A 72,089-nucleotide genomic window follows, 5' to 3' on the forward strand; every position below is an offset into this window, starting at 1 on the left:
TAGATACATCTTGGATTTACCAAAATAGGATAGATAATGGAATTATTTTCTCTGATTTGTCAAATACCTGTTTAGGTATTTATTACTTGTATATATTGTATATAGTTATTGTACTTTTGTATATAGTTTTTCTTTTGTTAGTTATAACCTTTTGCTTTTTTTCTTTTTATTAAAATAGAAAAGGGGAAATGTGGTGGTATTCTAATTGTACTGAAATGTGATTTTGATTGTATGTTAATAAATAAAGTTGCCCGGGGGTCAGAGCTATTAGAGCCATAGACAGAGTGTGGCGGTGGTGGCACATGCCTTTAATCCCATAGATCTCTGTGTGTTCAGGGATACAGCCAGCATTGGAGACATATGCCTTTAAGACCTAGGGGGCTGTACATTCAGACAGTGATGAGGCAGTCACGTGTTTGGGTTTACAACCAATGAGAAGGCAGAATGACTGGAAAATCGATTTACACACAGGAAATAGCTCTCTTTCGAGAAGCTGGGACACAGCAGGAGGAAGGGTGAGATTTTAGCTCTGAGCTCTGACCTCTCGGCTTTCTCTTTTACATTGTTTCTGTGTTTCTTATTTAATAAGAAGGTTGGTTACATCTACAGAGGTGAGAATGGGGGGTGTGCTGGGAGGAAAGGGAGGGGCGGGAGGGGGGGAGAACAAGGGAATCTGTGGCTGATATGCAAACTGAATTGTATTGTAAAATAAATAAAAGGAAAAACATAGTTAATTTTTATACTGTGTGAATGTGTGTGTGTGTGTGTGTGTGTTCATACTTTGAACATATGTAAAGTTCAGAGGAGAATATTGTAGAGTTAGTTTTCTACATCCACTTTTATATGTGTTCCAGGGATCACACTCAAATTGTCAAGGTTCAACACCAATAACTTTATATGCTGAGCCATTTTATTAGTCTTTATTTTTTATTCTTTTACAGTTTCATGAATGTACATAATGTATTTTAGTCACTTACATCACCATTACTCACTTTAATCTTTATAACTTTTACTCTCAAAACCCTAATTTCCAACAAGTTTCCCTTTTAATTTCATGAAATATATATAAATTCATGAAGTTGTGAAAGTTTAACATATTGTTATTTTAAATTTGACATTTAAAATTTTAAATTGAATTTTTTAAAGTATAATGTAATGTGTGTATATAATACAATGTAATATAATATATTGAGAATAATATATTCTTGTGTTTATGGCTAATGACCAGGGCCTCAACCCTGGTGCAAACTCATTTACCCTGTCTTAGCAGTCATTGATTTCCCATAGTTACATATGAAATAGTCCTTGTGAAATTACCCCATCCATCTTGACATGTCTAATGGTAGAGTCAGAGTGCAGAGCTTATTTAGGAAATTGTATTTTTGAGATTTAATAGGTACATATTCCCTGTTATGTTTAGAAATCATGAAATCTTGTAGCAGAGCCTTGAGCTTTGTGTATAGCCATCATATTCTCAATGCATTGATTAGGGTTGGGCCACCTTTTCATTTTGAACAACCATGGAAATCTGTGATAGCCTCTGTTTGGTGTATAAAGAAGATTTTGAGGGCTGAGAGGTACAATTATCAATGGTCACATTTCCTAGATGTGGTTGTTTGAATGTAATTGGCCTGAATAATCTACTAGGGTGTTGCACTGTTAGTAGGTGTAGCTTTGTTGGAGGTGCTATAGCCTTGTTAGAGGAAGCGTGTGTCACTGTGGTGGTGGACTAAGGGACCTCTGGCAGTAAGATCAGAATCTATTTCGGATGCATGACCTGGCTATTTGGAGCTCGTTACCTCTGTTTGGAAACCTTGTACAGCCTTGATGCAGGGGGAAGGGTTTGAACCTACCTCAACTGAATGTACCACACTTTGCTGACCCCCCATGGGGGACCTTTCCTTTTTGGAGGAGAGAATGGGGGTGGGTTGGGGGAAGAGGGGGACAGAGCAAGAGGAGGGAAAAGAGGGAGATTTATGGTTGTCATGTAAAATGAATTAAAAAAATGTCTTAATATAGGAAAAAAGAATAAAAAGAAATGGAATACAGGTAGTGATGACCTCTGGGCAAGGTCCTGCCCAGTTAACTTTCCTAGTTGTGAAATGGAACTAAAGAAAAGCTTAGAGCCAGGTCAATAAGTTCACACCTTTTATCCTAGCACCAGGAAGGCAGAGGCTGGTGGATTGCTGAGTTTGAGGCCTGTCTGGTCTGCAGAGCAAGTTTCATGACAGCCAAGTTTAGGCAGTAAGAAAACTATGGAAAACAGAAAGCTAGTGAAGATGTAATTGGATGAGAAGGCCATGTTCCATCCTCAACAAGCAGCATAGCTTGGCATCTTTGGGCATGTGTTTCTGGCTTCAGAGTTAAGCATAGATGAAAGTGGATATGGAGTTTGCCTGCACACATAAGAAAAATACTGAGGTCAGGCATGTATCAGGGGTTGTCCCTGAATGGAGGCCAAGAAAGAGCATTAGGTGAAGCTGTGAAGTTGAAGCCTGTATTGCCTTGGAAAACCAAAGATGTTAGAGATGCCAGAGTCAAATAGTACCCAGTGAGGAACACTGATAACTGGGAATGGAACCAGCCCAAGAGAATGAAATGTGTTGTAGTCAACAAAGATGAATGAATTTGGAGATCTGAAGAGTGTTTTCAGATCAGACATGGAGAAGCAGTTTGGAGTTTGTGCAGATGATTTTCAGTAAGCCACTGCAATTAAATGCTTTCCTCATAAGTGTTACCATGGTCATGGTGTCTTTTCATAGCAATAGAAACCCTAACTAAGACACCAGAAGATTTAAACAAAATCCAAACACTCATTTACTGTTTCACCAAGAAGAAATTTAAAATCAGGTAAGTGGAATGAAAAAAAATTATTCCTTGAGTAAACTGACTCCAGAAGCTGGGAGAATCTTTTATCTTTACTCTCCATTTAGATTCATTTGCTGTGAGCATTTTGTATTATCAATAGGACAACCAATTACACACTGTGGAAGAAATGAAGGAAGACAAAGTATTTCTACCTCATCTATTTTCTTATCTAAAATCTTATTCAGATTAATTTATTTTGTTTTATGAGTGTAGTCTTCCCTATCTGTGTTTGGTTAATCTGTTTATATTCATTACCAAGAATGTGGTCTCTAAAATCCCTGCTTTCTTGTTAGTAGTGGAGCACTACCCTTTACCTTTATATATATATATATATATATATATATATATATATATATATATATATATATATATATATATAAAAAATACTATTCAGCACACAGTAATATCTGTGGTCAGATATGAAAATACTGAGAATTATTCAACCAAATAAACTCAGAATTTTAATAAAGTAAGAAAGTATAGCACTAATAGAACAAAACACCATGGTACACTATAATACAAACATGCTTATGAGAAGAAAGCAGTAGAAATTTTATGTGAGAAATGCACTGGCTGTTCAATGTTAACAATCATAGACACAGAGAGAGTTTCTATTACTGTCTTTCTCCCTATCTCTCTTTTCAGTCATCATTAGCTCATTTTTCTCCTATGAAATAGGATAGCTTACATGGATAAACATTTAAAAATTTATAGACAAATGATAGATCAGATAATCAGGGTAGTAGGTTTTAATTATTGGTTTCTTAACTCCTGCTTTTTTATCTTGCCTTCTCCAATACTGTAACATTTCCTTCCTAAATCAGAGATTTTAGGTAAAATAAAAGCTCTTAAAAATATTACAACAGTAGTTACTTTACGGATACATATTCTACCATTTGTTTTCTATGTGTAAGTTTCAGCAAGATTGAGTGTTAACTTCTGTCTTCAATGCCTATATCAGTAAATGAATCATTCAGCTTTTCTGTGACTGCTCCACTTAGCTGTTATCTCACATTGTTTTCCTGATCTAGCTCACAAACACTGATGTCCTACATGATTTAAACTACTTAACAGGTGACACTTTGTAACTATAAACATGTTGAACTTCCAATGATAATGTTTACTTCATACATTTCTAAGACAAGAAAAATTCAAACCATTTATTGCAATTGAATTGGAAAATGAAAGAACTAATTAGGGGCCAAGATTCAGAAAAAATTCAAAAGGGATAGACTGTACTACATCAGGATATGCAACTGTGTTCCTTCAGTAATTTTTTCCAAAAAGGGAGAAAGTTCTTTGAAAATAGGATAATTTTTAAATGTTGCTTTATAATGAGTATTTGAGACCATGGGTATGTTTGACATTGAATGAAAAAATCTCATATTGAACTAGTTTGTTGGAAAATTACAAATGAAAATATACAGTTGATAAATACAAGAAGAATAACAAAGCACGATACTGGGTGGGTTGGGGCAGGGGAAGGCTAGGAGGCTGAAGAAGTAAAGAGAGGGGACCTTGGTTGGTATGTAAAAGAAATAAAAATTTCTTAAGAAAAAAAAACACAATACAGCATCTAAAAAAAAACATCAATATTACCCAAGATGTTTAAGGTTTTTGATTAATACAATATATATAGTTGAAAATCTTCAATATTGAAGAAGTAGGATAGAAAATTACCTTATTATGTTATAATTCTACAGAAATTAGTAGTGTTTTATCCACCAAATACTACATATTTTTTCAGGGGAAAATATGTTACCAATATGAAATTCAGAAAATATTAAGCAACAAAAGATTGAAACTGCCAGGAAGAAAAAGTTGTAGATATTTTCACAGTGGGTTGCATGTTAAAAGACTTGGTAGTAATATTTAGACCTGTGGGAATTTTCCAGAAGCTTGTTTAAATAGACTCAAGATGAGCCAAAGGAAATCAGATGGAGAGGGTCACCACTATTCTTCTCATCATGCCTCACAGCAGAAAACCAAAGTCTGAACCTTCCGTCCAGCTTTTCCTCCTCCCCACCACTTCCCAGAACCTTCAGTTTTCTAGCTGGATAGTATAAACCTTGAAAATGGTGCTTCCTGCCTCTGTAGTTATCCAGTGCAGATTTCAACAGGTTATCAGGGGTCAGGAGTCTTCACTGAATATTCAGGTCACTCTATGACATCCATCACACTTGAAAATCCATGAAAGCTTTAACTTAAGAGATTTCTCTTAGTCTTGTGAAGCATAGAGCAACTGAATAGATAAATGATATGTATAGAAACATAGCATATCCTTGATCAGACTTATTCATTTGAGTTTTCCCATTCACGGTATGTGTAGGAATGGCAGGAAAAGATGACATTGTCAAGTATTCCTTCTTTCTTTATAAGGAAGCCTGAATAGGATCCCTCTACTCTAGCAATTACCTATTACATTTCATACTGAAGTAAACATTGAAATCTTCTTCTCTACTGAACACAATAATTTTTTCCTTAGGCACCATATTTCTTTTCATAACTTTTAAATGACCTTTCCCTAAGCTCCTTCATTTTGTTGGATGGTAGGTGGAACTGTGAGCACAGGAGTCACTGAAATCTTGTGTTTAAGTGTCCATGGAATTCTGAAATGTGGGAGAAGCCTGTAGTTCTACCAGAATTACCTATCTAGTTCATTTTCAATCATTGTAGCTTTATTTTATGCAGCATCAAAAGATTTAAGATAAGCTAGTATTTTCTCTACAATTTAAGTGTTAGCCTGGAAGGGTAAGTATTTTATAAAATTATACATGCTAAACAAGCAATTACAGATTCTGGTATGAGAAGTGAAGATTGGTGTAAGAATCAGTTGTTTTGCTCACTCCAAGTGTCAAGACCAAGCTTATTTCATTGTGTCATTGTTACTTTTCATGTGATGAGGAATATATTCCCATGACACTAAATCCCATGTCACAGAAGATTCATGACATAGTGTCTCTCCTCAGTGTGAAAGGCCATCTCATGTCATAGAGGATGGTAGATGTAGTCACTGCATAAAGCTTCCTTGTTATGACAGGAAGAAAGGAAATCCCTTAAGATATGTGGCAACAATGTTAGGAAAGATTGACAAATTAAGAAAGAAATTTATATGGGAATATGTGAATCTACAAAACACAAAACAATCTTGAGAAAAGGAAGATATTCATATTACTCTATTTCAAAATTTATCTCAGCATGAGAGCATCAGAAAGCTGTTCTACTTGTGTAAAGACTGATATGAAACAATTGAACATGTTGTTTCAAATAAATATTAATCTCACTTATCAACTGAAGTTATGAAAAATATGACTGCTGAGATCTACATGAACAACCTGGACATGAGTGGGAATAATGAAGGGCGAGGGTCGAGGGAAAGAGAGCCTGTGGATACAGGAGATCCCAGCTGTATCAAGAACAGAGAGGGAGAAGAAGGAATAGTAGACCATGGAAAATGAAGACCACATGAGAAAAGGAAGAAACAAAGTGCTAAAGAGGCCCACAGAAATCCACAAAGATACCCCCACATTAGACGGCTGGCAGTGGTCGAGAGACAGCTGGAACTGACCTACTCTGGAGGTGGGATGGCCAAACACCTAATACTCATGACAGAAACCCCATCCAAAGACTGAGGAATCTAGATGCAGAGATCCATGGCTAGGCCCTGGGTGGAGCTCTGGGAAACCAATCAGTGAGAAAGAGAAGGGTTTATATGAGGGAGAATTTTTGAAACCAAGGTTGGATAAAGCACAGGGACAAATAGCAAAACGAATGGAAACACATGAACTATGAACCAAAGGCTGAGGGGTCCCCAACTGGATCAGGTCCACTGAATAGATCTCTGAAGTACTCGAAGGCCACCTGGCCAAACATCCTAATTTTCATGCTAAAAACCCCATCCAATGACTGAGGGAATCAGATGCAGAGATCCATGGTCAGGCCCCACGTGGAGCTCCAGGAGTCCAATTAGTGAGAAAGAGGAGGTTTTGTATGAGCAAGAATTGTTGAGACCAAGGTTGGAAAATGCACAGGGACAAATATACAAATGAAAGGAAACGCATGAACTATGAACCAATAGCTGAGGAGTCTCCAACTGCATCAAGCCCACCGGATAAATAGTACAGTTGTTTGGCTTGATCTGCTTGAGAGGCATCGGGACAGCGGGACCGGGTCCTGTCCTCAGTGCATGAACTGGCAGTTTGGAATCTGGGGCTTATACAGGCACACTTGGCTCAGCCTGGGAGGAGGGGACTGGACCTGCCTGGACTGAATCTACCAGGTTGAACTCAATCCTCGGGGGAGTCTGTGCCCTGGAGGAGATGGGATTGGGGGATGGCTAGGGGGAAGGCAGGGGTGGGGGGGAAGGGGGAGAACAAGGGAATCCGTGGCTGATATGTAACATTAAATTTAATAAATAAATGTAAAAACTGAAAAAAAAGAAAAATATGACTGCTGTTTATTGGAATAGGATGATATAGGTGATAGGGGAATATTTTGTTAAAACTTCCTTGAATTATTGAAATGACATTGTCGAACACCTGTAGAGCACTTGTCAATAATATACAGAGCTCTAGAGACCAGTATCTGGAAGTATAAGGGAAAACAATCACAACAAAAATGGCAAGAACAACAAAACACACTTACGCCTCCTAAAAAATGACATTCCTTCTTTTACAATTAAATTTCATACAGGATTGTAGAAACTTATTTTAGGATATCTGTGCATGTTCACATAAAATTCTATCTTAACCAGAGACATTTTTATGATGCAAGAATGCACCACCCTGCACATTGGAATATGCTTCTCATCCCTCCCCATTTTCAAAATGATGTCTTATCACTCTGATCTTTCTTGAGCCAGAGTCTTCCTCAGTACTTAATAGTTTTCCATCTGTTGGTCCTTCACCTGTTTCTTGGCTCTAATTAATTTCCAGAACCTCAAATATACTCTGATATAGCCTCCATCTCCCTAACAAGAAGACAATTTTGAAGTTTATTTTCCTATCATAATGAAGATTTACAGGCAGATTAAAAATAGTATTGTTTTTAAAAACTAACACACAGTTGCTCAAAATAACTGAGACTACACACACACACACACACACTCACGCACGCATGCACGCACGCACGCACATGAACACGCACACACATACACACAGGGGCTTGATACTTGAAGATAAATTATGTGGCACTGAAGAATATATGTCCTATGAAACTTTGTCTCTTATTTTTTTTATTTTGATATATATTGGTAGAACTATTATGGAACAGTAGAATTAAAATCAATTCATGCTGTGAATATTGCTCTGTATAAATAAAATGCTGATTTGCCAGTAGCCAGGCAGGAAGTATAGGAGGGACAAGCAGAGAGGAGAACTCTGGGAAGTGGAAGGCTGAGCCAGAGAGATGCTGCCAGTCGCCACCATGACAAGCAAGATGTAAGGTACCGGTAAGTCACAAGATACTTGGCAACTTATAGACTAATAGAAATGGGTTAATTTAAGATAACAGAACAGCTATCAAGGAGCCTGAGCCATTAGGCCAAACAGTTTAAATAATAAAAGCATCTGTGTGTTTATTTTATAAGTGGGCTGTTGGACTCCTTGGGCTTGATGGGACCTGGAGAGAAAACTCCAGCTACAAATTCATGTGTTAGATATCCACATTGCATTTAAGGAATCACATGTAAGTTAATGGAAAAGAAAGAAAAGCAAGGAAGGAAAGAAGGAAGAGAGGAAGGAAGGAAGGAAGGAAGAAAGGAAGGAAGGAAGGAACGAAGGAAGGAAGGAACGAAGGAAGGAGGGAAGAAAGAAAGGAAGGAGGGAGGGACAGATGGAAAAGAAGAAGCCCAAAAAAGTTGTTGAAAATTCCATGCAACAATTTTATATTAAAACTAGACGGCCGACTGACCCATATGATGACCTCCCTAACCCCAGAATTAACACTGAAAGCTTCATTTCATTACTTACAAAACCAAAACTTTCTTTAGGACATATTCGTGTATCTATAGCTAAAGAAAACATGCTTATGAGAACAAGGAGGTACTTGTAAAATCCATATAACTGCAAATTTATGATTAAGACAATGAATTCCTAAACTTGAAATAGAAGAAGCAATGCGCTTGAGAGGTGACAGGGTTACAGCTATCTTAGAGGTCAGACTAGGGGCAGCAGGCCTTGGAAAAACCACCAAAGGATGTACCTCTCCTCCACCCTAAATTCTGGTAAATCCACCAGAGGATGTACTGCATCTCCACCCCAAGCCCTGGGAAACTCACCAAAGGATTAGCCTGGGGGAAGCAGGCCCTTGGAACCCACCAGAGGATGTGCTCTACCTAGTCCTAGACAATTAAGAGTCACATGAAAAATGAATTCCAATTATTTCCTGCCATAAACTAAAGAATATGATAGATTATATACAATAGCTGTCAGAGGTAGCAAGTTTCCTGCAAATAAGAAATGGGATGTCTTATTATCAGAGAAAATGGATCTCCTGATGATATAGATTTCTAGAGGATATAGTAATTTCCTTGCAGCTGCAACTCTCTAATCAGTTCAAACCAAGCATCTCTAATCTAAATCAAACTAGTAAATATATAGAATTGGAATTCCCCCAGATACCCTACCCATACTGCTATAAAATCCCTGCTTGACTGCTAAACAGGGTCTCTCTTGCTCAGTTGGTACGTCAGACAGATGGAGAGATCCAGGTTTAAACTGGTAAATAAAAAGACTCTTTGCTTTTGCATTCGGGTTGTCTCTTTGTGGTCTTTGGGGGACTCTGGGTACAACATGCTCGAGGATACTCTCCAGCAAACAGAGAAATTTAACTCAAGCCAGTGTTGCTTCCATGTTTGGCATTAGAGGAAGTTGCAAACCAGAAAGAACTTTGGTCCTTGTAGTTTTGCTACTTCCCTTTCACCAGATTCTGGTCAGCATCCAAGGTCCCTGTTGTACTTCCTGTCACCCATCATCCCATGGTGGCCTGACACTGCCTTAGGCATTTAGAGGTGGTAGAGAGTACTGAAAGGAAAATGGTGGGATCAGCTTTAATGTGTGTTTTCCACTGTCAATATTGCCTAGGAAGTATCTTTTGTGATTTGGTAGATTTCTAAATCTAGTCATCAGAAATTTAAAAATAATTGTTGAACATACCAGCTACCATAAAGAACCCTTTCAAGAAGTAGTTCATCCAGAAACAATTAAATCACAGGTGGAGTGGCTTGGACCTGCCTCAACTGAATGTAGCAGGCTTTGCTGACTCTCCATGAAAGGCATTATCTTTTTGGAGGATGGAATGAGAGGTGTGTTGTGGGGTGAAGATGGGGGAGGGCAGGAAAAGGGAAGAGAGGGGGATCTGTGATTGGTATATAAAATGAATACAAAATTTCTTAGTTAAAAAAATCACCTGTGGATTATAAAATTGATACAAAATATAACACCGGAATTTATGTATGTATGTATGTATGTATGTATGTATGTATGTATGTATGTTGTATGTATGTATGTATGCATTTATTTAAATGAATTAGTTAATTAAATTATTTATTATGAGACCATAAACGCTTTTTTAATATTTAAATTCATTTAACATATCAACCACACATCTCCCTCTCATCCCTCCTCCCACTCACCACTGAACCTCCCTTCCCTTCCTAGTTTCCTCCTCCAACAGGGTGAGTTCTTCCATGGTGGGACAGCTAAGCCTGGTACATTCAGGTGAGGCAAGACCAAACCCCTCCCCCCTGAATCAAGGGTGAGCAATGTTTCCAACCATAGGTAATGGAATCCAGAAAGTGAAGTCATACACCACGGATAGATTCTGATCATGCTGCCAGGGGGGCTTTAAACAGACACAGCTACACAACTGTCCCCCATATGCAGAGGGTCTAGTCCAGTCACATGTAGGTTCCACAGGTCTTGGTCTAAAGTTTGTGATCTGTGAGCTTGGATCAGTTGTCTCTATAGATTTCCCCATTGTGATCTTGACCCCAATTGCTCATATAATACCTCTTACCTCCCTTTGTCTGGACTCCCTGTTACTTGGCCTTGAATTCTGATTCTTGCTTCTGTTTCCATCAATTACTGGATGAAGGCTCTATAATGACAGTTAAGATATTCACCAATGTGATTACCAGGGTAGGCCAGTTCAGGCACCCTCATCACTATTGCTAGTAGTCTAATCTGGGGTCGTCCTTGTGGGTTCCTGGGAATTTCCCTAGGACCAGATTTCTTTCTTACCTCATAATGTCTCCCTCTATCTAATACATTGTTCTTCCCAGTTCAGCTCTCCCAGTGTGGTCAAATAGACAAGAGCCCCCATGTTAACTTCCTTCAGCTTTTCCTTTTTTGAAAAATTCAGCCTTAAAATAAAAAGAAAAGAAATCATGAAAGACAAAAAAATCACAGGTAAATTAAAGTAAGTACAAAAAAAATCATACCGAATTCAGTAACTCAGATGCCAAAAGACAGATACGACATGTATTTTCTTATATGTATATATGTGCAGTTAAGTCAATGATAACTCTTGTAGATAGGGTTTCTGTGCCATGAAGAGACACCATCACCATGACAACTGTTATTATGAAAATATTTAATAGGGGTGGATTGCTTCCTGTTCAGAGTTTCAGTCCATTATCATCCTGGTAGGACATGGAGGTATGAAAGCAGACATGGTACTGGAGGATTAGCTGAGAGTCCTATATCTTACAGGCAACAGGAAATGGTTTTAGACACTCGGCAATATCTTGAGCATATATGAGACCTCAAAGCCCTCCTCCACAGTGACATTCTTACTCCAATAAGATCATAACTACTCGAACAATGGCACACCTCCTAATAGTGCCACGCACTTTGGAGGACATTTTCTTTCAAACTACCACATTCTAATTCCTAGCCCACAATCTTACCAATGTTTAAAGCCCAAAGTTAAAAATCTCTTCTGATATTCATGCAATCTCTTAACTGTAATTCCCTGTAAGCAAACAGATAATATACATCCAGCATATAGTGGCAGAGGATATACATTACCATTCCAAAATGTAGGAAAGAGAGCATAATGAGGAAATACTGGACAAAAGCAAAATGTAAAAGCAGTTGAAATACTCTAAACTCCGTATTTCCATGTCTGATGTTAATGTCTTCAGATCTCCAACTCCTTTCAGCTTTGTTGACTAAAACACACTTCTTTTCTTAGGATGGTTCCACTCCCTGTTAACAGATCCCACAAATCTGCCATCTCTAACATCTTGTGGTCTGCAAGGCAATCCAGGGTTCACCTTCACAGCTTCACAAAATGGTTGCTCTAGGCCTCCATTTAAAGACACCCCTGACACATGTCTGGCAATTTTGCCAGAACCATAACACTGCAAGATCAACAAAATGAAAAGAATCAATCAACACCCACATTCAATAATAACTGGAAATATTGATGATCTTACTTGCCAATAGTAAGACCCACAGTAATCGAAATGTTCAACTAGTGGAGTGGATCAATCATTTTTTTTCTCCAAGAAATGAAGCTAATCATATACACACAAAAACCAGACACTACTTTAAAATGCTGGAATGGAAAAGGGTACTCAATGGAAATGGACCAATGAAACAAACAATTCCTTCTGTTCAAAACAGTTATCAGACCAAAGTTAATGAGAACAGACAAAGAATTTAATTGTATACTCATTAAAGGAACAATACCTAAAGAAGATACCTAAAAAAGATACCTAAAGAAGATATTATTTTTCTATATATATCACAAAAAAAAGAGAGGAGAATAGAGGGTTCAAGAGAGCTAGTATAGGCACCAGGTGCAGAATAGAATTTTTGAGTGACAGTATACATGGTATCCAGGAGAAAATTGCAGTGTCTTTCTCCAGGAATTTTTTTTTTTTTTTTTTGGTCAGGGAAGATGTTTCAGCTAACCAGGTCCTGAGTCAATTCTTCCTGTGTCTCTGAAGGGGAACATAAATTAGATACTCCTGTAGAAGTCAGGAGATAGGTTTTGGCTTTGAGATGACTGTTTAAAACCTTTTGAAATGAGCAATCATTACATGTTCTTGGGTCCCTCTACAATCTTTTTAGAACTTTTTTTGTGGTTTCTATCAACCTTCCCATTTTGTCAAAAGTTAGCTGGTACTGTGAGCACAGAGGTAAAAATTCTTTTAAGCATAGCTTGGCATGTAGTTTTAAGGGCAAGAATGAAATACGTGTTTATGATGACTTGTCACATTCCAATATTATTTTTAAGGACTATGAGGACTAAATGGAGTTACTGATCATTTACCTTTGCTGTATACAATTTGCCTTTCCTGTCTCCATTTTTTTACTTTCCCAGTCTAAAATCTGATCCTAAACTCCATGGATTCCCATCCCCCACTTATCAATTATAGAGGTTCTTTAAAGTCCTTAATAAAGGTGAATTCTTAAGATGTTTGACTTTATTTGATGGTGAAACCACCAAATTGTATTATATTTATATACTGACAGGAAGTAAATTTTTTAGTATCCCTTTGTGACGTATGTCAGAAATATTTTGGCTGCCTTATTTGTTATGGTTTCTTTCTGAATACTAATCCCTCCATTGTGTTCCCTACCTGTAATTTCCATTGCTTCCACCTGTTTATGTTTGTTTTTCAGTTATAAATTGCTTCATCTAATGACTCATTAGTTGCCATTCAAATGCTGGTTTTATTTAAAGAAAAGTTCACATCCCCAGTCATTAGGTATATGCATATAAAAAACACTTTGAGATTTCATTTTCCACAATCAATATGGCCAAGAGCAATAAGAAAATTGACAACACATGCTGGTGAGGATATGGAGTAAATGAAATACTTTTTCACTGCTGGTAGAATGCAAACATATACCATATAGTGTAGAAATCATTTTGGGTGGTCTCTAGGTAGCTGGGGGAAAGATCTACTTCAATATCTAGTTGTACCACTCTTGCACAAATACCAAAAAACCCTCTACATTCTATTACACAGACACCTGTTTCATATTAGTCAGAAATACAAAATAGCCTATATTTCCATGAAATGGGTAATGAACATGTACTATATTTACACAATAACTCAGATTTTAAAAAAAATATGAAATCATGGAACTCATATTTAAATTGTTGGAACTAGAAAAGCATGATCCTTAGTGGGGAAACCAGTACCCCAAAGACAAATGTTGTATGTAATCACTTAAATTTATCCAAATTTAACATTTAAGTGTTATAAAGGCATGTAAGAATGCTGTGGAATGAACCTTGTGTACACTCTGTGAATATGTGTGTCTATTATTGGCTTAATAAACAAGCTGACTGGCCAACAGCTGAACAGAATAAAGTTCGGTGGGAAAGCCAGCCTGAAAATGATAGGATGAGGAATGGTGGAGTGAAAGAGGTTGCTAGCCAGATCGAGAGGGATCAGGAGATGAATGTGCCATGCTAATAAAAGTAATTACATGTGACAGAGCATAAGTAAGGAATATAGGTTAATTTAAATGTAAGAGCTAGTTAATAATAAGCCTGAGATATTGACTGAATATTTGTAATTAATATAAGTTTCTGTATGATTATTTGGGACTGAGTGGTCAGGACAAGAAATGTCTATTTATGTAAGAGTCTTAAAATCCACAGAGATAAGGTGTGGAGAAAGAGACTAGGAGTTAGGGAATGTTTCCTTGAGGAAATGGAAATAGTATAAGTAATTCTGGAGACAAATAGTGAAGTGATACTGGAATGGAATATTAAATATAGATGGGGAGAGAAGAGTGTGGAAGGTGTAACATTTTAAGAGAGCTTGCTAAAACTATGGACCATATGCAAGGCGGTAGAGAAATCTATACCAGTAGACTTCTTAATGTATAATATTTCAATAAAAGAAATGTTGATTAGCTTGAACTGTTAGTGAGGCACCCAGGCAGTAGAGCTGGGAGCTGTCCTTGGTGCTCAGGCTGGCTTTGTGGAGCTTGGGTCCTATGCTAGGACACTTTGTATGGTGATATTTTATTTTGTACTAAAATGTTATTTTTATGTTAATAAATAACGTTGCCTGGGTGTCAGAGCTATTAGCAGGCCATAGGAAAGCTGGGCAGTAGTGGCACATGCCTTTAATCCCAGCACTTGGTAGGCAGAGCTAGGTAGATCTCTGTGTGTTCAGGGAAACAGCCAGCATTGTAGACACATGCCTTTAATCTCAATACCAACCATAAAAAACCTGGAGGTCTGTACGGATAGGCAGTGACGAGGTGGTCATATGTTTGGGTTTACAACCAATGAGAAGGCAGAACCAAAAGTGTTTATAAAAACTTTAACACAGGAAGTAGCTCTCTTTCGGGTAGGTATGATCACTGCAGGAGGAAGTGTAAGGTTTTAGCTCTTAGCTCTTACCTCTTGGATTTCTTCTTTGCATTGGCTCTTTGTTTCTTATTTAATAAGATGATTAGTTACATCTACATTTTGTGCCCAACATGACAAGAATCCATTAAAAATCACTTCGCTTGGTAGCAGGTCTGGTTTCTGGCCTGGACGGCCCAGCTTCCTAGCTCAGGTCCAGGTTTGACTGACCCACAGCTGGAGCTATTTGTATAAAGCTGGTGCTACAAACAACTCAGGCCTGCCCTGCCGAACAGGGCCCCTGCCTGTAAAGACAAGGCACGTGGTCGGGGTTTAAGGAAGCTGGAGTCCAGGCTTGACTCGGCTCAAGTGGGTAAAACATGGCTGGATTTAAGCTTTTAGTCAGAACTTGTAGCTATGCTTTCTTTCTTTCTTTCTTTCTTTCTTTCTTTCTTTCTTTCTTTCTTTCTTTCTTTCTTTCTTTCTTTCTTTCTTTCTTCCTCTCTCTCTCTCTCTCTCTCTCTCTCTCTCTCTCTCTCTCTCTCTCTCTCAATTCACACGTCAGACACCAGGTGGCTATTTTGATATTCCCTCAGATTTCTACTGTTCTATGCAGACTTGGTAAGTCAATTAAGATACCTATTTATAAGAGATTTTTTTTCTGCATTAAAAATGGGCTTTATGTGTACATTGGAAGAAAATTGGGCTTTGTTTGAATTTTTAGGCACTCTAACAATGGAACAACTATATGAGAAGATTAATATTGATCTAATTCTTCAGTTTAATACTTTTCTTATCCTCATTTTACTATTTAAAAAGATAGTCAATTTAAGTGCCAGGATAACAGTCTTAGAAAAACCTGTTTAAACCTGTAAATTGCATTATAGAGAAATTCAAATTCAGATGGAAGAAATTAACAGTGAAGTTGCTTCAAAATTTGATCAGAAGATTACAGAAAGAAAACCTGTTTTCACACAATCACCCTTAATTTATCTGGTAGCCATACAGCAGCTACCTGGAGAAGAGAATGGACAAAATACTGGGATTCCAATTGAAATGTTAGTCTTACGAGGCAATAGCATCTTATGGCATGTATTCCCCATATGTAAAGGAAATGTTACACCTGGTCAACTTGTAATAGGATTCTACCACAGGACTGGTGGGAGCTGGCACAGGCTGTTCTTGAACCTGGAAAAGGTGGAAAATGTGGTTCAAGGAGGAGACTAAAAGTATAGAAAAACAATGGAGGGATAAAAGAATACAAGTCTGCCAGGATCAGCTTATTGGAGAAGGCCAATATGCTTCAGTATAAACACAATGTTTATATGATGTCCAAACCCTAATTCTATGTCAAATGGCAGCCTTGGATGTATGGGACAGAATTGAGGAACCAGGAAAAAAAACTGAGTCATTTACAAAGGTTATACAGGGCCCAAAAGAATCTTTCACAGATTTCTTACAAAGATTGACTTCAGTAGTACAGAGAATGGTCCCGAATTCAGAGGCTAGTCAGATAATAATTGAATCTTTGGCCTTTGAGAATGCAAATGCAGCATGCAAAAGGATAATCAGGTCATTAAAGCAGGATCTGCACCCTTGGAAGATTGGATTAGAGACACAGTTAATGTTGAGGCTCATGAGCATGATGATATATGGGCAGGAGAAGCAATTTCAAAAGGTTTCAGAAATGTTAGATGTTTTGAATGTGGAAAGCAAGGATATTGAAAAGGGACTGTAAACAGGTCATTCCTAGAAACAATGTTTCTTCAAGGAACATTGACAACAGAATGCCCCTTTCTTCTGGAATATGCAGAAGGTGTGGTAAGGGAAATCACTAGATTATATTATAATCACCAATGATTATAGATCAACAAGGGACAGACAGGGTAATCCTTTGCATTGGGCTTCGGGAAACTCCCAGAGGGGCCTCAGGCAGGCCCCCACAGTAAATCCCGTTCAAACCTTTCCTGCAGTTGTAGAGGAAACCCCTACTCAAAGCAACTAAATAACCAAATGCCTCTTGGAATAAATCACCCTGGTCGGGATGATGAAACAGAGAGAATAGAAAATTCAGGAAAAAAAACATAAAGAAAAATTTCTGGCAAACTTCTATTAATGAACAAAGACCAAAATTAACAATAAAAATAAATGGTGTTTTGTTGTGTGGTCTGGTAGACACAGGTGAGGACATTACCATACTTGCACCAGAATTTTGGCATCCAACTTGGCCTCTTCAGGAGGTAAACATTCAACTGTTAGGAACTGGGACATTATCTTGAGTGAAACAGAGTGCAAGGTGGCTCGATTGTATAGCTCCAGAAGAACAGAGAGGAAAATCAAAACCATATGTGGCTAGCATAGCTATGAAACTGTGGGGTCAAGACTTGTTGCAACAATGGAATACTCAGATTAACATCCCTCCAATCTCAGAAACAAATCATAAACTAGTACATGTTTCTGAGAGAAATATTAGAAGACATTATTCTAATGAGTGGTCACCAGCCATCTATGTTATACAAAAACAGGGCACAACAACATATAATCTTCCAAAAAAACAACAGCTCTACCTTTAAAATGGTCAAGAGACAAGTCTGTAGGGGATCAGCAATGGCCTTCAACAACAGAGAAACTCCAGGCTTTAGAAGAGCTGGTAGAAGAACAGTTAAATGCTCAGCATATTGAAGAATAAACTAGCCCTTGGAATTCTCCTGTATTTGTTATTAAAAAGAAATCTGGTAATGGAGAATTGTAACAGACATTAGAGCAAGTAACAAAGCAAATCAGGCAATGGGCTCTCTACAATCTGGAATTCCTTTGCCTACTCTGTTACCAAAAGGATGGCTTCTCATAGTTATTGATTTGAAAGACTGCTTCTTTTCAATACCCTTACAAGGAAAAGACAGAGAAATAATTGTTTTCACAGTGCCTACTTATAATAGTTCTCAACTGGTTAAAAAATTTCAATGGAGGGTCCTCCCATAGGGAATGTTGAATAGCCCAACTCTGTGTCAATATTTTGTACAACAGCCATTGGAAGTGGTACATAAAAATTTTCCTAAATCTATAATTTATCATTATATGGTTGAAATTTTACTAGCTGACTCAAATGCAGATACTTTAGAAAGAATGTTTAAAGAAGTAAAGAAAATTTTGCCTTGCTGGGGATTACAAATTGCTCCTGAAAAGATACAAAGAGGAGATTCTATTAATTATTTAGGATATAAAATAGAACTACAAAAAATTAGAATCCAATAGGTGAAAATTAAGAGATATAGAATACAGACTCTTAATGACTTTCAAAGATTATTTGGAGATATTTCTCATCTATGAACTATTGTTGGGGTAAAAATTGATGAACTAAATAATTTGTTCAAAACCTTAGGAGGTAACAAGGACTTATATAGTCCAAGAGAATTATTACCTGAAACTGAGAAAGAATTGCCCTTGGTAGAAAAGAAAGTACCTCTAGGACACATGGATCGTATTGATCCAAAGCTGGATTGCATTTTGGTTATTTTACCTTCTAGGCATTCTACAACAGGAATATTAATGCAGAGGGAAGATATTATATTGGAATGGATATTTTGACAAATAAACCAAATAAAAAATTAAAAACTTATGTGGAAAAAAATCTCTGACTTGATTTGGAAAGGAAAATTGATACTTGTCAATTAGCAGGAATAGACCCTGCAGAAATTGTAGTACCTTTAACTAAGGAGGACATTGAAAAATTATGGATAGAAAGTGAACCTTGGCAAAACGCTTTCAGTAATTTTTTGGGAGAAATTAACAGCAAATATCCCAAAAGTGATATAATTATTCTTATAAAGAGAGCTGATTGGATCTTGCCTCTAATTGTACAGGAAAAACCCATATCTGGAGTTTGTACATTTTATACAGATGCCAACAAACAAGTAAAGGCAGGTTACAAATCCGAAAATTTAAGTAAAGTAGTCAAAGTCCTTATAATTCGGTTCAAAAATCAAAATTGTATGCTATTTTGTTGGTATTAATGGTTTTTTCAGAACATCTCAGCATAATAACTGACACTCAGTATGCTGAAAGAGTGGTGTTACATATTGAGACTGCAGAATTTATCCCTGATGCTTCAGAATTAACTTCACTATTCATTCAATTACAAGACACAATCAGGAAAAGTAGTCATCCTTTATATATAACTCATATCCGATCCCATACTGGACTGCCAGGCCCTCTAGCACAAGGCAATGATGAGACTGATGAATTATTGATAGGAAATGTGCTGGAGGCATCAAAATTTCTTAAAAAATCATGTCAATAGTAAAGGTTTAAGAAAGGACAGACATACAGACTGGCACGTACACCTCAATACACTCTGTGCACCAATCTAATTTACAGTAACTTTGGAAACCCCTTTCCTTTATTATAACTATCCTGGCATCAGAAATCATACTTATTTGATCCTTCTAACCATTCAGAAACTTGTAGGTGCAAACCACCATGGTCTGTGGTGTTGCCACTATTCTGTTAATGTGTATGCTAACTCTCAAGTATTTCATCCCTTCACATCCTTCCTTGCATGGCAGATACCAAATTTAATTCCTTTTCAGAATGCTGAATTTGTGCAATATCCCTGTACCAGAACAAATATCCATTTCTGTTTTGTCAATAACCCGTACTCCCAAAGAGCAACAATCAACACCACTGCCTGGGCTTTGAAGTGTTAATGTTCACCCTGGAAGAGTACAGAGATAAAGTGGGAGGACAGATTGAGGGAACAAGAGGAGGGGAACTGTGTGGCCAGGACAATACAGAGCAGAATAAAGGATGGATGGTCTTGATCTGATAGCTTTCTGATTTGATTCCTCAGAGCCAAAGACTATAGATCTATATAACAATGTTCTAATCCATACAGATTTGCAATAATTAATGGGCAAAGATTATGTCTGTGTATGAAACACACAACAGGGCCCAGAGGGAGCTGACCTTGGTTGCTGCATTGTCCTGCTGACCATTCCTCAGCTGTATGTGACAGGCATCTTTGGCTCCCTCTCCTCTGAGCAGGACATGCTGCTTCACTGACTAACTCATCATATTCCCAGCTTCCAGCCTGTACTAGTGAGCCAGCAACTCCCTGCAATCACTCATGCATGCATGTTTGCCAGGCTGGAAGGTCTCAATAATCTTTTCAGAACCTAATAACATAAGGTGGGCATCCATGAGCTTTAAGCTTTCCTTTTGCTAGTATGGAAAAGGAGGATCTTCATAAACACCTGTATAAATTGATCAGGATCAAATTCAAGATGTTTTTGTGGGCAATATGGACTACATAGTCTTAATTTATATCCCACTTTAGATCTGCTTATGAACGGCTGCTTAGGAAAAATATTACCCAAACTAGAGAAGGTACAAAATGCTAGACACTTGAAGCAATGGCAGGACAAATCATTAACAAATAAAAGATGCTACATTTAAAACATTCTGCATTAGTCCGATTCAACTTTTTTATTTTTTTATATTTAAGGTTTTAAGTTGTTCAAATAAAGTTAAATCCTTACCATGGACATAATAATTGTTGTTTTCATGAAAGTGGATGTAGATGTAACCAATCGTATTATTAAAATAAGAAACACAGAGCCAAGGTAAAAGAGAAAAGCCGAGAGGTCAGAGCTCAGAGATAAAATCTTACCTCCTGCAGTGCTCCTAGCTTCCCCGAGAGAGGGAGGTACTTCCTGTGTCCCTGTTTAAATAATCTTTCTGTTCTGCCTTCTCATTGGTTGTAAACCCAACCACATGACTGCCTCATCACTGCCTGTAAGTACCGCCCTCCAGGTCTTAAAGGCGTATGTCTCCAATACTGGCTGTATCCCTGAACACACAGAAATCTACCTAGCTCTTCTAACCACCACGCTCTCACTATGGCTCTAATAGCTCTGACCCCAGGGCAACTTTATTTATTAACATAAAATTAAAATAACATTTCAGTACAAATAAAATATCACCACATTTCCCCTTTTCTATTTTAATAAAAAGAAAAAAGGCAAAAGGTTATAACTAACAAAAGAAAAACTATATACAAAAGTACAATAACTATATACAATATATACAAGTAACAAATACCTAAACGATGTCTAGTCCATTTGTATTTGACAAATCAGAGAAAATAATTCCCTTATCTATCCTATTTTAGTAAGTCCAAAATGTATCTAATTCACTTTCTATCCTAATTAATCTTCAACTATAACTAACTAATCTTCAACTCCCTCAGAGACCCAAGAAGGAAATAATATTAGCTAACAAAAATAAAAACAGGAAGTGCACAAAAGCAACTTCCAAAAATTTTGTGAGTTGACAGAAACAGCCAGTTGCCTGGACAGTCAACTGAGGTTTCTCCACAGTGTTGGGGCATCATCTTCAGCCTATAGGCTTATGGTATCTGACAGACTCATTTGTGAAGTAGGTTGTACACAAGGTCAACAGTTCAACCTCACACTGGGTGAGAGCAGTCCATGTACCAGAAACACCTGAATTCCACTAGTGTCATGTCATGATTCAGGATTTTAAATTCTGGAAATTGTTGATGGTTTTTGAATTCAGCTGTCCATTCTTCTTGGCTGTGTATATATGGCTTCATCTAAGCATGCCCTTCTCCACATCCCTCTATTAAATGCCAGTCTACTATTGAGAGGCGTGAGCTTTCAGTTGCTGTTCCATTGCACAACAGAAGCCATCGGCCCACTGCCTGTTCAGCTGCCTTCAAAGAAAAGGGCACTGTACCTTTTCCAGATTGTGAAGGCCACTTCAGGGATGGTGCCATATTGTCCTGGCCTCAGAAGATGCCTTCTGATAAAGCCATAACCACACTTGTTTTGGCAGGAATCGGTAGTCCTTTGTTTCGTGTTCTGTCTGTCCATTTTTTCTGTTGATTTGAGGATACTTTGTTGTCCAGTGGCTAACTTTTGCCACAATGAAAATTAACTCCATATGCAGTTTCTTCAATGCCCATATTTTCTCTGAAGTAGATTGGTACTGCCAGGAGCTGACATGTCTCAAAAAAGAAAAATTTCTAAGTTATTAAAATATTTTAAATGCCATACTCATTAGATCTCTGAAGGGTTTGAAGATGACCTGTCTAAAATATATCTGCTCAATTTTTAAAACATATCTAATATGACTACAATTTCTATTGTAATGTCTAACTACTAACTTTCATTTCTTTATATCCTAATAGTTGGTAATAATGTAAAGTATTTAAAACTAGTAATTGTCTTTTTCTTTTCTTTCTTTCTTTTTTTTTTTTTTTTTTTTAAACAAAAAGTGAAAAATGGTATTTATTTAGCTTTTAGGAAATTAAATAACAAAACCCAGAATAAAGCAAAACAAAAACCATAACATGTCATATGACTGATCATGTCCAAGCACAATAGCTCTTATTAATGAATATAAAAAATAAAATTTACCATTCATATTTGCTCTTTTCCCAACTTTTACTATATGGATATTTTTGGAAGCTTGAGCTAAGGGGGGGAAAATCCCAGAGCTACCCCAGTCCCTACCATGTGACTGAGATTACGGTCCCATAGGGAAACACGTTGCTATTCCTGGAGACCCCACAGCTAGATCCCTCGGAACTCTATAGACTGGCACTTTCACGAGGAACACAAGCACTGTCTGTCAGAGCACGAGCCGACCTGGTCTGGCCCTTGGGTTTTCTAAGCTCTCCACAGGACAGACACCAGTTCTAAGCCATCAGCATTCCTGGCAGCCCAGTCTACAGCCACTGCCAGGGTCCTCAGGAGCAGCCTCCCAACTGCACCAGACTGGGGTTAACAGAACTGTAGGTCAAACTCTGACCTGCACTCCTGGGAGCTGGAGGGCAGTTGGCATGGGAGACCAGGAGCAGGGTGCTACCTCTCCTCAGTGAACACCTTCAAGCAGTAACCAAGTGCTGACCGTACTTACCCACCAAAATACAACAAACTACAGCAAATAGCAGGCCACATCAGACCAAGCCCCTCAAAACAGAGGCAGATTTACTGAATGAAGGTCACTGCCGTGCTAATAACCTCAGTTCATCTAGGCCCTTTCCTGATGAACCTTAGTATCTCCTGCTAAAGAGGCACGCTGGCCAGGGCAGGGCACAGAAGGAAGCAGACTTCCAGCCAGGAAGGACAACGCCGCATGGAGCTGAAGGTGTGCAGAAGACCACAGCAGGGGTGACAGCATCGTAGCATCTATTGGTTTTCTAATAGTCCCAGTTCAATTAAAATTTAAAGCTGACTTTGGAGTTGGAGAATGGCTCTCTCCTTCTTTAAACTCAAGCATGTTGTTAAAATGAAAATACAAACTCCCTGTATCATGACAGAATAAAAGAGCCATTTTCTGCTATGGGACAGGACAAAAGCCAATAGTGTTAAATCTTTAGAGAAAAGCAGAAACAAACATTTAAGAAGACATAAAATTTTTTAGATAATATATACCCATATGCCATATACTCCAATATACTCTGTTTCCTGGGATAGATGATTTGTCCCTTTTCTTCAGTTGTCTCATTTGTCTTGTGTCCTTCAGATTCCTTAACCTTCATTCTCCTAAAAGACAAAAACAAAAACCTTCCCCCAAGACTAATTTTGGGGATGTTCCTTTTTGGCAAGTTATTATCTGATTAAATGAAAAGACATGTGTTACAGGTACAAGTTAGTTTAAATTGGATGTTCATGCTGGTTGATGAACTATCACCTCCTCTAATTAAGAGGTTTCTCTTGTTCAAATCGAACCTTTATCAATTTTGATGGTACCCACAGCTTATCTTCTCCTATAGAAACAAAAGCAAAACCTCGTCCCCAACGTAATACATACCCTGGCTTCCATTCTGAGGTCAGCACATCCTTAAAGTATATAGGCTGATTTAATTCTGTAGTTTTTTCTATTACCCAATGTCTCTCTGCAGCTGTTGTTCCTTTCTCATTGGCATTCAGAAAATTCAAAGTTAATAGAGCATTATGCAGTCTATTTCTGGGGGTTTTTGTTACTCCTTTCTGTTTATTTAGCATATCCTTTAGAGTTCTGTTTGACCTTTCTATAACTGCTTGACCTGTAGGATTATGTGGTATACCTGTAATATGCTTTATATTGTAATAAACAAAAAACTGTTTCATTTTAACAGAGACATATGATGGAGCATTGTCAGTTTTGATTTGTGCAGGTATACACATAATGGCCATAACTTCTAGCAAATGAGTGATTACAGAATCAGCTTTTTCAGAACTCAAAGCAGTTGCCCATTGAAATCCTGAATAAGTATCGATAGTGTGGTGTACATATTTCAGTTTTCCAAATTCTGCAAAGTGAAACACGTCCATCTGCCAGATTTCATTCCTCTGAGTACCCTTTGGGTTACATCCTGCTGGTAATGGTGTTTGATTATAGAAGGAACAAGTAGGACATTTCTTTACTATTTCTTTGGCTTGTTGCCAGGTTATGGGAAAATCCTTTTTTAAACCTTTACTATTGACATGATGTTTTTTATGAAATTCTGAGGCCTCCAGCACATTTCCTATCAATAATTTATCAATCTCATCATTGCCTTGTGCTAGAGGGCCTGGCAGACCAGTATGAGATCGGATGTGAGTTATATATAAAGGATGACTCCTTTTCCTGATTGTATCTTGTAATTGAATAAATAGTGAAGTTAATTCTGAAGCATCAGGGATAAATTCTGCAGTCTCAATATGTAATACCACTCTTTCAGCATACTGAGAGTCAGTTACTATGTTGAGAGGTTCTGAAAAATCCATTAATACCAACAGAATAGCATACAATTCTGATTTTTGCACTGAATTATAAGGACTTTGTACCACTTTACTTAAATTTTCTGATTTGTAACCTGCCTTTCCTTGTTTGTTGGCATCTGTATAAAATGTACGAACTCCAGATATGGGTTTTTGCCGTACAATTCGAGGCAAGATCCAATCAGCTCTCTTTATAAAATCAATTCTGTTGCTTTTGGGATATTTGCTGTTAATTTCTCCCAAAAAATTACTGCAAGCTCTTTGCCAAGGTTCACTTTCTGTCCATAATTTTTCAATGTCCTCCTTAGTTAAAGGTACGACAATTTCTGCTGGGTCTATTCCTGCTAATTGACGAAGTCTCAATTTTCCTTTCCAAATCAAGTCAGAGATTTTTTCCCCATAAGTTTTTAATTTTTTATTTGGTTTATTTGGTAAAAATATCCATTCCAATATAATATCTTCCCTCTGCATTAATATTCCAGTAGGGGAATGCCTAGAGGGTAAAATAACCAGAATGCAATGCAGCTTTGGATCAATACGATCCACGTGCCCTTCATGTACTTTCTTTTCTACCAAGGCCAATTCTTTCTCAGCTTCAGGTGATAATTCTCTTGGACTATTTAAGTCCTTGTCACCTTCTAAGGTTTTGAACAAATTAGTCAGTTCATCATTTTTTACCCCAACAATAGTTCGTAGATGAGAAATATCTCCAAATAATCTTTGAAAGTCATTAAGAGTCTGTAGTCTATCTCTCCTAATTTGCACCTTTTGGGGTCTAATTTTTTGTAGCTCTATTTTATATCCTAAATAATTAATAGAATCTCCTCTTTGTATCTTTTCAGGAGCAATTTGTAATCCCCAGCAAGGCAAAATTTTCTTTACTTCTTCAAACATTCTTTCTAAAGTATCTGCATTTGAGTCAGCTAGTAAAATATCATCCATATAATGATAAATTATAGATTTAGGAAATTTTTTACGTATCACTTCCAATGGCTGTTGTACAAAATATTGACACAGAGTTGGGCTATTTAACATTCCCTGTGGGAGGACCCTCCATTGAAATCTTTTAACCGGTTGAGAATTATTATAAGTAGGCACTGTGAAAGCAAATCTTTCTCTGTCTTTTTCTTGTAAGGGTATTGAAAAGAAACAGTCTTTTAAATCAATAACTATGAGAGGCCATCCTTTTGGTAACAGAGTAGGCAAAGGAATTCCAGATTGTAGAGAGCCCATCGGCTGAATTACTTTGTTAATTGCTCTAAGGTCTGTTACCATTCTCCATTTACCAGATTTCTTTTTAATAACAAATACAGGAGAATTCCAAGGGCTGGTTGACTGTTCAATATGCTGAGCATTTAACTGTTCTTCTACCAGCTCTTCTAAAGCCTGGAGTTTCTCTGTTGTTAAAGGCCATTGCTGAACCCATACAGGCTTGTCTGTTAACCATTTTAAAGGTAGAGCTGTTGGTATTTTTGGAAGATTATCAGTTGTTGTGCCCTGTTCCTGTATAATATGGATGGCTGGTGACCACTCAAAATAATGCCTTCTAATATTTCTCTCAGAAACATGTGCTAGTTTATGATTTGTTTCTGAGATTGGAGGGATTTTAATCTGAGTATTCCATTGTTGCAACAAGTCTCGACCCCACAGGTTCATAGCTATGTTAGCGACATATGGTTTTAATTTTCCTCTCTGTCCTTCTGGACCTATACATTCCAGCCATCTTGCACTCTGTTTCACTCCAGATAATGTCCCAATTCCTAACAGTTGAACGTTTACCTCCTGAAGAGGCCAAGCTGGATGCCAAAATTCTGGTGCAATTATGGTAATGTCCGCACCTGTGTCTACCAGACCAGACAACAAAACACCATTTATTTTTATCGTTAATTTTGGTCTCTGTTCATTAATAGAAGTTTGCCAAAAAATTTTCTTTATGTTTTCTCCTGAATTTTCTATTCTCTCTTTTTCATCATCCTGACCAGCCTGATTTATTCCAATAGTCGTTTGGTTATTTAATCGCTCAGAGCAGGGATTTCCTCTACAGCTGCAGGAAAGGTTTGAACTGGTTTTGCTATGGGGGCCTGCATGAGGCCCCTCCGGGAGTTTCCCGAAAACTGAGGCAAAGGATTACCCTGTCTGTCCTTTGTTGATCTACATTCGTTGGTCCAGTGTTTTCCCTTACCACACCTTCTGCATACTCCAGAAGGAAGGGGCATTCTGTTGCCATTGTTCCTTGAAGAAACATTGCTTCTAGGATTGACCTGTTTACAGTCCCTTTTAAAATGTCCTTGCTTTCCACACCCAAAACATCTAACACTCCTCAAACCTTTTGAAATTACTTCTCCTACCCACGTATCATGCTCATCAACCTCAACATTAATTGTTTCTCTAATCCAATCTTCCAAAGGTGCAGATCTTGCCCTTAACGGCCTGATTATTCTTTTGCATGCTGCATTCGCATTCTCAAATGCCAAAGCTTCAATTATTGCCTTACTAGCTTCTGATCCTGAGACCATTCTGTTTACTGCTGAAGCCAGTCTTTCTAAAAAATCTGTGAAAGATTCTTTAGGGCCTTGCATAACCTTTGTGAATGACTCATGTTTTTTTCCTGGTTCATCAACTCTGTCCCATGCATTCAAGGCTGCCATTCGACATAAAATTACAGTTTGAACATCATATAAACATTGTGTTTGTATTGAAGCATATTGGCCTTCTCCAATAAGCTGATCCTGACAAACTTGTATTCCTTTATCCCTCCATTGTGTTTCTACGTTTCTAGCTTCCTCCTTAAACCAAGTCAGAAATTGAATTCTCTGGCTGGGTTCCAGAACAGCTTGTGCAAGGTCCCGCCAGTCCTGTGGTATAATCCTATTATATGTTGACCAAGAGTTTAACATTTGCTTTACATATGGGGAATGCATGCCATAAGATACTATTGCCTCCTTAAACCTTTTAAAATCCATCAGTTCAATTGGAGCCCAGATATTTTGTGTAGCCATTTGATCAGGCATCTGCTGTACGGTTACAGGATAAATTAAGGATGATTGTGTGAAAACAGGCTTTCTTTCTGTAACCTTATGATCCAAACTTGAACCAACTTCACTGTTAAAATTAACAGGTTTTTCTAAAGCTGTTATCCTGGCACTTAAATCGACTATCTTTTTAAATAGTAAAATGAGAATAAGCATGGTGATTAACTGCATAATTCCCATAATACTAATCTTTTCATATAGTTGTTCCATTGTCAGACTGCCTAAAATTTCAAACAAAACCCAATTTTCTTCCAATGTACACAAGAAACCCATTTTTTTAAATGTGGAAAAAATTTGTCTTTTAAATAGTTTCCTTTATGACTTACCAAATCTGCGTAGAACAGTAGAAATCCGAGCGAATTTCAAAACAGCCACCTAGAGTCCTAGGTGTAAATCCAGAGAGAGAGAGAGAGAGAGAGAGAGAGAGAGAGAGAGAGAGAGAGAAACAGAGAGACAGAGAGAAAGCAAGAGAGAAAGCAAGAGAGAAAGCGAAAGTGAAAGTGAAAGTGAAAGCGAAGGGGTAGCCGGCTAAAGCTTAAAGCCAGCCACTTGTTCCCTCTGAGCCGAGTCAAGGCTTGGCTTTACAGCCAGGGGCCCTGTTTAGCAGGGCAGGCCTGAGCTGTTTGTAGCACTGGCTTTAAGCAAGCAGCTCACAGTCCGGCCTGAGCCCAAGCAGACCTGGGCTGGGGCTAGGGAGCGGGCTGCTCCGGCTAGGGAGCCGGCCCCAAGCAGTTTTTAATGGATTCTCCCCACGTTGGGCGCCAGATGTAGATGTAACCAATCGTATTATTAAAATAAGAAACACAGAGCCAAGGTAAAAGAGAAAAGCCGAGAGGTCAGAGCTCAGAGATAAAATCTTACCTCCTGCAGTGCTCCTAGCTTCCCCGAGAGAGGGAGGTACTTCCTGTGTCCCTGTTTAAATAATCTTTCTGTTCTGCCTTCTCATTGGTTGTAAACCCAACCACATGACTGCCTCATCACTGCCTGTAAGTACCGCCCTCCAGGTCTTAAAGGCGTATGTCTCCAATACTGGCTGTATCCCTGAACACACAGAAATCTACCTAGCTCTTCTAACCACCACGCTCTCACTATGGCTCTAATAGCTCTGACCCCAGGGCAACTTTATTTATTAACATAAAATTAAAATAACATTTCAGTACAAATAAAATATCACCACAAGTGTTGGGTTGCCATTCAATGATGAAATTTCTTTACTCACTTTTTAAAAAATCCTTGCTGTGATATAGATTTTATGTTAATTATTTATTTTTGAGACAGTATCACTGATTACAGCTTGCTGGTTTGGGGATGCAGTTTGTAGACCAAATTGGGGTTATACTCCAAGAGATCTACCAGCTTCTGCCTCTTGAAGGCTGAAAGTAAAATTATGTGCCATCAGGATTAGCTGGATTTTATTGTTTTTAATAATGTATGTGTTCTCTCTCTCTCTCTCTCTCTCTCTCTCTCTCTCTCTTGCTCTCTCTCTGTATATGTGTGTTTCTCTGTCTGTCTGTCTGTCTGTCTGTCTCTCTCTCTCTGTGTGTGTGTGTGTGTGTGTGTGTGTGAAGTAAACACACATGTAGAGGTGTTAATGGAGTGCAGTGGCTCTGTATGCTTCCAAAGCTAGAGTTATGATGATGTTCCTGACATTGGGCTGGCACTGGACTCTAGTCCTCTTGCAGATTATGAGCTGCTTTTAACAGGTGAATCATCTCTTCAGCTCTCCTATTCACTTTTATGCCTTGGTAAGCCAGATCCCTTCTGAAAATGCAAACAAACAAATGAACAAAATCTAGATAACCTCCTGAATTTTAAATATGTACACATTCCATTTTTTAAGTCACTGTAACATGATATTCACCTAATAGTACATGATCAAAAACTACATGGGAAAAATAAATTCATAGGGATATATTGAATCACCTTTGAAATTGGAAACCTGTACTGTGCACTATTAAATAATGAAAGGGAAAGATTGGCAAAAATACAAATGTGGCTTTGAAAGGAAACATATTTCCATCAGTAATGTTGGCTACTCCAAATAGACACAATGTACTCCTTTGGAAGTACTGTCCCTGTTAAGGTTTTCCACTCCAGTTTGAAGAGGAAGATGGAAGAAGAACACAGGGTTTCTTCTAGGGAATCTTTCATTGCTGATACATGGGTAAACAAAGCCCTAGGGTTTGCCTTATTCAGCTCCCTCCTCCACGTAGTCATTTTAGGGAGAGTGCCTTTAAGAATCTCATTATGTTGTGCCTGTGGAAATAGGGGAAAGAGACAAAGAGCAGCTGCTGTAGCAGCCAAGTGAAAAACAGCTGCCATTCTCCTAGGTTAGAGGTGCACAGCCTCTTACAATCTCCTCTTACAACAGGAAGGACAGCAATCTCAACTCCTGTGCATACATACCCTGCTTCCTGTCTCATGGCAGCATTTTCAGGAGTTCTCCTGGTGTGGCTGAATTTGCTGCAATTTAGTAATGAACAGATAAGTACGTTTGTATCTTTACTCATGCAATACTGTGAGGAGGGGATGGCTACACTGAAACCACCATGCTCTGGACAATCAGTCCCTCGGCGGCTTGTGCCAAGTTTGGGAACTTTAAAGTATGCTGAAAAGATACTCCTGTCATCTTGCATTGTCAATATAGCTTTCAAATATTGATTCCTAACATGAGAAAAGACAGGGAAACTACAATGCAGTAGAGCTTTCTTTTTTAAAATTTGAGAGGATGCCTGGCAGAAAGTTTTCACTAAGACTTAGCTGTTCTGTTATTATTAAAGACAGTGTTGCCTTCAATGGCACTCTCTGACCAGGAAGTGGCTTTGTAGAATAGGCTGGCCTTGAGTTTGTAGCATTCCACCTGCATCTGCCTCCTAACACAGACATTAAAAGTTGTTCTATTATGACTAATCTGATTTCCAGATTTTGTACAGTAGTCACAAAAGTCAAGGATTAGCTAGAAGCCAGCAAAACAGAAAACCAAATTATTTTCCTTTGCATGTACTTATATATTGTAGGTGACGGTGGCATTCGGACTCTGAAAACACCTAATGAAATCCATGTATTTTAAAATAAAATAGAGTTCCAATCCTACAAGTTATAACTAATTGTGGATATGTTTGTAAAATTGTCAGTATGATGATTTTGTAGGCACTGTGTTGTAGAGTTCCTGACTAGGACACAGAAAGTCAATTGTTTAGTGTAAAGGCTTTTACTAAGGATACCAATCTTGGCAAAAAATGTTCTAGAATATGGCAGCTTGGTTTTACAGTGTTTTTTCAAAGTATTATAGTTTGTTTTCACACACATCTATGAAGTATAATCGAAACATGATTCTTTTTTGTTTGATGTATTTTCTTTGAGACATGGTTTCCCTGGGTAGCTTCAGCTGTCCTGGTACTAGCTCTATAGACCAGGTTGGCCTTTAACTCAGAGAGATACTAGATTTCATCAAGTTGGAAATAGAGAATAACCATGTCAATAGTATCTAAGAATAAAATTAACTGTATGAGGTGTGTGAATGAATCTATAATGTGAAACTCTATTGGTAAAAACCATACCTTTTTAATATGTGTCTGTGATTTCAGTTCTACCATTGTCAATAGTTTTAGCTCAGTGAGTTACTTAACTTTCTGCGTATTGCTTATCACATCTGTATAATGAAGAGTGTTTATGCTGACCTAATTCATTTGTTAGTTAACATGTATATTTAGAGTAGTCCTTGAAGTATGAAATTAACAGATATTAAAATTCAACCAAGGGATACAGGGTATACCATCTGGGACTATAAAGAAATGCATAGTTACTGTTTTTGTCATTCCTGGCAGAAGTCATATTTGTTTAGACTCATTTTCTCCAATATCCCTGTTTTTATTGCACATAATTCCAGTTTACACGCAACAGTTATTTTATTCATATCTCTTGCCTTTTCCTTGGCTCTGAATATTGGAGTTATCCTCTCTTTTTTTTCTCCTATATTTAATTTTTCTGTCCTCCATCCTTTCTTTATTTTGGAACTTTGAGAAAGAGTCTTATTCTGTAACGTATGATGTCCTCAAACTTGTAGTAATCCTTTGGCTTTTATCTCTTGAATGATAGGACTATATGTGTGAGCTAATATACCCAAAATATTCCCTGCCCCATTTTAAATGTGCTTTTTGCTTTTATCATTGATTACTTTTACAATTAAAATTTTAGTATCAAATTCCAGGTATGGTGACACATGCATTTAATTCGAACTCTTTAAAAGTAGTGTGACATAGTTAATTTTGAGTTTAACTCCAGCCAGGTCTAAGAAGTACATTCCAGGTCATCTAGGATTACATATTGAGATCTGTCTCAATAATAACAAAAGTAAATAAAAAATTAAAATAATGGTATCAAATATTATTTTTGTCTTTCTACATATTGAGTGGGAACTGCAGGTGGCTGGTGCAGCAGCTTATACCTCAAACAACAGAAAAGAAGCGCAGAGATCTAACTTGAAATGTGAGCTTTTTGAAAGATCAATGACACATAAAGTTTTTGCCTTATAATTGTCAGCTACTATGTAGGAAATGATAAAGATACGTCAATGTCATTGTATTTGAGAACAAAGTTTTCTGAAGAAAGCCTGGTAAAATTATATCCCATGAAATCAGGGAAAAAATTACTAATTGAGTCCTTAAAAGTCTGTACTATATAAAGATAGATCTTAAACAAGGAACCATGGATAACTTCCAAGGGAGGGGAGAAAGAACAGGGTGATAAGAAGTGTGAAAGAGGAATTGTGGATCAGAAAGTATTACTTGTTGGGGAGCATGGGAAAATAAGTCAGAGGTGGAAACATGTGAAGGGATTAATAGTGAGAAAAACCTGCTGAAAAAGTACTTTTGCAGAGCTTCCTAATAATAATAATAATAATAATAATAATAATAATAATTAATAATAATAATAATAATAATATAATATATACAAACTCACACACAAATATAAAGAGTTTAAATGGATCAACATGTCAGTTCTAATGCCAATACCATGCAGTTTTTATTACTATAACTCTGTATCACAGCCTGAAATCAGGTATGTGATAGCTATAGCAGTTCTTTTATTGTTTAGCATTGTTTCAGGAATCCTCCATTTTTTTTTCCATTGAAGTTAGGTATTGTTCTTTTAATGTCTCAAAAGAATTGTGTTGGAATTTTGATTGGATATGCAATGAATCTTTAGATTGCTTTTGGTAGGATGACCATTTTACTATGTTGATCATACTGGGTGTCCTCACTAAGCATTTTAGCATGATGATTTCTACCTAGGCTTATTATATCTTGTAATGCTGTGTTCAGCTAATATACTAGGGAAGCCTGCATTTTTCTGAAGTGAAACAGAGGAAGAGCAGATATGGGCAAATAGAGGGGAGCCTGGGAGGAGTGGAGGGAGGAGAAATTGCATTAGGATGTATTGAAAACTAAAATAAAAAAATACAAACAAAAAATATCGAGATTAAAAAAGAAAAAAGTTTAAATGACATTTCTATAGTGGGTGTCCAAACCCCATTTAGATACCACAGTAGAGCAAGTAGAGTTCAGTTCAAGGAATGGTGAACCTTTTTGGTGTTGTCAGCTAATGAAATTCTGAAGAACCACAGATGGCTGTTTCATTGTTTATGATTATCCTTTAATATTAGTCACAGACCCTAGTGCATAAAATACCACATGCCTGAGAAAGAGATCCAAGAGAAACAATTTGTACCTAATTGGGACCTTTGTCCTCAGTGGCTGGCCTTCTTACTGATAAAAGATTCTATGCATGCTACCAGAGGAGAAAAGCATTCATCACTCTAACACAGCTATGAACTTTGCAAACTACAGTGATGACTGGCCTGGTAACACATGTTCAGCGTTGTAAAAGTGGCATAACTTTAATGGGAATAAGAAGCCCCTTTCTGATTTAAGATACTGAAAGAGTGTTGTTTATTGGTTTGCCACCGCTATTTTGCTCAACCAGCTTTCTCACAGAGCCTAGGACCTTAGCCCTAGGATGGAAACACCCACAATTACATGTTCCCTCCCCAAACAATCAGCAATTAAGAAAATGCTCTACCTGCTTGCCTACAGCCTGATTTATGGAGGCATTTTTTTTTAATTGGGGTTCCTTCCTCATAGATATCTTCAGTTTGTGTGAAGATGACAGAACACTATCCCATACATTTTAACTATTGTCAAGTTGACACATAATATATCTCACTTGTAAGCCACTACTTTTTCTTTTTAGGTCTTCTCCATAATCCCACATTAATAAACATCTTACAATATAAATCATTTAAAAGCCTTAAAGGCCCATGCCTTATAAATCTGGTATTTTAAAAACTATTCAGTGTCTTTTAAAATCAAATTTTCTATGAGGCTCACAAATTTCATTTTTTAAAAAAAAATTGAAATATCTCAACTGTGGGATCCTGTAAAATTAAAAAAAATACTTTCTTTCTTTAAGAGGGAAGAAACAAGGAACAATCTGAACAAAGCAAAGTCAAACTCCCATGTGTAAAAACTCAAAATATGATGTCTGGAATCAACTCACTATCTTCAGGGGTCCTTCCTAGAGTCTGGGTCATTTCTTCAGCTCTCCTCTCTGTAACATACACACAGCTTGTCTTCTAGGTTCTCACTAGCTCCACTACACTGTTGCTAGTGATCTTGTTGGTCATCACCTGGTATTCATAGCCTAAAAACACTGGGGAGTCTTGCTGAAACTGGGCTACACTTTCACTAATAGCCTCTCCTGGGCTCTCTTCACAGCCTCCACCACAGCCACACAATGCCAAGTCTCAGCTACACTCCATGACTCCTCCATGCCTCCAAAACCAGTGCCACCTAGGTGACTCTTAAATTAGTAAGATTAGTAGCTAACAGGAGGTTCAAACGTGTTCAATTCTGGAGCACAGCTTGTGTCTGCTGACCAGGAGGAAACACTTTCCAGAAGACTTCACTTTTATGATGCTGCATATCACTCATTGATCAAAACTGCTTGTTTAGCCCCAGGTGGCCAGCATCCACTATCCAGCAAAGCAAAGGATTCACATTAGTACTTCTGATATCTCCTTAATTACAGCTGATTCTTCATCCGCAGCTAACCAGAACTACCAATTCTTAGAGCAAATGGCCGGGTATCATCTTTGCTTCCCTCTGACACTTCACAAGCCAGGACATCATTGTCTTCAGTGCTCCCAATATTCTTATATCCCAAGCTCCAATAGAATAGTTTACTGAGCTCTTAAAACCAATATCTTCTATAGCCAAGTTAGAAAATCCTTCTAAACACTTCCCCAAACAACATGGTCTGGTCTGTCACAGCATTAGCACACTATCCTGGTACAAACTTGTCATAGTTAGGTTATTGCCTATGCCCAATATTGGTGACATTTCTTTAAAATAGAGATTTCTTCCTCATGATGACTTTAGGTTTTGTGATGTTGACCTGAGTCTATCCAGCAAAGTATGTACTTCTCAATAATTTGATAAAAATACATATTAGACCTTTCAAAGAAAAAAATATTTATGATTATTGTGTATGAATGATGTAGTGGAGTGTGGGTATGCACATGTCATAATGTGAACATGGATGACAGAGGAAACCTTGTGGAATTAGTTTTTCTTTCAAAAGCTACATGAGTCCTGAAACCAAACTGAGGTGGTCAAGCTTCTACAAGAAGCACTTTATACACTGGATCATCTTACTGTCCACAAAGATATGTTCATCTTTGGGTTGATTGCTTCATCCCAGCAATCAACAGGCAGGGGCAGAATTGACTCTGTGAGTTCCAGGACAATCTGGCTCGGAAAATCACAGTATACAAGATAATGATTGAAAGGTAGTCAGAAATCATTTCTTGGAACCCAGCATTTTCCTCTATGTAATTCTCTGTCAGATTCAATGTCTTCTTGACAAAGGTTTTCTATCCTACTTGTGCTTCCTTTTCAATAGATATTTGTTCCTTTTCTGTACTGAACATTCTATGTGGTGCTATTTTTTCATTGCTGGTCTTTACTTGTAAGCTAATGGAGTCTTATTTAAAAAGTTCATCTCAACAGCTATGTCTTTTAGAGTATTAAGTATATTTTCTACTAACAGCTTTGACATTTCAGGTAAGACATTGAGGTCTTTGATCCATTGGGGTTTTAGAACTCAGATTAAGGGTTATTTCTTTCCATGTGAGTGCTGGATCCTGAACCCAGGTCCCCTGAAACAGCAATCACTGCTTGAATTCCAGTGCTACATTTCCATTAGCAGCATAATTTGTTTAAGCACCTTTATTTGCTTTGAAAATATTTGTTGAGGATTTTTTTTTTGCTTCTATAAATATCAGAAACGTTAGCCTGCAGATTTTTCTTTTTGTTTTATGGTTCCCTGGTTTTAGAATTAGAGTAATACTGTCTTTTTATAAGAAGTTTAGTGGTGCAACTACTTGTTATTAAATAATATTGATAAGCATCACCTATTTGTGGTGTAAACTTGACTATGTCTGGAATTAACTAAAAGCGAGAAGACTCAACCTAAATCTTAAACTTTTGAGATGGGGTATCCACCTTAAGAACAGATGATAACAGCTGCTGGCAGCTTATCTAAAGTACATGGAATAAAGAAGCTTTTGTTCTTTGCCTGCTTGCCCTTATTGACAAGTTCATTCCTTTACTGGCATTAGAGCCTACTCTTGTGAGATTCATACATATACTGAAGACAAGCTGAGATATCCAGCTTCACAGACATAAGTGTTTTCCTTAGAAGATTTGATGTGGTCATAGTGTCTCTTTATAGCAATAAAAAGTCTAACTATGATAAGCATTGCTTTCAGGGACTAGGGTATTGTTGAGATAGGCCTGTATGGTGATATTGTGATTTTATTTGTATGTTAAAATACTTGCCTGGAGATCAGAGGTCATAGCCATTAAGCAGAAGTCCAGCATTGGTAGCACATGCTCTAGACTGGCTCACATGTCAGGTAGAGTCCCTGTGAGGTCAAGGACATAGCAAAGCAAAGTGACCTGGACTTTTAATCCCATAGAAAACTGGAGGTCTGTATATATAGGCAGTGATGAGGAAGTCATGTGGCTGGGTTAGAGCCAATGAGAAAGCAGAACAGAAAGGCAATAAAAAGACAATCACAAAGAAGTTCACTCTCTCTGGAGGAAGCAATGGCACAAGGTGGTCAGATAAGATAGTAGTTGCTCTTGCTCTGATCTCTTGTCTTTTACTCTGCATTTGGCTCTGTGTTTCTTATTTCATAAGACCATTTAGAATTTTGTCTACAGGCTTGTCCATGCTTTTGTTTAGGGTAAGATAATCTTTGAATTTGGGTAAGGGAAGCAGTTGAATGTTTTCAGTGCTGCATAAAGGGCCATCCTTGTAGGAGCATAGAAGACAGTGGTGCTGAATGTGCTTTGATGAACTTGGAGGACCAAGAGATTTTGAAGGTGAAGGATGTTACTATGTCTTAGAGACTGGGCATGTAATATTTTGGTGAAGAAAGTGTCTGTTTTTGCCCTTCTTCAAAGAATCTGCCTGAGGCTAAAGGAAAATTCTTTGTATTAACTCTGTTGACAGAGGAAATCTCAAAACAGCCTACTATAGACACCATAGTGTGGTTATTAGTGATAACTCAAATGAAGATTTATAAGGAAAAGGAGCAAGCTGAGCAAGGTAAATTACAAAATGTAATTTTTGAGGTGAAAAAGAGTACCAGGAAGTGAAATGAAGTTAAATTCCATGTTCTAGGAGATAAATAGATTAAGGAATGTAGTATGCTTTTTAGATATATTTGATCTTAGACTACTAGCAATAGTGGAGAGTGTGACTGAGCTGGCGTACCCTGGTAATCAGATTGGTGAATACCCTGTCATCATAGAGCCTTAATCTAGTACCCAATGGAAGTAGATGTAGAGATCTATAGACAAGCAAAAGGATGAAATCCAGGAGTCTAGTCGAAGAGTAATAAGAGGAATTCTGTAAGCAAGGGGCATCAAGGTCATGATGTTGAAACCTACAGAGACAAGCCAACCAAGCTAGTGGGAACTCATGAACTTTAGACAAACAGCTGTAGAGCCTGCATGGGACTGGACAAGGCCCTCTGCATAATTGAGACAGTTGTGTAGCTTGTTGTGCTTAAGTAGCCCCTGGCAGTATGATCAGGATCTATCCTTGCTGTATGAGCTGGCTTTTTGGAGCCCATTACCTATGATGAGATATCTTATAAAGACTTTATATGGAGTGGGGGAAGGCTTGGACCTGCCTCAACTGAAAGTATCAGGTTTTGCTAAGTCCTCATGGGAGACGTTACCTTTTTGGAGGTGCGATAAAGGGTAAGTTGCAGAGGGAAGTCTGGGGGAGGGAGGCAGGAAGAGTGAAGAGGGAGGGATCTGTGGTTGATATGTAAAATGAATAAAAATTTCTTAATAAAGAAAGAAAAGAAATGGAATATAGATAGTGATGACCTCAGAGCAACATCTCAGCCAGCTAAGTCTCCTACTTGTGAAAAGGAACTAAAGAAAAGCTTAGAGACAGGTGATGCAGTTCATACCTTTTATCCTAGCACTGTGAATGCAGAGGCTTGTGGATATCTTAGTTTGAGGCCAGCCTTGTCTACAGAGCAAGTTTCAGGACAGCCAAGCTTAGGCGATGAAGAAAACTATGGAAAACAGAGATCTGGTGAAGATGTAATTGAACGAGGGGGCCATGTTCCATCCTCAACAAGCAGCATAACTTGACATCTTCAGGCATGTGTTTCTGTGTTTAGAGTTAAGCATAGATGAAAGTGGTTATGGAGTTTGCCTGCACACATAAGAAAAATACTGAGGCCAGGCATGTGTCAGGGGGTGTCCCTCAATGAAGGCCAAGAGGTATCATTTGGTGAAGCTGTGGAATTGAAGCCTGTATTTCCTTGGAAAAGCCATAATGTTAGAAATGCCAGTTATATGATACCTGCTGAGGAGCACTGATAACTGGGAATAGAAGAAGCCCAAGAGAACAAGAGTGTTGCAGTCAACAAAGCTGAATGGAGCTGCAGATCTGAAAGGGTTTAGACATCAGACATGGAGAAGCAGAGCTTGGAATTTGTGCAGATGATATTCAGTGAGCCACCTCAATTAAATGTTTTCCTTATAAGTGTTGCATGGTCATGGTGTCTTCTTATAGTAATAGAAACCCTATCTAAGACACCAGAAGATTTAAAAAAATCCAAACACTTCTTTTCTGTTTCACTAAGAAGAAATTTAAAATTAGGTAAATGGAATGAAAGGAAATTGTTCCTTGAGTAAACTGACTCCAGCAGGTTGCAGAATCTTCTTTCTTTCCTCTCCATTTAGACTTACTTGCTGTGGACATCTTGTATTATAGAAAGAACAACCAATTACCCACTGTTGAAGAAATGAAGGAAGACAAAGTATTTCTACCTCACCAATTTTATTAACTAAATCTTATTCAGATTAATTTATTTTGTCTTATGAGTGTATTCTTTCCTACCTGTATTTGATAAATCTCTTTATATTCTTGACCAAGAATGTGGTCCTAAAACTCCTGCATTGATTTTAAAAGTGGCGCTCCACCCTTTTCTTTTTCTTTTTTTTTTTCATATGTATAGAATGCTATTCAGCACATAGTAATAACTGTGGTCAGATATGGAAATACTGACAAGTATCCAAGTAAATAAACTCACAATTTTAATAAAGTAAAAAAGAATATAGTACTCATAGAACAATAGACAATGGTACACCATAATACAAGCATTCTTTTTTTCCTTTTATTTTATTTTACAATACCATTCAGTTCTACAAATAAGACACGGGTTCCCCTGTTCTCCCCCCTCCTACGCCCTCACCTTCCCTTCAGTACACCCCCCATTCTCACCTTCTCCAGTGCAAAGCCTCCCCCGAGGACTGAGATCAACCTGGTAGACACAGTCCAGGCAGGTCTAGTCCCCTCCTCTCAGATTGAGCCAAGCGTCCTTGCATAAGTCCCAGGTTTCAAACAGCTAACTCATGCAATGAGCACAGGAGCTGGTACCACTGTAGATGCCTCCCAAACAGATCAAGCCAATCGACTGTCTCACCTATTTAGAGGGCCTGATCCAGATGGGGAGCCCTCAGCCTTTGGTTCATGGTTCATGTGTTTCCATTCATTTGGTTATTTGCCCCTGTGCTTTATCCAACCTTGGTTTCAAAAATTCATGATCATATAAACCCTCCTCTTTCTCGCTAATTAGACTCCTGGCGCTCCACCCGGGGTGTAGCCTTGGATCTCTGCATCCAGATTCCTCAGTCCTTGGATGGGGTTTCTGGCACAACTATTAGGGTGTTTGGCTATTCCATCACCAAAGTAGGTCAGTCCCGGCTGTCTCTTGATCATTGCCAGCAGTCTTTTTTGGGGGTATCTTTATGGATTTCTGTGGGCCTCTTTAGCACTTTGTTTCTTCCTTTTCTCATATGGTCTTCATTTACCATGATCTCATATTCCTTGTTCTCCCTCTCTGTTCTTGATGCAGCTGGGATCTCCCACTCTCTTTCCCTTGACCCTCACCCTTCCTTACACCCACTCATGTCCAGGTTGTTTATGTAGATCTCAGCCATTTCTCTGTCATTGGACGATCCTCGTGTCTTTCTTGGTACCCTGTTTTCCAAGTAGCCTTACTGGTGACGTGAGTAGTAATCCAGTCATCCTTGTTCCACATCTAGTATACTCCTGTGAGTGAGTACATACTATATTTGTCTTTCTGAATCTGGGTTACCTCACTTAGGATGATTTTTTCTAGATCCATCCCTGTGCCTGCAAACATCATGATGGCATTGTTTTCCTCTGCTGAGTAGTATTCCATTGTGTATATGTGCCACAATTTATTTATCCATTCTTTAGTTGAAGGGCATCTGGGTTGTTTCCAGGTTTTGGCTATTACAAACAATGCTGATATGAACATAGCTGAGCAAGTGCTCCTGTGGTATGATTGAGCATTTCTTGGGTATATGCCCAAGAGTGGTATAGCTGGATCTTGGGGGAGATTGATTCTCAATTTTCAAAGAAAGTACCATATTGATTTTCAAAGTGGTTGTTCAAGCTTGCATTCCCACCAGCAGTGGAGAAGAGTTCCCCTAGTTCCACATCCTCTCCAGCATAAAGTTTCCTCAGTGTTTTTGAAATTAGCCATTCTGAAAGTCATAAGGGGGTATCTCAGAGTTGTTTTGATTTGCATTTCCCTGATGCCTAGGGATGTGGTGCAATTCCTTAAATGTCTTTCAGCCATTTGAATTTCCTCTGTTGAGAATTCTCTGTTTAGATTGAAAGCCCATTTCTTAATTGGACTGTTGGTCGTTTTGATGTCTAATTTCTTGAGTTCCTTATATATTCTGGATAACAGCCCTCTGTCAGATGTGGGGTTGGTGAAGATTTTTTCCCTTTCTGTTGGCTGTCACTTTGCCTTTTTGACTGTATCTTTTGCTCTACAAAAGTTTCTCAGTTTCAAGAGGTAACATTGATTGAATTTTTTCTTTCAGGGTCTGTGCTGCTCGTGTTATATATAGGAAGTGATCTCCTATGCCAATGCATTTAAGACTACTTTCTACTTTCTCTTCTAGCAGGTTCAGAGTAGCTGGATTTATGTTGAGGTCCTTGATCCACTTGGACTTAAGTTTTGTGCACGGTGACAGATATGGATCTATTTGCAGCCCTCTATACATTGATATCCAGTTATGCCAGCATCATTTGTTGAAGATACTTTCTTTTTTCCATTGTATACTTTTGGCTTCTTTGTCAAAAATTACATGTTCATAGGTGTGTGGGTTAATGTCAGAGTCTTCAATTCGATTCCATTGGTCCACATGTCGGTTTTTATGCCAATACCAAGCTGTTTTTATTACTATAGCTCTATTGTAGAGCTTGACGTCAGGGATTGTGATGCCTCCAGAGGTTGTTTTATTGTACAGGATTCTTTTGGCTATCCTGGGTTTTTTGTTTTTCCATATGAAGTTGAGTATTATTCCTTCCAGGTCTGTGAAGAATTGTGTTGGTATTTTGATGGGAATTGTATTGAATCTGTAGATTGCTTTTGGTAAAATTGCCGTTTTTACTATGTTGGTCCTGCCTATCCATGATCTTGGGAGATCTTTCCATTTTCTGACATCTTCTTCAATTTCGTTTTCCAGGGACTTAAATTTCTTTTCATATAGGTCCTTCACTTGCTTGGTTAGTTTTACCCCAAGGTATTTTGTGTCATTTGTGGCTATTGCAAAGTGTGATGTATCTCTGATTTCCTTCTCAGCTTCTTTGTCCATTGCATAAAGGAGAGCTACTGATTTTTTTAGTTGATCTTGTATCCTGCTATGTTGCTGAAGGTGTTTATAAGCTTTATCAGTTCCTGGGTGGAATCTTTGGGGTCACTCAAGTATACTATCATGTCATCTGCAAATAGGGAAATCTTGACTTCTTCCTTTCCAATTTGTATCTCCTTAATCTCCTTATGTTGTCTTATTGCTCTGGCTAGAACTTCAAGTACTATATTGAATAAGTATGTGGAGAGCAGACAGCCTTGCCTTGTTCCTGATTTTAGTGGATTTGCTTTGAGTTTCTCTCCATTTAATTTGATGTTGGCTGTTGGTTTGCTGTAAATTGCCTTTATTATGTTTAGGTAGGTTTCCTGTATTCCTGACCGCTCCAAGACTTTTATCATGAGGGGGTGTTAGATTTTGTCAAATGCCTGTTCTGCATCTAGTGAGATGATCATGTGGTTTGTTTCTTTGACTTTGTTTATATGGTGTATTACACTGACAGACTTTTTTATGTTGAAACACCCTTGCATCCCTGGGATGAAGCCTACTTGATCATGGTAGATAATTGTTCTGATGTGTTCTTGGAGTCGGTTTGCCAGTATTTTCTTGAGTATTTTTGCATCAATGTAATCAATGGAAATATAAATTGAAAATAGAAAATGGAAATAGAAAATCTGAGTAAACGATTGGGAACTTCAGATGCACGTATAACCAACAGAATGCAAGAGATGGAAGAGAGGATCTCTGGCATTGAAGATAAAGTAGAAGAATGATTCAACAGTCAAAGAAAACAATAAAGCCAACAAAGTCATAAACCAAAATGTCCAAAAAATTTGGGACACCATGAAAAGACCAAACCTATGAATAATAGGGACAAAAGAAGGAGAAGAATATCAACTGAAAGGCACAGATCATGTATTCAACAAAATCATAGAAGAAAACTTTCCCAACTTAAAGAAGAAAATGCCTATGAAGATACAAGAAACCTATAGAACACCAAACAGACTAGACCCCCCAAAAAACTCCCCTTGCCACATAATAATTAAACAACTAAGCATACCAAATAAAGAAAGAATATTAAGAGCAGTAAAGGAAAAATGCCAAGTGACCTATAAAGGCAAAGCCATCAGAATAACACCCGATTTTTCAATGAGACTTTAAAAGCCAGAGGGACCTAGACAGATGTACTGCAGACACTAAGACACCATGGATGTCAGACAGAATAATATACCCAGCAAAACTTTCAATCATCATAGACAGAATGAAAAAGACATTCCAAGACAAAGCCAGATTTAAACAATACTTATCCATAAACCCAGCCATACAGAAAGCACTAGAAGAAAAATTCCAACTGAAAAAAGTCAGGTACACACTCGAAAATATAGGCAATAGGTAAAGCCACAGCAGTAAACCCCAAAGAAGAGAAATACACACGCACTTCCACCAAAAATAACAGGGATGAACAATCACTGGTCATTAATATCCCTTAATATCAAAGGACTTAATTCACCTCTAAAAAGATATAGGCTTACAGAATGGATACGAAAGCAGGACCCATCTTTCTGCTGCATACAAGAAATACATCTCAAACTCAAAGACAGACACTACCTAAGAATAAAAGGCTGGGAAAAGACTTTTCAACCAAATGGTCTTAAGAAAAAAGCAGGTCATTGTTTTTCTCTGCTGAGTAGTATTCCATTGTGTATATTTGCCACATTTATTTATCCATTCTTCAGGTGAAGGGCATCTAGGTTGTTTTCAGGTTTTGGCTATTGCAAACAATGCTGATATGAACATAGCTGAGCAAGTGCTCTTGTGGTATGATTGAGCATTTCTTGGGTATATGCCCAAGAGTGGTTTCTGGCATGATTATTAGGGTGTTTGGCCATCCCATGACCAGAGTAGGGCAGTTCCAGCTGTCTCTCGACCATTGACTAGAAGAACTCTCCTCCACTGCTGGTGGGAATGCAAGCTTGTTCAACCACTTTGGAAATCAATATGGTGCTTTCTTAGAAAATCGGAAATCAATCTTCCCCAAGATCCAGCTATACCACTCTTGGGCATATACCCAAGAAATGCTCAATCATACCACAAGAGCACTTGCTCAGCTATGTTCATATCAGCATTGTTTGTAATAGCTAAAACCTGGAAACATCCTAGATGCCCTTCAACTGAAGAATGGATAAATAAATTGTGGCACATATACACAATGGAATACTACTCAGCAGAGGAAAACAATGACATCATGAGGTTTGCAGGCAAATGGATGGATCTAGAAAAAATCATCCAGAGTGAGGTAACCCAGACTCAGAAAAAAATATGGTATGTACTCACTCATAGGAGGATACTAGATGTGGAACAAGGATGACTGGACTGCTACTCACATCACCAGTGAGGCTACCTGTAAAACAGGACCCAAGAAAGACACGGGGAACACCCAATGACAGAGAAATGGCTGAGATCTACATGAACAACCTGGACACAATGGGAGCAATGAAGGGCGAGGGTCGAGGGAAAGAGAGCAGAGATCCCAGCTGTATCAAGAACAGAGAGGGAGAACAAGGAATATGAGATCATGGTAAATGAAGACCGCATGAGAAAAGGAAGAAACAAAGTGCTAAAGAGGCCCACAGAAATCCACAAAAATACCCCCACAAAAAAATGCTGGCAATGGCCGAGAGACAGCTGGGACTGACCTTCTCTGGTAATGGGACATCCAAACACCCTAATAGTTGTTCCAGAAACCCCATCCAAGGACTGAGGAATCTGGATGCAGAGATCAATGGCTAGTCCCTGTGTTGAGCACTGGGAGTCTAATTAGCGAGAAAGAGGGGGGTTTATATAAGCAAGAATTATTGAAACCAAGGTTAGATAAAGCACAGGGACAAATAGCCAAATGAATGGAAACGCATGAACTATGAACCAAAGGCTGAGGGCTGCCCGACTGGATCAGGCCCTCTGAATAGGTAAGACAGTTGATTGGCTTGATCTGTTTGGGAGGCATCTAGACAGTGGTACCAGGTCCTGTGCTCATTGCATGAGATGGCTGTTTGAAACCTGGGACTTATGCAGGGACTTTGGCTCAATCTGAGAGGAGGGGACTGGACCTGCCTGGACTGAGTCTCTCAGATCTATCTCAGTCCTCAGGGGAGACCTTGTTCTGGAGGAGGTTAGAAAGGGTGGTGGGCTGGGGGGAAATGGAGGGATGCAGGAAGTGGGAGAACAAGTGAATCTGTGGCTGTTATGTAGAACTGAATGGTATTGTAAAATAAAATAAAATAATAAAAAATATAATCATGAAAAAAAAGAAACAAGCAGGTGTAGCCATCCTGATATCCAACAAAATAGACTTCAAACTAAAATCAATCAAAAGAGATCAAGAAGGGCATTACATACTCATCACAGGAAAGATCCACCAAGATGAAGTTTCAATTGTGAACATTTTTTGCCCCAAACACAAGGGTACACACATATGTAAAAGAAACATTACTAAAGCTTAAATCACATATAAAACCCCACACATTAATAGGGGGAGATCTCAACACCCCACTTTCACCACTGGACAGATCGCCCAAATCGAAACTTAACAGAAAAATAAAGGACTTACTGATGTCATGACCCAAATGGACCTAATAGATATCTACAGAACATTCCATCCTAACAAAAAAGAATATACCTTCTTCTCAGCACCCCATGTAACTTTCTCTAAAATCGACCACATACTTGGCCACAAAGCACATCTCAACAGATACAAAACAATTGCAATAACCTCCTGTGTTCTATCAGACCACCATGGTTTAAAGTTAGATTCCAACAACAACAAAAATTACGGAAAACCTACAATCTCATGGAAACTGAATAATGCTCAACTGAATCACCAATGGGTTAAGGAAGAAATAAAGAAAGAAATTAAAGACTTCCTAGAGATCAACGAAAATGAAGACACCACATACCCAAACTTGTGGGATACTATGAAAGTAGTGCTAAGAGGGAAATTCATAGCACTAAATGCCCACATAAATAAGTTGGAGAAATCTCACACTAGTAACTTAACAGAACACCTGAAAGCTCTAGAACAAGAAGAAGCAAAGTCTCCCAGGAAGAATAGATGCCAGGAAATTATCAAAGTGAGAGGTGAAATTAATAAAATAGAAACTAAGAGAACAATACAAAAAATTAATGAAACAAAGAGTTGGTTCTTTGAGAAAATCAACAAGATAGACAAGATCTTATCCAAACTAACCAAAATACACAGAGAGGGAATCTAAATCAACAAAATCAGAAATGAAAAGGGGGACATAACAATAGACCTTGAGGAAATCCAGAGAATTATCAGGTCATATTTCAAAAACGTCTACTCCACAAAACTGGAAAACCTAAAAGAAATGGACAGTTTTTTGGATAGGTACCACATACCTAAGTTAAATCAAAACCAGGTAAACTATTTAAATAGTCCAATAACCCCTAAGGAAATAGAAACAGTCATTAAAAGTCTCCCAACCAAAAAAAGCCCAGGACCAGATGGTTTCAGCACAGAATTCTACCAGATCTTCAAAGAAGAGTTAATACCAATACTCTCTAAATTGTTCCACACAATAGAAACAGAAGGAACATTACCAAATTCCTTCTATGAGGCTACAATTACCCTGATTCCTAAACCAAACAAGGATACAACAAAGAAAGAGAACTACAGACCGATCTCCCTCATGAACATTGATGCAAAAATACTCAATAAAATACTGGCAAATAGACTCCAAGAACACATCAAAACAATAATTACCATGATCAAGTAGGCTACAAGCATTCTTATGAGAAGAAAGCAGCAGGAATCTAATGTGGATAATAATGCACTGTCTTTCCTATGTGAAGAATCATAGACACACAGAGAGTTCTATTACTCTCTTTCTGCCTATCTTTCTTTCTGTCATCATTAGCTCATTTTTCTCCTATAAAGATAGGCTACTTTACATGGATAAACATTTAAAATTTTATAGACAATTGATAGATCAGATAATCAGGGTATCAGCTCTTAATGATTCATTTCTTAACTTCTGCTCTTTTATCTTGTCTTCTCTAATACTGTAACATTTCCTTTCTAAATCAGAGATTTGAGGTAAAATGAAAGCTCTTAAAAATATTACATCAAAAAATATTACATCATTCATTACTTTGTGGTTACATATTCTAACTTGTGTCTTCAATGCCTTCATTGGTAAATAATACTATAATCATCATCGTTCAGCCTTTATCTGACTGCTCCACACAGGAGTTATCTCAAATTGTTTTCCTGATCTAGCTCACAAAGACTGACTTCTCACATTGACTTAACTACTTACTAAGTGACCTTTGTAACTAAAAACATGTTGAACTCCAGATAAAGTTTAGTTTGTACATTTAAAAATGAGAAAATAAATCCAAAGCATTTATTTTAATATAATTGGAAAATGAAAGAACCAATTAGGGATCAAGATCCAGAAAAATTTCAAAGGGATAGACTGCATTAATTGAGGATATGAACCTCTTATTCTTCAGTAATTGTTTCAGGAAAAGGAAAAAATGTACTTTAAAACTAGGATACTATCTAAATGTTGTTTTATAACGAATATTTGAGACCATGGAAATGTTTGATGTTGAACAAACACATATTATATAGAGTTATTTTTTAATTACAAATTAAAAGATACAATTGCTAAATAAAAGAAGAATTTTAAAAAAACACAATACCTCATCTAAAAATAGAACACTGATATTACTTATAATGTTATTATGTTTAGGGTTTTCAGATTAAGACAATATAGATACATGAAAATTTTCAATATTGAAGAGGTAGGATAGAAAATTACCTCATTATGTTATAATTCTACAGAAATTAGTAGTGCTTTACACACCAAATACTACATATTTTTTTTCAGAGAAAAATGTAACCAATATGAAATTGAGAAAAAAATTAAGAAAGAAAAACTTGAAACTGCCAGGAAGAAAAAGTTGTGAACATTTTCACTGTGGGTTACATCTTGAAAGACTTGGTAGTATATTTGAGACCTGTGGAAAATTTCCAGAAGCTTGTTTAAATAGACTCAAGATGAGCCAAAGGAAATCAGATGGAGAGGGTCACCACTACTCTTCTCATCATGCCTCACAGTGGAAAAACAAAGATTGATCATTCTGTCCAGCTTTACCACCTGACCACCAGGCCCCCAAACGTTCAGTTTCCTAGCAGGATGGCAGAAACATTGAAAATGTTGCTTCCCTCCTCTGTAGCTATCCAGTGCAAATTTCAACAGGGTAACAGGGGCCAAGAGAGTTCACTGAATATTCAGACCACTCTGTGACATCCATCACACTTGAAAACCCATGAAAGCTTTAACTTAAGAGATTTTCATAGTCTTGTGAACCATTGAGCAACTGAAGTGATAAGTGATATTTATAGGAACATAGCATATACTTGATCAAGAATAGATATGACAGTGCAAGGTCATCTGAATACATTTCACTGACAATTATGAACTATATATGTGCTTTTTTCCTTCATATATGTAAATAAAATAAACACAGTCTAATAGTATTCATTTGAGTTTTAGCACTCACAGTGTATGTAGGAAAAGGCAGGAAAAAATGGCATTGTCAAGTATTACATCTTTCTTTATAAGGAAGCCTGAGTAGGATCCTTCTACTCTAGCAATTACCTATTACGTTTCATACTAAAATAAAAATTGAAAACTTCTGCTCTACTGAACACAGTTACTTTTTCCTTATTCACCTTTTTAAACGGCCTTTCCCTAAATTTCATTTTGTTGAATGGTAGGTGGAACTGTGAGCACAGGAGTCATTGAAACCTCGAGTTTAATGGGCCATGGAATTCTGAAATGTGGAAGAGGCCTGAAGTTCTACCAGAATTACCTAGTCCATTTTCAATCACTATAGTTTCATTTTATGCAGAATTAAAAGGTTTAACATAAGCTGGTATTTTCTCAACAAGTGAAGTGTTAGCCTGGAAGGGTAAGAATGTTATGAAATTACACTTTCTAAACAAGCAGTTACAGATTCTGGTTTGAGAAGTGAAGATTGGAGTAAGAATCAGTTGTTTTGCTCACTCCAGGTGTCAAGACCAAGCTTATTTCATTGTCTCATTGTTACTGTTAATGTGGTGAGGAATATATTCCCATAACACTAAATCACATGTCACAGAAGATTCATGACATAGTGTCTATCCTTAGTGTGAAAGGCCATTTCATGTCATAGAGGATGGTAGATGCAGTCAATGCATAAAGCTTCTATGTTATGACACGAGGAAATGAAATTCCTGATGATATTTGGCAATAATGTTAGGAATGATTGACAAATTAACAAAGAAATTTATATGGGGACATGTGAATCTATAAGGCATAAAACTTTCTTGTGTAAAGGAAGATAATCATATTACTCTATTTCAAAATTCATCTCAGCATGACAGCATCAGAAAGTTGTGCTACTTGTGTAAAAACAGATATGAAACAATTGAACCTGTTGTTTCAAACAAATATTAATCTAACTTGTCAACTGAAGTTATGTAAAATATGACTGCTGATTATTGGAACATCATGGTGTAGGTGATAGGGGACTATTTTGATAAAAATTACTTGAATTATTGGAATGACATTGTCAAACACAAGTAGAGCACTTGGCAAGCATGCATACAGCTCTGGAGACCAGTACCTGAAAGCATAAGGGAAAACAGCCACAAGAAAACCTGCAAAAACAACAACAAACCACTTCAGCCTCCTAAAAAAGGCATTCTTTCTTTCCTTAGTTAAATTTCATTCAGGATTTTAGAAACTAATTTTAGAATATCTGTACACTTTCACAGAAAATTCTATCTTAACAAGAGACATTTTTCATTGTGCAAGAATCCACCAGCCTGTATAACCAAGTATGTTTCTCATCCCTCCCCATTTCAAGATTATGTCTTATCACTCTGATCCTTCCTGAGACAGAGTCTTACTCAGTACTTAATACTTTTCCATCCACTGGTCCTTGATCTGTTTTTTGGCTGCAAATGAATTTCAAAAATTTCAGATGTACTCTGATCTAACCTCCCTACCACAATGAACATTTTTAAAGAGTTTGAAAAGTATGAATTTTTTAAAAATAAAACAATTGCTGAAAGCAACTGCAAATACACACACACACACACACACACACACACACACACACACACACTCAAAGGCTTAAACGTGAATCTGAATTATGTGAAACTGATGAAAATATCTCCTTTAAAACTTGGTCTCTCACTTTTTTATTTAGAGATATATTGGCAGAATTATTATAGAACAGTAGAATTAAAAGCATTTCTTGTGTTAGACATCAACATTGTATTAAAGGAATCACATCCAAATTAATGTAAAATTAAGAATACAAAGATGGAAGAAAGATATGAAGGAAGGAAGGAAGGAGGGAGGGAAGGAAGGAAAGAAAGAAGTTCACAAAATTGTTGAAAATTCCATACAACAATTTTATATTAAAACTAGAAGGCCGACTGACACATAGGATCACCTCTCTAACCCCAGAATTAACACCGAATGCTTTGTTTCATTACTTATAGAACCAAAACTTTATTTAGGACATATTTGTCAATCTATAGCTAAAGAAAACACACTTAACAGAACAAGGAGGTCATAAAGTCCATATAACTGCAATTTTATGATTAAGATAATGAATTCCTTGAAGACAGAAAGAAGAAATGCCATCAAAGTTACTTGTAGCTAGAGTTTTCCTGCCTGGCCACTGGCCAATCAGTGTTTTATTTATTGACCAATAGGAGCAATTTGCCATACAGACCATCCCACAGCAGTTACTCTCCTGCAAATAGAGAAATTTAATGCTAGCTGGTGTTTGGCATTAGAGGAAGTTGCCAACCGAAAAGAACTTTGGTCCTTGTAGTTTTGTTATGTTTCCTTATACCAGAGGCTGGTCTACAGCCAGGATGAGTGACATATTTCCTGTCGCCAGGGTTTGCTAGGGAGCTAGAAACCATGGTAGGCATTTAAGGACGGTAGAGAGAACTGAAGAGAACAGGTTGTCGTCCCCTTTAATGTAGGTGTTTCCCTGTCAATATTGCCTAGGAAGAATCTTTTGCGATTTGCTGGATTTCTAAATCTAGTCATCAGAAATTTAAAAATAATTGTTAAACTACCAGCTACCGTAAAGTACCCTTTCAAGAAGTAGTTCATCTGGAAATAATTAAATTACAGGGGCAGGGGCTTGGACCTGCCTCAAAAGAATGTACCAGGCTCTGATGACTCCCCATGAGAGGTCTTACTTACCTTTTTGGAGGAGGGAATGGGTGGTAGGTTTGGGGCGGGGATGTGGGGGGCTGCGGGGCGGGGATGGAATGAGGGAAGAGGGGGATCAGTGATTGGCATGTAAAATGAATTTAAAAATTCTTTAAAAATCACAGGTGGAGTAAAAAAATGACATATAAAATATAACAGGTTTTAAAGAAAGTTTACCAATTTTGATACTTCAACGTAACAGAGACCATCAATATTCTAAACAATTATTCCAATATTTACCTATACTTTCCCTTTTAACAAATACTGCTGTATGGCTGCATGATTTATTTCTTTACAATTACACATTCTACATAATTCATACAGAAAATAAAATGAATTTTATAAAGTAAAAAATTAATTCCTTTGACATGTAATGTATAGTCATGTCTTCATTCAAGAGAGGCCAATGATCTGCCCCTGAAATATACTTTCAAAAACATGTACATTTTAAAGTTTAAATTTCGATGAAAAGACCCTAATTGGTATGTGGTTACATACTAACTGCACATATGAGAAGTGTTGGAAAGCATTTTTCATGAATTATTTTTAAGAAAAATTAGCCTGTATACTCCAAGACAACCCAGAAATAAATAAATTTTGTGTTTGCATGTGGATTTGTGTGTGTGTGTGTGTGTGTGTGTGTGTGTGTGTGTGTACACATAACAGAAGGAATGATATGAGTAGGTTATTCCTAAAAATTTCAGGAGTTTTTATTTTATTTCCTGCTTCTAGGATTTTACTTAGTCCATTGTATATATTTAGCAAGTTCTCCGCCTCTGGGCTACATGCCTCTGCATTCAGATAATTTTCAGGACTTTGGCATTATTCTCTACTTTTAAAGTCCTTTAAAATCCTAGTATTCACTCTCCATAATTATTGCACAGTATTTTGAAAGGTAAATTCTCAGTGACACCTAACAATGTAGAACTGCAGTCTTAGGTACATGGGAGCATGAGAAATTGGGTCACAACTTCTAGACATGTGCACTACAGAGGAACTTCAAGGTTATTCTCTTGGTGAAGCCCTGTGTCAAACGAGAAAAGGATTCAATGGTAAAACTGACATATAATTTTCAGATATGTACGTTGTAGTTGAAATAACTATATGGGTCAGAAAACTAGTAAAATAACATGGGGATGTATTTAAAGCGGGGGGGAAGGAAGACTTTAAAAATGGTATAAGGAGTTACGAAAAATTAATGGTACAGACTGGGTTAAATGATGAGGGAATAGAAGGTCAAGGTAGAAGAAGAATATTGAGAAGGATGAATAACACCGATTTTTAAAAGTCACATGTAATGACTCAGATACCACCTTACACCTATCACAATGGATATGATAAAAAAAAACACTAATGACAGACAGTCAATGTTGGAAAGGATGCAGAGCAAGGAGAATGCTCCTTCACTGTTGGTGGGAATGCAAACTTGTACAACCACTGTGGAAATCAGTATGGCAGTTTCTCAGAAAATTGGGAATCAATCTACCTCAAGACCAAGCCATACCATTCTTGGGCATATACCCAAGGAACCCTCACTCATACCACAAAGATACATGCTCAACTATGTTCATAGCCACATTATTTGTAATATCCAGAACCTGGAAACAACCTAAATGCCCCTCAACTGAAGAATGGCTTAAGAAAATGTGGTACATATACACAATGGAGTACTACTCAGCAGAGAAAAACAATGACATCATGAAATTTGCAGGAAAATGGATGGAACTAGAAAATATCATCCTGAGTGAGGTAACCGAGACTCAGAAGGACAAATATGGTTTGTACTCACTCATAAGTGGACAGTAGATATAAAGCAAAGGACACTCAGACTGCAACACACAGATCTAGGGAGGCTACCTAGCAGGGGGGACCCTAGGATGACTGGGTCTTATAATAAGTTTTGATTTTGCCCTATCACTGGGCAAGCTTTAGTAGAACATTTTGCTATTAGAATAAGAATTTGTACTGTATCAAGCTGATGAAAGAAAATGTTGGACATGTAAAGATACTTTTTAAAAATATCTTATTACAAAATACTTTAAAAATATCTTATAAATGATCCAAGTTTGGATTTTATAAACAGTGCTGCTCTGGACACTTATGAACCTGTGAAATGTGACTGCTTCTGAGAGCAGAGTTATTGTTTGGGAAATATGGTTTTCATAAGGAAAAAAAAAACTTTGAATGTAGCAGGGTAGAAAAATTAATTTGACTAATTTGAAAAAAAATCTTGGGAATAAATAATAAATTTTAAGTTTCAGGCTAGTTCTATGATTTTGTGAAATTTGAAACACATGTAACTATCCTTTTAACCTTTAGTTGAATGTTATGTATTTATTTATTTATTTTTATTAAAAAGTAGTATTTTACTGTGGTCTATTAGGAATCCAATGAATGTTTGATCTTGAATTGTCTACAACTCCTGACAAATATGTTCCAAGAATTCATACTAAAGTATTTTTGCTGGGGCTGGAGATGGGGATTGAGAGAGTTAAGGGCACTGGCTGTTTGTACCAAATGTCCTGAGTTCAATTCCTAGCAACTACTTTGTGGCTCACAACCATTTATAATGGGATCTGAAACTCTCTCTGGCATGCATGCAGTCAGAGTACTCATAACTAAAAAAATGCATAAATAAATAAATTTTTAAAAAGTTTTTGCTTAAAAATATGATTGGTTATAATTCTAGGGATGTGCAGATGTTGGAATGCCTTTTAACCCAAACATATTTACAATTCATCATGGACAATCTTTATTATGCTAAATACCTCCTCTGATATTGCAACTAAGATATTTGAAAAGTGTCCTGATATGACTTTTTTGTTTGGTTAGGATATAAAGTCAATGTAAGAGCTCCCACATTGGAAATTTTGGTTTTTGAGGCCATGGTACACATATGAGGTTCCATAAGAAAATATCTTTTATCTCTTTGAGGTGAACCGTGTGTTTTTCTGTCAACAAATTAAAGTAGTCACAGTTAGAAGAGAGAAACAGTATAGAAATGTAAGGACAGAAAATGAATAATAAAATAGTCTAATTAAACAGCAAAATGAAAAATCTGTCAAAATTTTAAATGTAATATAACAAAAGTAAAAAACACTAATATTGAAGACCAAGAATTCAAAGTTAATGGTTTTTGGCTATACTTTATAACAGAAATATGACAGGCAAAAGGATTGTTTAGAAACAGAATTATCAGTGTTGTAGGAAAGGCACACCCTACAAGAAGTTAATACAAAGGTACAGAGCAAAAAGTTCAACACCAGTAGAAAAGATAATCAGACCATCTTAATAGGGGGATACAGGTTAAAACATTTGCAAAGCAACCACCCTGGGAGTAATCGTCAATGGTTGCTTAAGGAGGAAGAGACTTGTCCAATGTGCAGAACAAAAGAAACCTAAGGAGAGGAGCTATCCTCAGGCTGACTTCTGAGCCCTTCCCACATTCAGAGGCTATCAGGATGTACCCGTTGAGGCAACTATTCTTCCACCATTTAGAGACCATCCCCATAGTACAGATCAAGTTTTCTTTTCTTTTTTCTAAATATTTCTTTTTTATTTATTTATTTATTTATTTATTTATTTATTTATTTATTTATTTATTTATTTTGCAATGTTCTTCCTGCATGCATCCCAGATCCATTTTTCTATCCCTCCTGAAACACAGCACATTTCTTTTGGGCCATTTGAAAATGCTGAGGGTGGCATTTGCATCAAGGGCTATCAGGAGTACTGCCCTCTTCTTGGAGTCTGAGGCAAATAAACATAGGGACTCTCATGCTGAAGGAATGTTATAATGAACAATGTGCTACGAAGATTCAGCTAATGAAATTCTGTTTGCTACATATATTTTAGTGTAACTGATGTGAAAATATGTGGAAGAAAATGCACTCATACAGAATCAACAATGAATATCACATAGAAAATAATCAGGGGAGTTATTTACTCATTCCTTCATATGTGTGCCATCACAAAATATTTCTCTTGATTCATTTTTTAATTCAGTGAGCCTTGAGAGGTTATAATAGATCTTTAATCATTGTAGTGATTTGTACCACTAATGGGGTCCTTCATCAGTCCTCCCTGTGTTTCTGAAGGGGAACATACAGCAAATTTGCCCTGTAGAAATCAGGCAATAGTTTCTGGCTTTTAGATGACTGTTTAAATCTCTTTGAAAAGCTATCTCATATTGTTGGGTTCCTCTGCACTATTTTTAGAACTTCTTGCAGGTTTCCATCAACCTTTTCATTTTGTTGAATGCTAGATGGCGCTGTGAGCACAAAGATAATTACTTCTTCAAGCATAACTTGGCATGTGGTATTAAGTACAATAATGAAATGTGTGTTTGTGATGACTTGTTACATTCCAATTTTATTTTAGGTCATCTGTGAGGACTAAAATGCACTACTGCCCATTTTCTTTTGCTGTATACTCTTTCACTTCCATACCTCCATATTTTTTACTTTCTGTATCTAAAATATGATCATAAACTTCATGGATTAATGTCCTCCACTTATCAACTATACAGATTCTTTTAATTTCTTAATGAAGGTGAATTCTTAATTAGTTTGACTTCATTTTTGGTGATGAAACTACCAAATTGTATTACATTTATATACTGACAGGAAGTAAATTGTTTAGTATCCCTTCTTGATGTATGTCTGAAATATTTTGGCTGCTCTGCTTGTTGTTTTCCCTCTGAATACTAATCCTTCCATTGTCTTTCCTTCCTTTAATTTCCTTGGCCTCCACCTACTTATCTTTGTCTTTCAAATATAAATAGCTTAATGTAATGACTCTTTAGTGACCATTCAACTCCTGGTATTATATTAAAGAAAAGATCCGATTCATAGTCATCAGGTATATGCATATGAAAATCATTCTGAGATTTCATCTTCCCCTAATCAGAATGGACAAGAACAAAAACGAAATTGACAGCACATGCTGGTGAGGTTGTGGATTAAGAGGAATCCTTGTTCATTGTCTGTAGAAATGCAAACTTTAGAGCCACTCTTGAAATCATTGTGGGGCATCTTTGGGAAATTGGGAATAGATCTACTTCAAAATCTAGTTGAACTGCTCCTGGGAAAATGCTGCAGAAAACTCTATATCCTATAACAGAGACACCAACTTCATTCATTTTAATCAGAAATAGAAAACAGCCTCGATGTACCTTAATGGGTAATTTATATGTAGTAGTACATTTACACAATAATATATAACTGATTTAAAGATATTATAGCATAAAACTCACATTTAAATAAACGGAACTAGAAAAACGTAATTATCAGTGGGCTACCCTGTACCCCAAAGACAAATATAGTATGTCATCATTTAAATTTATTCAAATTTAGCATTTAGTCATTACAAAGACATGTAAGAATGCTTAAATCCTCTGATGTACGGTGTGGAGTAAGACTATGAGGCAGGGAACCTTTTCCTGAGAAAGGAAAAATAGCATAAGTAATGATGGAGAAACAGGGGCTGATACTGAAATAGAATAATAAATGAATATGGGAGAGAAGAGGAGATAGGGGTAAATAACCAAGAGGGATACCTGAAACTATGGATCATTTGCAAGGTGTTATAGGAACCTACTCCAGTAGACGTCTGAATATACAGTATATGAATGAAAGGCATGTCACTGAAATCACCATATAATGGGAAGTGAAATCCCCACCTAGATGTCTCTTGCTACCAAGTGGAACCTCCAGTACCAGGTAGGCACTATATTAATATATTTCTTTACCAAAGGATCTCCCAAAGAGCTAACTCCATTTCTCAGGCTATTGGTTGTTTTATACAAACAAATGCTAAGCTCCTACTTCCAAGTGCCAACATCTATATTTCTCACAGAACATGGAGAATTTGGGGTGGTTTCTTCACTGCTACTAAATAGTGTTTCTGATACCACAAGATATTATGAATGCTCCCAAGGAGACATTTAAGCACCAACCCAGATCCCAACCCTTCCATGTCCAATATGGACTTGCCTACATGATACATTGCTGTAATAGTGGCACAAATGTTGATGTGGTAAATGACCATTACTTGACTGGATTTGAGGCCATTCCATGACATAGAACACATGCTTGAAATTGTTCTTGTTGCCAAGTACATGGGATTAAGTAGGACATGGACCTGGGGAAAGAAAACACATTTTTTTTTTGCTAAAAAACGAAGCAATACAATGAGTCCTAATGACACTCTGTTATAACTCTTAATAAGTATATTGATCACTCCTGATCAGAGAAGTTACTACCTGCAGTAAATGAGAACAAATGCAGAGGCCCATATCTGGACAATGTGTATAGAGTGAGACACCATGCATTACGCAGTCCTAAATGTGATGTCTCCATCAAAAGTCTCCATTCAGGGTTCAGCACACTTTGTAGAAGAGAGGTAGAAAGATTCTACAGCTAGTGATGCTGGCAGGAATGTAACCAAGGATACAATGCCTTTCATATATATCAGGAGTGACATGTGTGAACTATGAACTCATATAGATTGTGGACATTGTCCACTGGGTCAGCACACATCCAAATTAATTGGGGTCCCCGCACTGGGAGAAGGAAGTGGGAATTGTCTCCCACCTCTAATCAAGGAGATATCTACAATTTTTAACATCCAAGGGAAAAAAAACTAATTTAGTTCAGTGGAGTCTCACTGGGCACATTGATTAAACACAAGGTAAGACCTCATTTCCAGAGGTAGAGAGCCAATTATATAAACACAATATTTTGGAATTATTTTTAAGTTCACAATGCTCTTTCTGTTTTTTTTTTTAACCTCACTTGTAGTTTACTTATATATTATGATTTCTGATTTTGTGTCTTTGTTTTCTAAACGATTGTGCCTCTCTGTGTGTCTATGTGCTTCTAGTTTTTTTTTCTCCTTCTATTTGTCCATTTGCTGGATTTGTTCTATTCTGGTTAGTTTTTTTTTTTTAATTTGCCTCTATGTTTTCTAAAGAATTAGAGAGAATGTGAACTGTTAGATGATTGTGGAAGTGGGGAGGATCAGGGAGGAACCCATGATCAGAATTGTCTGGTAAAAGTCTACTTTAAAAAATAAATAATAAAAACATATGATGATTTTACGTTAATTCATCTTAATACATTAAAATTCAATGTGTCATTTTCATTGGTCAGAGGAAAATTTTGGAAGTCACTTTTCTTTATGCCATGAGGCTTTCTTGGATGGAATTCTGGTTGTCAGGCTTGGCTGGTGGTAATTTTATATGGTTAGCCATCTCACTTGTGGCCCAAATTAATTTTTCACAGAAATGTTAGGCTTGAACTCAAGGACTCCAACACATTGTGCGTAAATACTACCATTGATCTACTCTGCTATACTGAAAAGCTTTTGAAAAGTATAAAATTCATGTGGGCTTGAACCATGGACCTCCACCACACTCTCCATAAATGCTACCATTTAGCTACACCCATATGCCTTAAAGGTTTTCAAAATAGTAATAACCATTTGCTCTGATTTGTACTGTCCTTTCATCAGACCTATAATCTGAATGGATTTCTATCCTTTTTATCTCACTGATATTTGAGACAAAATCATATTTTTTCTTTTCTTTTTCTTCATGATTTAAACTAAATTCTTTTGTTGGTTTTGCTACCAAGTCTCAAACTGCAGCCTAGGCTGTCTTCTAACTTGTGTATTCCAAAATAACCTTATACACTGGTCATCTCAGTTCATCTTTACCAACGTGGACTTGCAGATAAGAGCCACCCATGGTAAATTCCTTCCACTTTTCCTTCTTTGAGAAATTCAGCCTTTAAAAGAAAAGAAATCTTGAATATAACAGGTAAATGAAAGGAGCTAGGAAAAGTATTCATACTGAATGCTGCAACTCAGATGCCAAAAGACAAATATGATGTGCATTTGCTTTATGTGGATATCAACAATTAAGTCAATGATAACTGTCTTAGTTAGGGATTCTATTGTTTGAAGAGACATCATAACCATGGCAATTTCTATAGGGAAAACATTTACTTGGGGTGGCTTATTAACAGTCCACAGGTTCCATCCATTATCACATCACATGGGACCCGGAAGTGTGCAGGCAGACATGGAAGCATGCAGGCAAACATGGTTTTTTAGAAGTAGCTGAGAGTCCTATATCTTACAGGCAACAGGAAATGGTTTGTGACATTTTATGGTATCTTAAGCATATGAGAGTCATCAACGACTGCTTCCACAGTGACACACTTCCTACAATAAGATAACACTTACTTGAAAAAGGCCATACTTCATCTTAGTACAACTCCATTTGGAGGTCCATTTCCATTTAAACTACCATAATAACCAAGCTACAACCACAGAGAATTAGGTTTATGAGAAAGGGTCCAAGAGTGATATACAGGTCTCCCTAGGAAAGGGAAATAAAATAGTTTCATATGGATGGATGATGTGGGGGTTGTTGGGGAAAGAATAACTCGGGAGTGTCAGGGTGGAATAAATAGGGCAGAGAAATGAATACAGGGAAAAACTGGTAAAATTAAGGAGCATTTGAATTAGTATATAAACTTAAAAAGTAGAAGCTACCTAATATAGATGCTTATATGAATGAGATGTAAATAATATTGATAAATAATACGGGACATGGAACCCCAACCTGACATTTTTTGTCATGAAATGTTTCCAGTACCAAGACGGGGTTACATTTACAAATCTCACTGAAAATGGAGTAGTTGTGCTGGTGCCTACATAGAGCCTTCTCCCCTATATTATAGCAACTTTGATACTTTGTCATACTTTGCAAACTACCAAAAGAGAAACATAAAGTTGAACTCAGCCTCAAAGCCTTTGAATGACAATAGTGTCCTGCCTGCAAGATATGATATTGTAATGGTGGTGTAATGGTGGAATATCAATGGTGAATTCAGGCTAATTCCATGAGATGGAACTCAAGCATAGCACATTTTGTGAGGGGAGGAGAGTGGCAGAGAACCTGAGTGTAGATTCCAAAGGAAACAGAGCAAACCAAAATACTATTGTTCTAAACAAACTTAGAAACACACACACACACACAATTCTTTATCAATTCAATGGTTCCTGATGACATTCTGCTATATGCACAGATCAGTGTTTGTTCAGCCATCAACAGAGAGGTATCCTCCTTCATCAGCTGGGAATAAATACAGATAACCACAGGCAGTCTGATTTTGTACAGAGAGTGAGAGAGAACATGGAACATTCATTCCTAAACTTTATGCATTCATTAAAACAATCCCTTCAGGTCTCAGGGAACCCTGAAGAAGAGGAAGAAGAAAAGTGTAAAAGCCAGAGGACATCGAGGAAACCCAGAAAACAAGGCCTTATACATCAATATGACCTGAGGTCAAAGAACTCAAAGAGACTGAGGAAGCAAGCACAGAGCCTGCATGGGTATATACCTGGTTCTCTATGTATTTATTATAAGTTACAGATTAACATTTTTATTGGATTTCCCAGGTTGCAAACAAGTGTGTCTATGTTTCTAGAGCTTTCTCTTTGACTCTTTTCCTTCTGCTTGTTTGTTTTTTCCATTTCCAGTGTTTTCATTTTTGTTTTATCTTATTATAATTTATTATATTTATTTTATTTTTTCCTTCTATTTTGTTTTACAATACCATTCAGTTCTACATAAGAGCCACAGATTTCCTTGTTCTCCCCCTTCCTGCACTCCACACCTTCCCCCCAGCACACTCCCCATTCCCACCTCCTCCAGGGCAAAGCCTCCCCCTAAGACTGAGAAAGACATGGTAGACTCAGTCCAGGAGGGTCCAGTACCCTCCTCCAAGTTTGAGCCAAGCATCCCTGCAAAAGTCGCAGATATCATACAGCTAAATCATGCAATGAGGACAGGACCTGGTACCACTGCCTAGAATCCTCCCAAACAGATCAAGCCAATCAACTGCCTCACATATTCAAAGGGCCTGATCCAGTTGGGGCCCCTCGGCCTTTGGTTCATAGTTCATGTGTTTCCATTAGTTAGGCTATTTGTCCCTGTGCTTTATCCAACCTTGGTTTCAAAAATTCTCGCTCATATAAACCCTCCTCTTTCTCAATAATTAGACTCTTGGCACTCCACCCTGGGCCTAGCCGTGGACCTCTGCATCCAGATACCTCAGTCCCTGGATGGGGTTTCTGGCACAACTATTAGGGTGTTTAGCCATCCCATCACCAGAGTAGGTCAGTCCCGGCTGTCTCTCGGCCATTGCCAGCAGTCTCTTGTGGAGGTATATTTGTGGATTTCTGTGGGCCTCTTTAGCACTTTTTTTCTTCCTTTTCTCATGTGGTCTTCATTTACCATGGTCTCCTATTCCATGTTCTCCCTCTCTGTTCTTGATCCAGCTGGGACCTCCCACTCTTATTCCCTTGACCCTCACCCTTCATTGCTCCCAACTAATGTCCAGGTTGTTTATGTAGATCTCAGTCATTTCTCCATCATTGGTCAATCCTCATGTCCTTCTTGGGGTCCTGTTTTCCAGGTAGCCTCACTGGTGATGTGAGTATCAGTCCTGTCATTCTTGTTCCACATCTAGTATCCTCCTATGAGTGAGTACATACCATATTTGTCTTTCTGAGTCTGGGTTACCTCACTCAAGATGATTTTTTCTAGATCCATCCATTTGCCTGCAAACCTCATGATGATGTCATTGTTTTTCTCTGCTGAGTAGTATTCCATTGTGTATATGTGCCACAATTTATTTATCCATTCTTCAGTTGAAGGGCATCTAGGTTTTTTCCAGGTTTTGACTATTACAAACAATGCTGATATAAACATAACTGAGCAAGTGCTCTTGTGGTATGATTGAGCATTACTTGGGTATATGCCCAAGAGTGGTATAGCTGGATCTTGAGGGAGATTGATTCCCAATTTTCTAAGAAAGCACCATATTGATTTCCAAAGTGGTTGTACAAGCTTGCATTCCCACCAGCAGTGGAGGAGAGTTCTCCTAGTTCCACATCCTCTCCAGCATAAAGTGTCTTCAGTGTTTTTGATCTTAGCCATTCTGACAGGTGTAAGGTAGTATCTCAGAGTTGTTTTGATTTGCATTCCCCTTATGATTAGGGATGTTGAGCAATTCCTTAAATGTCTTTCAGCCATTTGAGTTTCCTCTGTTGAGAATTCTCTGTTTAGTTCTAAAGCCCATTTCTCAACTGGACTGTTGGTCTTTTTGATGTCTAATTTCTTGAGTTCTTTATATATTCTGGATATCAGTCCTCTGTCACATGTGGGGTTGGTGAAGACCTTTTTCCATTCTGTAGGCTGTCACTTTGCCTTGTTGACCATATCCTTTGCTCTACAAAAGCTTCTCAGTTTCAAAGGGTCCCATTGATTGATTGTTTCTCTCAGTGTCTGTGGTACTGGTGTTATATTTAGGAAGTGATCTATTCCAATGTGTTCAAGACTACTTCCTATTTTTTTCTTCTAGAAGGTTCAAAGTAGCAGGATTTATGTTGAGGTCCTTGATCCACTTGGACTTAAGTTTTGTGCACGGTGACTGATATGGATCTATTTGCAGCCTTGTACACGTTGATATCCAGTTATGCCAGCACCATTTGTTGAAGATGCTTTCTTTTTTCCATTGTACAATTTTGGCTTCTTTATCAAAAATTATATGTTCATAGGTGTGCGGTTAATGTCAGGGTCTTCAATTTGATTCCATTGGTCCACATGTCAGTTTTTATGCCAGTACCAAGCTGTTTTTATTACTATAGCTCTATAGTAGAGCTTGAAGTCAGGGGCCGTGATGCCTCCTGAGGTTGTCTTATTGTACAGGATACTTTTGGGTATCCTGGGTTTTTTGTTTTTCCATATGAAGTTGAGTATTATTCTTTCCTGGTCTGTGAAAAATTGTGTTGGTATTTTGATGGGGATTGCATTGAATCTGTAGATTGCTTTTGGTAAAATTGTCATTTTTTACTATGTTAACCCTGCCTATCCATGAACATGGGAGATCTTTCCATTTTCTGACATCTTCTTCAATTTCTTTTTATAGGGACTTAAAGTTCTTGTCATATAGGTCCTTCACTTGCTTGGTTAGTGTTACCCCAAGGTATTTTATGTCATTTGTGCCTATTGTAAAGGGTGATGTATTTCTGATTTCCTTCTCAGTTTCTTTGTCCATTGTATATAGGAGGGCTACTGATTTTTTTAGTTGATCTTGTATTCTGCTATGTTGCTGAAGGTGATTATAAGCTGTATCAGTTCCTGGATGGAATCTTTGGGGTCACTCAAGTATATTATCATGTCATCTGCAAATAGGGAAAGCTTGGCTTCTTCCTTTCCAATTTGTATCCCCTTAATCTTTTTATGTTGTCTTATTGCTCTAGCTAGAACTTCAAGTACTATAACTATTGCCTCATTCCTGGTTTTAGTGGAATTGCTTTGATGTTCTCTCCATTTAATTTGATGTTGGCTGTTGGGTTGCTGTAAATTGCTTTTATTATATTTAGGTATGTTCTCTGTATTCCTGATCGCTCCAAGACCTTTATCATGAAGGGATGTTGGATTTTGTCAAATGCCTTTTCTGCATCTAGTGAGATGATCATGTGGTTTTTTTCTTTGAGTTTGTTTATATGGTGTATTACATTGACGGACTTTTGTATGTTGAACCACTGTTGCATCCCTGGGATGAAGCCTACTTGATCATGGTGGATAATTGTTTTGATGTGTTCTTGGAGTCTGTTTGCCAGTATTTTATTGAGTACATTTGCATCAATGTTCATGAGGGAGATCGGTCTGTAGTTCTCTTTCTTTGTTGCATCCTTGTTTGGTTTAGGAATCAGGGTAATTGTAGCCTCATAGAAGGAGTTTGGTAATGTTCCTTCTGTTTCTATTATGTGGATCAATTTAGAGAGTATTGGTATTAACTCTTCTTTGAAGATCTGGTAGATCTGGTATAGCTCAGTGGTAGAGCATTTGACTGCATATTTATTTTATTTTTCATTGTAATGATATACAGAAACAGAACATGGGGAGGAACTGAGACCAGACGAGGAAGAGTAAACTGTACTTACAATATATTATATAAGAAAAATATATTTTCAATTAAAAAATCCTCAAACATTGAGTCTATTATTATAAACACTTTTAATTTTCACATTCTTTGTTTCTAGGGTGAATGAAAATGTATGGAAACTTGAAAATGTTACTACATGCATTTAATCATTACCATTATGTTTCCATGGCAGACAGACAACAGATGAAGGCCAAACTGAGCTATATAATCAAAACCAGGAAAAAGGAAACAAAAAACAAGCAATGCAACCTAACAATGAATCAAATACCTTTGCTTGATAGATTTGGGTTCCAACGTTAAAAATACAGGAAAATGAAAAACCATTTAACAAATTATGGAGATAGTTCACTGAAGGTAATAGATAGAAGAAGTGGATGAAAGTATTCAGACAATGTAGAAATCCCACACACGATCACATTTTTTATTATTATATTTTGTTTTATTTTACAATATAATTTAGTTCTACATATCAGCCAGGGATTTCCTTGTTCTCCCTCCTCACACCGCCTCCCTCCCCTTCTCCCCAGCCCACCCCTCATTTCCATCTCCTCCATGGCAAAGACTCTCCCGAGGATTGAGATCAACATGGTAGACTCAGTCCAGGAAGGTCCAGTCCCTTACTACCAGGCTGAGCCAAGTGTCCCTGCATATGCCCCAGGTTTCAAATAGCCAACTCATGCTATGAGCACAGGACCCAGTCCCACTGCCTGGATGTCTCCCAAACAGATCAAGCCAATCAACTATCTCATCTATTCAGAGGGCCTGATCCAGTTGGGGGCCCCTCAGCCATTGGTTCATAGTTCATGTGTTTGCATTCGTTTGGCTATTTGACCCTGTGCTTTATCCAACCTTGATCTCAACAATTCTCACTCATGTAAACCCTCCTCTTTCTTGCCAATTGGACTTCCGGCACTCCACCCTGGGCCTAGCCATGGATCTCCGCATCTAGTTCCCTCAGTTGTTGGATGGGGTTTCTAGCATGACAATTAGGGTGTTTCGCCATCTTATTATCAGAGTAGGTCAGCTCGGCCTCTCTCTAGACCATTGCCAGCAGTCTATTGTAGGGGTATCTTTGTGGATTCCTGTAGGCCTCTCTAGCACTTTGCTTCATCCTATTCTCATGTGGTCTTCATTTACCATGGTTTCCTGTTCCTTGTTCTTTCTCTCTGTTGTTGATCCATATGGAATCTCCCTCTCCCCCAAACTCTTTCCCTAGACCCTCATTCTTCATTACCCCAACTCATGTCCAGGCTGTTCATTTAGGGTGTGAGAGATGGCTCAGCCTTAAAGGCTAGGTTCACAACCAAAAATATAAGAGATCACCATTTTGTATGTGATGGTTTCACTGTAGTTAATAAAGGCGTGTGCCATATAGCAAGTGACTAGAAATTTAAAACAAATTTAAATATATTTTCTGATCTGATAATAAAGTAAATTGTGTTAATTCTCTTTCTAGTAGAGTGGGAAGTATATACAAGAAAATAGGAAATGATAGATTCATGCATTCTTGCAGTATTATAATAAGAAATTAGGTTTAACAAATACAGATGTGTGTAGACATTCTGAAAAGTTTTGATTCATATGTGTTGATGTGATATATGTTTTTCTGGATCAGTAATAATAGATTTACACTGAACTGAATAGGAATCACTATAGCTGCAGAGTGTCAGGGTATCTTCCATTATCTATTCCAATGTGGAAGTAGACACATATACTTATGCAGCCACTTTGCAAATAAAATTTGGGAAGAAAATGGCACTTTACAAGTATGTTTGTGAGGGTAGTCAAGTGAGTGGGTATCAAAAATGGAAAAAATTCTGCCATTGATTTTAGACAATCTTAGCTTTTGGGTATCTGTGCTTTAGCTAGTGGTCTGTTAATAAATTTCAACAGTTTTACCTGCAGTTTGAGTAGATGTTAGGTGAGACAGAGATGAACAATAAATGGTTACTAAGGGCATTAATAATCCAAGATAATTTGGTTCTCAATTTTTAGCGTTCTAAATACCCACAATCGCAATGTTCTCATGAGTCAGCCAACCTCCTATACTTTTATTTAGGGTCTGTTATTTGTTTCCCTTGTATATCTATGAGCTTCAGTTTGCAGTTCCCCATGTTGAACAAGTAGGAAATATTGTGTATTCAGAAATATAATGTTGTTATGTGCTTTATGGTTCTCAGCAAGCTTTCTTAGAAGCTGGTGAATATGAGGCTGATTGGGCCACAGAAGAGTCTTTAGAGTATACATACAGACCCTAAATCCATTAAATAAGAAATACCCGGATTATATTAATATTAATTATTCTCACTATCCAGGCATGATTATAAGACTCCCTTCTTCTGTATCTCACATTATGTTTATATGCAATATAACAGGATTATACTACACAATTATCATAAGACCCAAAAATGTAGTGAGTTTCAGTGTTCTCGCTCTCTATTCCTCCCCCCAAACTGATTGCTCATGTTCCCATTCCCACCTGCCAGCAGTACACTCAGGAAATTTCTTCTGTTTCCCCTTCTCATGGAGATCTGGGTTGCCCAATTGGATTACTGGAAAGGGGAGACATTTTAGTGTCAGATAAAAACCTGGCAAAGGGAATCTCCCATAAATCTACAAGGATGACCCATTTAAAACTCCTAGCAATAACAGATAGGTAGTCTGAAAGGGACATCTCCTGGGACCAGGCCAGGCCTTAAGTGGAGGGAGTGGAACTTCAACCCATCCACATAACCTTCAACCTACAGCCTGTTCTGTCTATGGGATGTGTTGTGGTAAGGCTGGCCTAGAGGTTGAGGGAGTAGCCAACCAATGACTGGTCAGATCTACAACCCATACCAGGAGAGTAAGCTCACTCTTGTCACTGCAAGGAGAACCAGGAACCACAGACAGGATGACTCAGAGACCTAGGATAGAATCAAAGAGGACCGGAAGAAAAGGATTTTTTTTTTCAGTGTAATCATGCCTAAGATATTCTGCTATACTCATAGATTGGTGCCTAGTCTATTTGTCATCAGAGAGGCTTCATCCAGCAACTGATAGAAATAGATGCAGACTCAGAGCCAAACATTAGGCAGAGCTTCGGGAATCCTGCAGAAGAGAGGGGAGAAAGGATTGTAGGAGCCAGAGGGGTCAAGAACACCACAAGAAAACCCACAGTATCAACTAACCTTATAGTAGCTCACAGAGACTGAGCCCAAAACCAGGGGACCGGCATGGGACTGACTTATGCACTCTGCACATACATTACAGTTGCTTGCATCCATCTACCAATTCTCAGGTACCATTATGTTCCTTCTCAGGCCTTTGATGGGATTGAAGACTAGCAGTTATAGTTACAACTTAGTATATATAATATCTTAGATAGAACACATTAAGTATTAGATTCAGGTTCTTTAGGATAGGACACCTTTGAATGATCTTTATAACATGCCATTTACCTATGCTCTATACTTCTCTGGATTTTAGTATGTGTTTCATGCTTGATATTGTTTGCATTGGTTGTAGTTACATATTATCTAGGTCATTATTGCTCATTATTTCTGACAATATTTGATAACCATTCCTTTGTATATAGTCTTGCATTAGTTTAGAACCTTCTTATTTAGACAAAAAGGAGGGGATGTAGTGGGTAGCCATTCCAGCTTGGATCTGGAAGTTCCAACCCCCATTGAGACTCTGGCAACTGTCACGCCTACGAGGCAGTGCGAGGGGAGGCGCCTGGAGACCTGAGAGCTGGATGGGCCAGTGTTCTCTCTGTGCACTCTCTCTGTGCCGGGATGCTGAATGGTGAAGGTGGACTGTGCAGAGCTCCGGAGAACACCGCTGGACTGTGATACACCTTCCCCAGACCCTGCTATTGGTCTTCTAATAGTCCCAGTTCAATTAAAATTTAAAGCTGACTTTGGAGTTGGAGAATGGCTCTCTCCTTCTTTAAACTCAAGCATGTTGTTAAAAGGAAAATACAAACTCCCTGTATCATGCCAGAATAAAAGAGCCATTTTCTGCTATGGGACAGGACAAAAGCCAAATTAATTAAGGGACTATTCTATTACTAATCTCAACTCTTTGATTCTATTCTGATTCTTTAAACTTTTCTTAAAGTATAAATTTTATATCAAAATTTACAAGATTAATATATACATATACATTTTAAACTTTGTTGAGATATGAATGGTCATATAGAGTACTAACTAATTCTAGAAAAAAGGCTTCAATTAGCTGCATATATATGTCTTTGTGTTCGAGTCTCTTATCAGTTTTCTGCAGGAAATCATGGCCAGGCCTAACATCAACTGAAATCTCCAGGAAGAAGATGGGGCCCCACAACAACAAACACAACAACAACAATTCCACGTGGACAATAATAATATCACTGAACTGACAAACATCATCTACAGATCAGCTTTGAACTACAAGGTGCTCAGAGCAATTTTGAGATGACTAGCTGAGATGATCCAGTCTCAAAGACTACTTGAATAAGGACTTGAGATAAACCCTGAACTTTGGCTTTATACACAGACTGGATAATAATGAAGGATATAGTTACCTTTCCTAGAATTTGACAATTAACCTAATTTTTTCTTTCAGGATAAAGATAACTTTGCCCATACCCAGCAGGAAGCAATTTTAAGAATATGACACCCACATTGCCAAAGAAGTGGTGTGGGGCAGGTGGTTTATTGGTTCTTTTAATGGGTTTTGGGTCTGGGATAATTTTCATTGTTTAGGGGGGACTGGTTACAAGTTGTTGTCAAGGGTTAGGAAAAAGGCTAAGCAAAGGAGATTAGATTTAAGGTTCTTGTTTAAAAAAAAGAAAGAAAGAAAGAAAAGAAAAGAAAAAGATAATTACTAGTTTTAAATACTTTACATTATTACCAACTATTAGGATATAAAGAAATGAAAGTTAGTAGTTATAGACATTACAATAGAAATTGTAGTCATATTAGATACGTTTTAAAAATTGAGCAGATATGTTTTAGACAGGTCATCTTCAAACCCTTCAGAGATCTACCGAATATGGCATTTAAAATGTTTTAATAACTTAGAAATTTTTCTTTTTTGAGACATGTCAGCTCCTGGCAGTACCAATCTACTTCAGAGAAAATATGGGCATTGAAGAAACTGCATATGGAGTTAACTTTCATTGTGGCAAAAGTTAGCCACTGGACAACAAAGTATCCTCTAATCAACAGGAAAAAATGGACAGACAGAACACGAAACAAAGTACTACTGATTCCTGCCAAAACAAGTGTGGTTATGGCTTTATCAAAAGGCATCTTCTGAGGCCAGGACAATATGGCACCATCCCTGAAGTGGCCTTCACAATCTGGAAAAGGTACAGTACCCTTTTCTTTGAAGGCAGCTGAACAGGCAGTGGGCCGATGGCTTCTGTTGTGCAATGGAACAGCAGCTGAAAGCTCACACCTCTCCATAGTAGACTGGCATTTAATAGAGGGATGTGGAGAAGAAGGGGATGCTGAGATGAAGCCATATATACACAGCCAAGAAGAATGGACAGCTGAATTAAAAAACCATCAACAATTTCCAGAATTTAAAATCCTGAATCATGACATGACACTAGTGGAATTCAGGTGTTTCTGGTACATGGACTGCTCTCACCCAATGTGAGGTTGAACTGTTGACCTTGTGTACAACCTACTTCACAAATGAGTCTGTCAGATACGCTCAGCCTATAGGCTGAAGATGATGCCCCAACACTGCAGAGAAACCTCAGGTGACTGTCCAGGCAGCTGGCTGTTTCTGTCGAACTCACAAAATTTTTGGAATTTGCTTTTGTGCACTTCCTGTTTTTATTTCTGTTAGCTAATATTATTTCCTTCTTGGGGCTCTGAGGGAGTTGAAGATTAGTTAGTTATAGTTGAAGATTAATTAGGATAGAAAGTGAATTAGATACATTTTGGACTTACTAAAATAGGATAGATAAGGGAATTATTTTCTCTGATTTGTCAAATACAAATGGACTAGACATCGTTTAGGTATTTGTTACTTGTATATATTGTATATAGTTATTGTACTTTTGTATATAGTTTTTCTTTTGTTAGTTATAACCTTTTGCCTTTTTTCTTTTTATTAAAATAGAAAAGGGGAAATATGGTGATATTTTATTTGTACTGAAATGTGATTTTAATTTTATGTTAATAAATAAAGTTGCCCTGGGGTCAGAGCTATTAGAGCCATAGCAAGAGTGTGGTGGTTAGAAGAGCTAGGTAGATTTCTGTGTGTTCAGGGATACAGCCAGTATTGGAGACATACGCCTTTAAGACCAGGAGGGCGGTACTTACAGGCAATGATGAGGCTGTCATGTGGTTGGGTTTACAACCAATGAGAAGGCAGAACAGAAAGACTATTTAAACACAGACAAACAGGAAGTAGCTCTCTCACAGGGAAGTTAGGAGCACTGCAGGAGGTAAGATTTTATCTCTGAACTCTGACCTCTCGGCTTTCTCTTTTACATTGGCTCTGTGTTTCTTATTTTAATAAGACGATTGGTTACATCTACAATTGGTTGTAGTTACATCTTATCTAGGTCATTATTGCTCATTATTTCTGACAATATTTGATAACCATTCCTTTGTATATAGTCTTGCATTAGTTTAGAACCTTCTTATTTAGACAAAAAGGGGGGGATGTAGTGGGTAGCCATTCCAGCTTGGATCTGGAAGTTCCAACCTCCATTGAGACTCTGGCAACTGTCACGCCTACGAGGCAGGGCGAAGGGAGGCGCCTGGAGACCTGAGAGCTGGATGGGCCAGTGCTCTCTCTGTGCACTCTCTCTGTGCCGGGATGCTGAATGGTGAAGGTGGACTGTGCAGAGCTCCGGAGAACACCGCTGGACTGTGATACACCTTCCCCAGATCCTGCGACCTGCCTTTCACTTAATTTGTGAGTTACGCCATTAAATAAATATCCCTTTAACTACGTGGAGTGGCCAAAATAATTTCTCCAATAGAGTAGTGTGGTCCTCTTGTGGTATTCCTAACAGTGAGAGCCTGCCTGTTTTATTGGCTTTTGGAACCCTATTCCTCACACTGGGTCACCCAGTCCAGCCTTTATATATGGGGAGATGCTTAGTCTTACTGCAATTTGATATGCCATGTTTTGTTGATATTGAAGAGAAACATCATGTACTTTCCTGGACAGAAAAGGAGGAGTGTATTGCTGAGAGGGAACAATCTGTTGAGGAACTGAGAGGAGAGGACACAGGGGAAACAGCCACTGGATTATTTTAAAAAAGAAATTTGTGTGGACTAGAGGAGTAAAAATGGCTGGTTGAAAAAGCAAACACCCTAACCAATCAAAATTATCATGCTGTGTAACATAACACTTCTTAGCCAAACTTACTATAGTCTTCCCATTTTATATAGGAATTCGTATGTATGAAATAGTAGATGTTCAGGGCATTCAAAATCATGTATTATTATTTTAGTTTTTTTTTTTTTTTTTTTTTTTT

This window comes from Peromyscus maniculatus, chromosome 1 (genome assembly GCF_049852395.1).
Source record: "Peromyscus maniculatus bairdii isolate BWxNUB_F1_BW_parent chromosome 1, HU_Pman_BW_mat_3.1, whole genome shotgun sequence".
Lineage (NCBI taxonomy): Eukaryota > Metazoa > Chordata > Mammalia > Rodentia > Cricetidae > Peromyscus > Peromyscus maniculatus.